The 72,089-nt window shown below is 39.2% G+C and overlaps 2 protein-coding genes and 1 non-coding gene across 3 annotated transcripts; 1 reads left to right on the plus strand and 2 right to left on the minus strand.

The window, feature by feature from the left end:
* The first annotated feature begins 5,609 nt into the window (after positions 1 to 5,609).
* On the plus strand, positions 5,610 to 5,683 carry Trnaa-cgc (transfer RNA alanine (anticodon CGC)). The gene has a single exon. It is a non-coding gene; the product is annotated as a tRNA-Ala (tRNA).
* A 10,756-nt stretch (positions 5,684 to 16,439) lies between these two features.
* Positions 16,440 to 17,747, minus strand: LOC124992313 (UPF0524 protein C3orf70 homolog B-like). Its single transcript, XM_047563004.1, has 3 exons — positions 17,721 to 17,747; positions 17,365 to 17,599; positions 16,440 to 17,054 (listed from the first exon to the last, which is right to left on the minus strand). The coding sequence occupies exons 1-3, from the start codon at positions 17,736 to 17,738 to the stop codon at positions 16,933 to 16,935; spliced, it is 375 nt and encodes a 124-aa protein (XP_047418960.1). The 5' UTR covers positions 17,739 to 17,747; the 3' UTR covers positions 16,440 to 16,932.
* A 1,344-nt stretch (positions 17,748 to 19,091) lies between these two features.
* On the minus strand, positions 19,092 to 54,513 carry Ehhadh (enoyl-CoA hydratase and 3-hydroxyacyl CoA dehydrogenase). The gene is made up of 7 exons (XM_047562992.1): positions 54,377 to 54,513; positions 45,361 to 45,464; positions 39,782 to 39,954; positions 35,705 to 35,816; positions 31,667 to 31,771; positions 21,211 to 21,552; positions 19,092 to 20,601 (listed from the first exon to the last, which is right to left on the minus strand). Exons 1-7 carry the CDS (start codon positions 54,448 to 54,450, stop codon positions 19,340 to 19,342), a joined length of 2,172 nt encoding a protein of 723 aa, XP_047418948.1. The 5' UTR covers positions 54,451 to 54,513; the 3' UTR covers positions 19,092 to 19,339.
* Positions 54,514 to 72,089: the final 17,576 nt, after the last annotated feature.

A 72,089-nucleotide genomic window follows, 5' to 3' on the forward strand; every position in this document is an offset into this window, starting at 1 on the left:
AGGCCTTACCAAAGATGCAATGATTTTGATAATCATAGTATTGAACTGTAAGATTAATAGGGAATCTGGATAAGGGGTGTATGAAAAGTTGTATAACAGCACTGTTTTATAAGTATGCAATCTTTAAAATGAAAACTTTAAAATTAATTAAGTGAAAAGAATACAAATCATGATCAAATTACTCACATATCAAACTAACTCACTCATAAAAAACAACAACAAAAACATACACTGGACTTTTTTTACTTCCTTGAACCATTGCCTGATACCCTGATCTCCCTAAGGATCTTCCCCTCCCTGGGTATAGACTGCTCTCTCCCACTCCCATCCCAGAGTCCTTCACAGTTAGGTCCCCCCACTCTTGAGCTGTCAACTCAAGATCACTTCCTCAAACAAGCCTTCCCTACTGTCACCCTCCCCACCTCTATCCCTCACTCCAAGTGTCTCTGTCTTCCTTCTTAACAGAAATGGCAGTGGTAATCAAATACTTATTGGTGTAACCAGTTCTTTCCTGTCTGTCTTACCTGCTAGGAGAGCAGAAATCATGGCTCTCCTCTTCAATGCTGTATTCCCAGCACCTAGCTCTGGGCTGTGCGTACAGCAAATGGTCCAGACAGGATGAGATGGATGACAGGTGGAGTAGGGAAGCTCTTCAGTGTGGCACTAGAGAGAGTTGGCAGGAAGGGACGGAAATCAGAGATGGACTAGAAAGTAAGCTTCTCAGTAGAAGAAATAACTTACTAATAACACTGTCTCACCATGGAATCAGTGGCTTTCTAAGACTCTACAGAAACTGAAGCCCATTTTGGAAAAAGATATAGAAAGATCCAAAGTAACAGGTTAGTCTCACATGGTTTTTAAATTTCAACTTTGTATTTTGGCTAATACTATCCATAAGCAATTATAGGACACTCACATGTTAATACTAATTCTAACGAATTAGAAGAATGACTGTAAGTCTAACAATATTTTATAAAAATAGCCAGGTAGAGCAACATGACTAACATAACTAACAAAATAAATACAGTTATTATGTATAATTATAATGTACCAATTTAAAAAAAAGATTAAACTCTGCAATTTAACAAAATTAAGAGAGGATAAAATTTATTAACAACTCACCAGGGAAAGAGTCAGTCTAGTGAAAATATAAATTGATAAAGTTATACAAAATAAAGTACAATTATTTAAATATATATGCTAATGGTATTCACACCTAATCTACTTACTGCCCAATTAAGAAGAAATTTTTAGACTTATTTCATGACAAAACTATTTATATTAAAACTAAAGAAAATTATAACATGCTGGTCATATCATTAAGAACAAATTGTAAAACAATAAGTGATATGACATCCAGAAAATAAAATCTACATTAAAGTAAATCAAAGTGTAAACAATACTTTCATTACTATCATAGATGTGTTCAATCCCCAATACTACAATAAAGAGATAAACATTTTGAAGGAAATTAGTTTCTCAATATAAAAAGCTACATAATAAAGAGTATTTTAATGCAATTTGTATTTTAATGCAATTTTTATTGGTATCATGCTCAGAACTAAATTCCTTTTAAAAATACAATTCAGTGGGTTTTAGTATATTCACAAATTCCACAAATATCTTATTCCAGAATATTTTCACTGCCCCCAGAACACACCACATGCTGAATAGCAGTCCCTCTGTATTCTTTCATTCCCCACCCATGGCACCCACTAACCTACTTTCTGTTTCTTATCTGCCTATTCTGGACAAGTTATATAAATGGAATCATACAACATGTAGAGTTTTGTGTCTGGCTTCCTTCACTGAACATAATGTTCAGTGAAACAAGGTTCACCCATGTTTTAGTATGTTTCTGTACTCCAGGCCATTGTTTTTTTAAAAAATATTTTTAGTTTTAGATAAACACAATACCCTTATTTTATTTCTTTATGTGCTGCTGAGGATCAAACCCAGTGCTTCATTCATGTGTGCTAGGCAAGCACTCTACCACTGGAGCCACAACCACAGCCCCAAGGCCATTACTTTTTATTGTGAAATAGTAATTGGTGTTTGTGTACAGAAATATATAAATGCTATTATATACAGATATAGACACACATAAATAATATATGTACATAACCATTCATCAACTGATAGACATTTAGGGGGTTTCCACTTTTTTGCTATACTCAATAATGCATATATATATATATAATACATATAATTATATATATTATGAATATATATATGTGTACATGTTTTTGTGTGGATGTAGGTTTTCATTTTTCTTGGGTTATCTAGGAGTAGAACTGCTCAATAATTTAAGTAACTGCCGAAAATTTCCAAGTGATTCTACCATTTTAGATTAACCACTAATGATGTTTGACAGCTACAATTTCTTCACCTTCTCACCAATATTTGTTGTTATCTGCATTTTTTATTATTGCCATCCTAGCAGGTGTAAACTTGTACCTCATTGTTACTTGAAAAAGTTGTCCTGTGGCTGGGGAAGTAGCTCAGTGGTAGAGTGCTTACCTAGCATGCATAAGGTTCTGGGTTCATCCTCGCCCCCTCAAAGCTATTCTAAAATGGTTTGACAGTATAAAAAAGGTAAACAAGTAAATGACTGTTCACATTAGCCAAATCAAATAACATCACAGAAGTTATAATTTACCTGAAGTTGACCATAATAAGCCTCTGATCAGTGGTAATTTCCCAGTGTTCCCAATGGAGGTGCTTACCACTCAACAAAAAGTAGCCACATGATAATGTCTGGTTCAACAGAACATTAATATACTCACTTTCTCTTATTATACTGAGTTCATAAGTACATGTATTGACATTCCATGTTGTTCCAAAAAAGCTCTCAAGTAACCTAATAAAATACACAATATAGCAGGAATTTTTTAAATAGACTTATTCTGATCATGAGGCATACTAGGCAACCTGACTAATCTTCCTGCTGAAAATAATTGAAAAAATGCTGGAAAAAAATTCTGACATTCCTCAGTATATTAATGAATTGACAAAGAAGAGAAAATGGTAATTCATACGGAAAAAGTGTCCTTCAATAGGTTTCAAGCAAACTTTGTATTTCCTTGGTAGTCCAAATATGTTGAGCCATTTGTTTAGTTGAAAGCAATCCTGCTTCAGTAGTGCCCTTAGGCATCTTGCAAAAGCAAAAGCAAATCTCATCTGCAGGATATCCCAAAGGATAATGTTCCAAGAAACAGGACCTCACAGTTAAAAATCACACAACATGCAAATGAGCAAAGGACATAGTGGAATCCAGTAGAATTAAATCTGAAAAACGTAAAATACTGGAAATGCTCAGTAACACAATGTATTAATCAGTTTTCCATCACTGTGACAAAATGCCTGAGATAAAGGAAGATTTATTGAGCTCCTGATTTCAGAGGCTCCAACCCATGGTCACATGACCCTGTGACTTTTGAGCCTACTGTGAGGCAGCCCATCATGGCAGAAGTACATGGAGGAGGAGAGCTACTCATGTCATGGCAGCCAGGAAGCAAAGAGAAGAAAGTGCCAGGGCCAAAGTACACCCTTCAAAGGCACGCCCCCCGTGACCTACCTTCTCCATCTAGGCCCTACTTCCTAAAGTTCCACCACTCCCAGTAAAGCCTCCCACTGGGGACCAAGCCTTCAACACATGAACCTTTAAGGGGTGACATTCAAGATCCAAACTATAACAGACAATGTAAAATAAGCATGTCTATCCTGTTAAAAGAAATAAAAGGAATTGAGATCAGTAGTATAAAGAAGTAACTACAAAAAATGAGCAAGTTGTTTCTTCAAAATGGCTACCTGAAAAAGAATCACATAAAAGAGCTATAAAATACTATGAAATGTAAGATGAAAAACTCAATGACATAATTTTTTTTCAGGTATGTAATTTTTTTTTATAGTAAACAAATGGGATACATGTTGTTTCTCTGTTTGTACATGGAGTAAAGGCATACCATTTGTGTAATCATAAATTTACATAGGGTAATGTTGTTTGATTCATTCTGTTATTTTTCCCTTCCCCCCACCCCTCTCACCCCTCTTTCCCTCTATACAGTCCTTCCTTCCTCCATTCTTACCCCCCTCGCTAACCCTAACTCTAACCCTAACACTAACCCCTCCCACCCCCCATTATGTGTCATCATCCACTTATCAGCGAGATCATTCGTCCTTTGGTTTTTTGAGATTGGCTTATCTCACTTAGCATGATATTCTCCAGTTTCATCCATTTGCCTGCAAATGCCCAAATGCCATAATTTTATCGTTTTTTATGGTTGAGTAATATTCCACAGTTTCTTTATCCATTCTTCAATTAAAGGGCATCTAGGCTGGTTCCACAATCTGGCTATTGTGAATTGAGCAGCTAAGAACATTGATGTAGCTGTATCTCTGTAGTATGCTGAATTTAAGTCCTTTGGGTATAGGCCAAGGAGTGGGATAGCTGGATCAAATGGTGGTTCCATTCCAAGCTTTCTAAGGAATCTCCACACTGCTTTCCAGAGTGGCTGCACTAATTTGCAGCCCTACCAGCAATGTATGGGTGTACCTTTCTCCCCACATCCTCGCCAACACCTGTTGTTACTTGTATTCTTGATAATCGCCATTCTAATTGGGGTGAGATGGAATCTTAGGGTGGTTTTGATTTGCATTTCTCTTATTACTAGAGATGTTGAACATTTTTCCATATGTTTGTTGATTGCTTGTAGATCTTCTTCTGTGAAGTGTCTGTTCATTTCCTTAGCCCATTTGTCGATTGGATTACTTGCATTCTTGGTGTAGAGTTTTTTGAGTTCTTTATAGATTCTGGAGATTAGTGTTCTATCTGAAGTATGATTGGCAAAGATTTTCTCCCACTCTGTAGGCTCTTTCTTCGCATTGCTGATAGTTTCCTTTGCTGAGAGAAAGCTTTTTAGTTTGAATCTATCCCAGTTATTAATTCTTGCTTTTATTTCTTGTGCTATGAGAGTCATGTTGAGGAAGTCTGATCCTGGGCTAACATGTTGAAGATCTGGACCTACATTTTCTTCTATAAGATGCAGGGTCTCTGGTCTGATTCCGAGGTCCTTAATCCATTTTGAGTTTAGTTTCGTGCACGGTGAGAGATAGGGGTTTAGTTTCATTCTCTTGCTTATGGATTTCCAATTCTCCCAGCACCACTTGTTGAAGAGGTTATCTTTTCTCCATTGTATATTTTTGGCACCTTTGTCTAGTATGAGAAAATTGTATTTATTTGGGTTCATGTCCGTGTCCTCTATTCTGTACCATTGATCTACCTGTCTATTTTGGTACCAATACCATGCCGTTTTTGTTACTATTGCTTTGTAGTAGAGTTGAAGATCTGGTATTGCGATACCCACTGCTTTGCTCTTTCTGCTAAGGATTGCTTTAGCTATTCTGGGTTTCTTATTCTTCCAGATGAATTTCATAATTGCTTGCTCTATTTCTGTAAGGTACATCTCAATGACGTAATTTAACAGTAGATTAAACTGGGCTGAACACTTATGATATGAAAGTCATATCCAAAGAGATTTTCCAGAATGCAGTAGTAGTGACACAGGGATTCACGCTATGAAACGGTGGTTAAAAGAGATGGATAGGGCTGGAGATATAGCTCAGTTGGTAGAGTGTTTGCCTCGCAAGCACAAGGCCCTGGGTTCAATCCCCAGTACTGCAAAAAAAAAAAAAAGAGAGATGGATAGTTGACGCAGTGAAAATGTAAGATACACATCTATTCACAGTTCCAGAAGAAGAAAATAATGTGAATGTGAGAAGAACAATATTTGAAGGGTAATCAAGAACTTACTCAAATTGATGAAAGATATCCATTCACAGACTGAAGAATCCAAATTAATTCATAAAAGGATATAAAAAGAATTCCCCACCTGGACACAGTGAAGTGAAGAGCACTAAAAACAAAGAGACTACCTTAGACACAGCTAGAGAGAAAAGAGGACTTCAAAGGTCTGATAAGTGACATGTCAAAAGGAGGCAGACACAATGGCTAGCTTGAAGGGACTCTCCCTGGCCAAACTTAAGACAATTAAAGCCCTGAAAAGAATTATGATATTTTATTATAACACACTCACTAAAAAGAATCAATTCGTCTTTGATAACACATAAAATGAAAAAGTGCAGGAGAGAAGAGAAACTCCTCTTTATAAAGAAGGTGCCATCAAAGGGCTGGAGGAATGTCAACTAGAGAAGATCATGATTTAATATGTGATATGAAAGATCCAAGATGGCGGACTAGAGGGTGGCTGCGTTCCTTGTCGCTCTGTAACTCCGGTTTCAAGCAGAGGATATGTGTTTCTTGGTGAGGCAGTGTTTGCAGCTTATCGATCCCCTGCTGTTTACCCCATTTCTCTACTGCAATCACCTGCAGTCTGCCAGCATATTTGACTACTTTTTGAGTGCAGATTGCTCACTCTCTGGTGCCTATCATCCACCATTTGCCTGCCTCTTGCCTGTCCATCACTTGGTTTTCACCTACTCATAACCCACTGCCCGAGGTTCACTTACTGATCATCCAACAGCAGTCCGCAGACTGACCGCAGACTGCCAGTGGAGCACCAACTGCCTGCTGTTGCCTGGAAGTTCACTGTCACAGTACCTGCAGGTTTGGTTATACGTGGCTGCTGCCATTTTGAGACAACAGACAGGATTTGCAGGATTCCTGGCTGGACTGACTGAGCCCCGTTTCTAGGATCCTTCAACTTGATCGTGATTCACTCCCTGCCTCCAGGGCCCTCACATCGACTGACTGCTCCCCACCACCAGGACCCCCAGACCTGCTGACTGTGCCCTACTACCAGGACTCCCAGAATGACTGATTGCACCCTGCCTCCAGGATCCCACAACCACATTGACAACACCCCACCTCTAGGACCCCTGCCTGACCAAACCGCACCCCGCCTCCAGGACCTCCAGCCAACCACATCCACACCCCGAGCTGCAGCTCCTCATTTGCCAACATATTTGGAAGCCAGAGCGGCCATCTTGGATAATCCTGGAAGCTGTATCTCCCATCTTTAGGTGGGGCAAATCCCATCCTGAGACGCCTGCTGGAGACTGGAAGTTCATTGTCAGGTACCTCTCATACATCAGGCTATTGAAGACTGGGAGGTTTGAATACTATATGATTGTTAGAGTGTAGATTTTCTTCTTTGTCCTTATTGAAAAATTTTAAGTTTATATTTCTTTACTTTTCTCACTCTCTTTTCCTTGTTTACCTGTTCCCTCAGAGTCTCTTTCTCCCTTTTTCCATGCTAACAACTGACATCTTTTGATTACACTTGCACTCATTCTATGATCTAGAACTTCTACATATTCTTTTCTTATCCCATTAATAGCTACATCCTACACCCCTCCGCATCCTCTTTGTCCTCCATTAGAAACTGTAGACCTTATTGCAAATCTATTTGTTATACTGAAGATAATAATTGAACTCATTCTGTTTATTATGACAATATTGTTAATGTCCTCATAGGGGCTATTTGGTTTCGAGCTGCATACTCTCTGAATGGGGCACTGCTGATATTGATCTCCCCCTTAAAGAAACCTATATGAAACCTATAGGGTCAATATAACCCTATAGGGGAGAAACTGCAATACCCCAGATCTCCACTGCTAGAGGGGAAGATACATGAACAACATGAAAAAACAAGGGAACAAAATGATCCAAACAAATCTAGATTCTATATTAATAGAATCCAGTGATAGTATGGTAAAAGAAATGTCAGAAAAGGACTTCAGATTATACATGATTAAAATGATTTGTGAAGCAAAGGATAAGATAAGAGAGCAAATGCAGGCAATGAATGACCATACCAAAAAGTAGTTGAAAGAGCAACTGCAGGAAGCAAAAGATCATTTCAACAAAGAGACAGAGATTCTCAAAAAAAATAAATAAATAAAAATAATCAAATGGAAATCCTTGAAATGAAGGAAACGATAAACCAAATAAAGAACTCAATGGAAAGCATCACCAAAAGACTAGACCACTTGAAGTCAGAACCTCAGACAATGAAGACAAAACATATAATCTTGAAAATAAAGTTGCCCAAACAGGGAAGATGGTAAGAAATCATGAACAGAATCTCCAAGAACTATGGAACATCATGAAAAGACCAAATTTAAGAATTATTGGAATTGAGGAAGGCACAGAGATACAAACCAAAGGAATGAACAACTTATTCAATGAAATAATATCAGAAAACTTCCCAAAACTGAAGAATGAAAGGGAAAATCAAATACAAGAGGCTTACAGAACACCAAATGCACAAAATCACAACAGATCCACACCAGGGCACATTATAATGAAAATACCTAACATACAAAATAAAGATAGGATTTTGAAGACTGCGAGAGAAAAACATCAGATTACATATAGGGAAAAACCAATACAGATATCAGCAGATTTCTCAGCCCAGACTCAAAAAGCTAGAAGAACCTGGAATGACATATTTCAAGCTCTGAAAGAACATGGTTGCCAACCAAGAATCCTATACCCAGCAAAACCAACCTTCAGATTTGAAGACAAAATAAAATCCTTCCATGATAAACAAAAGTTAAAAGAATTTACAAATAGAAAGCCTAGGCTACAGAATATTCTCAACAAAATATTCCATGAGGAGGAAATGAAAAACAACAATGTAGGTCAGCAAAGGGAGGAACTACCTTAGAGAAAAATCCACTCAAAGGAGAAACCAAGCCAACTTAAAAACCAAAAATAAGCCCAAATGACTGGGAATACAAATCATATCTCAATAATAACCCTGAACATTAATGGCATAAACTCATCAATCAAAAGACATAGACTGGCAGAATGGATTAAAAAGAAAGATCCAACAATATGCTGCCTGCAAGAGACTCATCTCATAGAAAAAGACATCCATAGACTAAAGGTGAAAGGATGGGAAAAAAAAAAAACTTACCATGCACATGGACTCAGTAAAAAAGCAGGGTTTTCATCCTTATTTCAGATAAAGTGGACTTCAAGCCAAAGTTAGTCAGAAGGGATAAAGAAGGACATTTTATACTGCTTAAAGGAACCATAAATCAGGAAGACATAACAATTGTAAATATTTATGTCCCAAACAATGGTGCATCCATGTACATCAAACAAATCCTTCTCAAATCCAGTAATCAAATAGACCACAACACAATAATTCTGGGTGACTTTAACATACTGCTGTCACCATTGGATAGATCTTCCAAACAAAAACTAAACAAAGAAACCACAGAACTCAATAACACAATCAATAACCTACACTTAACAGACATATACAGAATATTCCACCCATCAACGAGTGAATTCAGTTTCTTCTCAGCGGCACAAGGTACCTTCTCGAAAATAGACAATGTTATGCCACAAAGCAGCCCTTAGGAAATGCAAGAAAATAGAGATACTGCCTTGTGTTCTATCACATCATAATGGAATGAAATTAGAAATCAATGACAAAATTAAAAACAGAAATTACTCCAACACCTGGAGACTAAATAATATGCTATTGAATGAAACATGGATAGCAGAAAACATCAGGGAGGAGATAAAAAAATTCTTAGAGGTAAACGAGAACGAGGATACAACATATCAAAATCTATGGGACACTATGAAAGTGGTATTAAGAGGAAAATTCATTGCATGGAGTGCATTCAAGAAAAGAATGAAAAGTCAACAATTAAATGACCTAATATTACAGCTCAAAGCCCTAGAAAAAGAAGAACAGAACAACAGCAAAAGTAGTAGAAGGTAGGAAATAATTAAAATCAGAGCTGAAATCAACGAAATTGAAACAAAAGAAAATTCAAAAAATTGACAAAACAAAAAGTTGGTTCTTTGAAAAAGTAAACAAAATAGACAAACCCTTAGCCACACTAACAAAGAGAAGGAGAGAGAAAACTCAAATTACTATAATTCGAGATAAAAAGGAAATATCATGACAGACACCACTGAAATACATAATATAATGAGAAGCTACTTTGAAAATCTATCTTCCAACAAAACAGAAAATACCAAAGACATCAACAAATTTCTAGAGACATATGCTCCACCCAAACTGAACCAGGGGGACATACACAATTTAAACAGGTCGATATCAAGCAATGAACTAGAAGAAGCCATCAAAAGCCTACCAACCAAGAAAAGCCCAGGACCAGACGGATTCTCAGCTGAGTTCTACAAGACCTTCAAAGAAGAACTCATTCCAATACTTCTCAAAGTATTCCAGGAAATAGAAAAGAATGAAATCCTACCAAACTCATTCTATGAAGCTAATATCACCCTCATACCCAAACCAGGCAAAGACACATCAAAAGAAAGAAAAATTTAGAGCAATATCCTTGATGAATATAGATGCAAAGATCCTTAACAAAATACTGGCATACCATATCCAAAAACATATTAGGAAGATAGTACACTTGGATCAAGTGGGGTTCATCCCAGGAATGCAAGGTTGGTTCAACATCCAAAAATCAATAAATGTAATCCATCATGTCAATAGACTTAAGGATAAGAATCATATGGTTATTTCAATTGATGCAGAAAAAGCATTCTACAAAATACAACACCCCTTCTGCACAAAACACTAGAAAAAATAGGGATAGTAGGAACATACCTGAACATTGTAAAGGCTATTTATGCTAAGCCCATGGCCAAAATCATTCTTAATGGAGAAAAACTGAAAGCATTCACTTTAAAAACGGGAACAAAACAGGGATGTCCTCTTTCACCACTTCTCTTCAACACTGTCCTCGAAACTCTAGCCAGAGCAATTAGACAGACTAAAGAAATTAAAGGGATACGAATAGGAAAAGAGGAACTTAAGCTGTCACTATTTGCTGATGACATGATTCTCTATTTAGAGGATCCAAAAGCCTCCTCCAGAAAATTTCTAGACCTCATAAATGAATTCAGCAAAATACCAGGTTATAAAATCAACATGCATAAATCTAAAGCATTTTTATTCATAAGTGATGAAACATCTGAAAGGGAAATGAGGAAAACAACTCCATTCCCAATAGCCTCAAAAAAAAAAAATACTTGAGAATCAATATAACAAAAGAGGTGAAAGATCTCTACAATGTAAACTACAAAACACTGAAGAAAGAAATTGAGGAAGACCTTAGAAGACGGAAAGATCTCCCATGTTCTTGGATAGGCAGAATTAATATTATCAAAATGGCCATACTACCAAAGGCACTATACAGATTTAATGCAATGCCAATTAAAATCCCTATGACATTTCTCATAGAAACAGAAAAAGCAATCATGAAATTCATCTGGAAGAACAAAAGACCCAGAATAGCCAAAGCAATAGCATGGGCAGGAAGAGTGATGCAGGAGGTTATACCAGACCTTAAACTCTACTATCGAGCAATAGTAACAAAAATGGCATGGTACTGGCACCAAAATAGACAGGTAGATCAATGGTAAAGGATAGAAGACATGGAGACATACCCACATAAGTACAGTAACCTCATACTAGACAAAGGTGCCAAAAACTTACAATGGAGAAAAGATAGCCTGTTTAACAAATGGTGCTGGGAAAACTGGAAATCCATATGCAGTAAAATGAAATTAAACCCCTATCTCTCACCCTGTACAAAATTCAACTCAAAATGGATCAAGGATCTAGGAATTAGACCTGAGACCCTTCACCAAACAGAAGAAAAAGTAGGCCTGAATCTCCATCATGTTGGCTTAGGACCAGACTTCCTTAACAAGACCCCCATAGCACAAGAAATAAAAGCAAAAATCAATAATGGGATAGATTCAAACTAAAAAGTTTTTTCTTAGTCTAAGAAACAAGTGAAAAGAGAGCCTACAGAGTGGGAGAAAATCTTTTCCACACACACTTCAGACAGAGCACTCATCTCCAAAGTTTATAAAGAATTTAAGAATCTTTACACCCAAAATACAAAGAACAAATGGGCTAAGGAAATGGGCAGACACTTCACAGAAGAAGATATACAGGTGATCAACAAATATCTGAAAAAGTGTTCATCATCCCTAATTAAAGAAATACAAATTAAAACCACCCTAAGATTTCATCTAACTCCAATTAGAAATGGCTATTATCAAGAACACAAGCAATAATAAGTGTTGGTGTGGATGTCGGGAGAAAGGCACACTCGTACATTGCTGGCGGAGTTGTAAATTGGTGCAGTCACTCTGGAAAGCAGTATGGAGATTCCTCAGAAAACTTGGAATGGACCCACCATTTGAGCCAGCTATCCCACTCCTTGGTTTATACCCAAAGGATTTAAAATCAGCATACTACAGTGATGCCGTCACATCAATGTTCATAGTAGCTCAATTCACAATAGCTAGATTGTGGAACCAACCTAGATGCCCTTCAATTGACAAATGAATAAAGAAACTGTGGTATATATACACAATGGAATATTACTCAGTCATAAAGAAGAATAAAATTATGGCATTTGCTGGTAAATAGATGAAGTTGGAAAATATCATGCTAAGTGAAATAGGCCAAGCCCAAAAAACCAAAGGCTTAATGTTTTCTCTGATAAGTGCATGACATAATATAACAATGGGGGGTGATGGGGGGAAGAGAAGAATGAAGGAACTGTGGATGGTGTAGAGGAAAAAGGGGTGGGAGGGGGTAGGGATGAAAAAACAGTAGAATGAAACAGTATTACCCTATATATATGTATAATTGCATGAATGGTGTGAGTCTACATTGTGTACAACCATAGAAAGGAAAAGTTGTACCCCATTTGTGTACAATGAATCAAAAAAATAAAAAAAGAAAGAAAATCAAAACTCAAGTATGTAGAGAGGTATTATGATAGGAGACAACGCAAAATTTGCCTTGTTATTCCTATTAATTAAACATTTTCAAATGCTATTTTTTCTACTTTAATTCCTGTTATATGTATTATCTATTATTTATCACAATATTGGATTAAAAAATCAAGAAATAAAAAAGTATATGATATGAATAACCAATGTAATATGAAATCATTCAAGGATCTTCAGCCGATGCTGAAATGGTAACACGAAAGTTGGTTGAGTGACAGGGTATTCACTCAGTGTTAAAGTCTCACCACACAGATTTCATATTGAAAAATATTACACTGTAATTCCAAAAAGGAAAAAAATAAATAAAGAACCCCAAGGGAAAAGGTACGTTTACAACAGGGCAACCTGTTGTAAACAGTGACCACCTCAGCAGTAGCAATAGTGGAGCACCTGACATCCTATGCCTTCTTTTGTGATGCTGTAAGGACACAGGTCACTTGACAAAAAATTTTACCTGAAATCTAATCATGAGGAAACAGGCTAGTCTGTCATATGGGACACTCTACAGATACTTAACTTGGACTCTTCAAAAATTCAATGCTATAAAAAATGTGTAATTGTTTTAAAATGATTAGAGGAGACTAAAGTGATATAACAAAGAGATGTGACTCTGGATTGGACCCTGGGACTGAAAATAAAGTCAGCAGGAACAGACATCTTTGCATATGCATATGCTTTTGTGCCCTTCAAATTATTCTGTTTTCTTGTTTCTATAAAACTCCAGGGATGATCACAACACTATGAGGTTGGTATTATTTTTATCATCCCCTTATTGAAAATGAAAACCCCATAAACCGGAAATGGGCAGAGCCATACTGAAATACAGAGTCCAAGTCAAAAGCCTGACATCAGGATATCATATTATCTGGCATTTTCACTGGTTTTTTTGGGGGGGTAGTGGTGTGTGGAGGGGTTGATGCCACCTTTTTTTATTAATTCTTTATTTGTTCTAATTAGTTATACATGACAGTAGAATGATTTATGCATTTTGATAAATCATACATAAATGGAGTGTAATTTCTCATTTCTTGCACTTGTTTAAGCTTCACAACAATCCTATGAAGTAGATTTTTTATTCCTATTTTGCAAAAGAGAAGACTGAAGCTGAAAGAGGTTGAGTTACCTGTCCAGGGTCACATTGCCAATAGGTTAAAAGTCCAAGATTAAGCACAGGTATATCTGACCCCAGCCCTCGCTTTTTCTAGATCAACATTCTGCCTTCCACAGTCTGTAAAGAAACCATTCCATTTTTTTTTTAAGAAAGCTAATCTTTTACTGGACAACTTTTGGTTCTCAAACATGTGTTCCTATATTTGTTCAGAATAAAAAAACCAATTTCTCCAGAAATATTTTTTCAGTAATTAATGGAATTCTATGACATAAGAGAATGAACTCAGAAGGTTATCAGCAAGTACTCCAGACCAGCAGCCCTGCTGGGGTTCCCATGGACTGGATTCAGTCACCTACATAAGAAATAAGCAAACAATGGAAAAATGAATTTAATTGCAGTTTGGCCCAAACTAGAAAGGTAGCTAGTCTACCTCTGCCAATCCTAAGGGACATTACAATTTATGGGAACACAGTTCAGGAAAGACACCTATGTCCACTTAGCCAGGTTGCACAAGCCAGAGATACATCATTATTCCCCTTTCACCAGCCCAGGCCAAGGGGGCAGCTCTCATTTCCCATTCTTGGCATGAGGAAGCTGGAAAGGAGATTGGGGCACTGTTAGAAATGATGTGAGGATCTGGTAATGAGGGAAATTACCATGGAAGGACCTTCAAAAGTGTCTGGTTTAAATCCTCATGTTCAACAGGTTTAGAAGCCACTAATAATATGGTGTTTATGAAAAATCAACCAAAAAAGGCTTTTATCAGTTAGGAATTGGTTGAGGATATGACATGACTGAAGCTTCATTTCATACACATATCTTTTTTCTTTCTTTTTTTTTTTTAATTTGAACTGGGAGTGGTGGTATATGCCCATAATCCCAGTAATTTATGAGACCGAGGGAGGAGAATGGGCAAGTTTGAGGCCAGCCTGGACAACACCCTATTTCAAAAATCAATCAATCAATCAATCAATAACAAAATGGGCTGGGGACGTTGCTCAATAGTAGAGCACTTGGGTAGTATGTGCAAGGCCCTGGGTCAATCTCCAATTCCACAAACAAACAAAACCAAACAGAAACTTTTATTCAAATAATTTATTGTTTATTAAAAGCTGTTTATAGGACTCAAAACCACTCCAAAACCATCCATGTTGCAGATCATTGCCCTTCTCTTAAAATCAGAAGTCATTCTCATTTTACTTACTTAGCGAATTTCTGCTAATAGCTGAACTCATCCTCATAGTACCTTCAGTGGAACCAAGTAACCAGTGGTCCTGGTGCCAGGTGGCCTGTCACATTCTGATGCATAGGTACTATAGGCCACCACACATGCATTTGTGACCCTGGGCAAGCTTCTTAGTTGAAAAAATGAAGATAGCAAGAGGATCTACTCCACAAGGTTGTGTGAGGGTTGAATGAACAAACTCATGCAAAAATCAATCAATCAATCACAGCTGTGCCTGCACCTAAGCAGTATGTGCATTGTAATTGCTGAAGCTAATGAAACCGGAGCATCTGTTGTGTGGGCAGAAGGGGATGGGACAAAACATTGATTTGAGAGGAAAATGCTGACTAATTTCATTTAGTGAAGGTGAATTCTACACCAAATTCAGGAAATATACAGGGAAACCTATTTCATTTTGTAAATGGCCAGGGATACAAAGGATAGGACATGACTACAAAAAATTCCTATGTATATTCAGATGTGTTTATCTGAAGGGTTGAAACAGTCATGATGAGAAAAAGAATTAGATTGTTGTATATCATAAGGTACAAATAGGACGGGGTGGGGGGATGTTAGAAAGTATCTAAGTTTGCCTCCATATAAGAAAGAGTATTTTAAGAGTCAAAACTAATGAAGAAGCTGTCTGATTAGAGGGCAAGGTTCCCATCAGTAATTGTGTACTTACAAAGGATACTGCTGAAATAAAAACAGGCACTGATCTGCACCATAGTTAACCATCATCACCTTGGACTATGATTGATACCACCTGGAAATGGATTCTCAAGGGATTCATCCTTCTTGAGTATACTTCAGCATCCTGGGTCTCCTACAGTTGCCACTCCCAACTCTGTACACTACTCCCACAGGAATGTTTTCTAATTGGGAATATATCTGACCACAATAACAACAAGGAAAAATGTTCAAGCCAGCCTGAACATTAGCAACTTAGCAAAACCTTGTCTCAAAACAGAAAATAAGAAGTGCTGTAGCTCAGAGGTACAGCACTTGCCTTGTATGTTGGAGGCCAGAGTTCAAACCCCATTTCTGACCCTTCCATCCTGACACCCCCCCACATACACACACACATAAAAGAGATTAGAAGACCCAACAGCAGAGGGAACACAAAAGGACCAGTACAGCTCCATGTATGTTGAATTTGTAAAGAAAATGCAGCATTATATATCCTTTAATTCATAAATTCAATTAAAATATTCAATAATGTTCATTTAATGTAAATGAGGATTTTATTACATACTGCATCTCCAGTTGCAAGCTATTTTCTTCTAACCAACAACAAAAAAAATGTTTAAGTTCACTTGAAAGTTTTGTGTCCTAAATAAGCATGCTGAAACCCTCTATTCTAAGATTATGTGGAAACTAACTTCAAAATGTATTTCTAAAAAGAAATAATTCATCAGATAGAACAGGCCAAATATCACGAACTTATCAAATGTGTAATTCCGATTAAATGGCTACTTATTTAAAAATTAAAGGCAGGATACAGAGAAAGATCTGAGACCATGTAGTTCTGGCTTTCATACATTACATTAAGGTCCTTTAATAGTACCTACAATTCAGTTTATTTTCTAATTCTTAAACACACTCATACACTTGGCTCTAAATGCTGTAACTGGGTATGAAGGAGTGTGCCCTCCAAAACGGTTCCTTTAACTTCCTGGAAGCAGTGCCTCACACTTCACGCTTTCTCAGTTGGAACACAATCAATGGGACAAGTTCGATTTCCAAGACTCTTAAATCGGAGTCTCAGTCGGAAAGCCAAGTGAGGAAGAAAGTGAGGCGCTTCTCGCACCGCCGACCCGGAAAGGCGGCTTCCCCTCCGCTGGCCGTCCACTCAGCCGACGCTCCACCGCTTCTCCGCACACGGCCTGGACGTTTCCGGTACCAAAGAAAAAGAAAAAGGGAGTCCGGTCTTGCCGGGACGAGGACATCCCCTCCCGAGGCAGTGACCAGAGCTAGCCTCCCCCGGGAATTCCTCTCGTTGCCAAGGCAGCGCCAACCCAGGCGTCGCGCTCCAGGGCAGTTCTAGCGACCCGGAGCCCAGCGCGGCCCCAGCCTGCGGCGCAGCAGCCCCCGGAGAGCGCGGAGCCCCCGGCCGCACCGCGCGGGATGCGACCCGCCGGGCCCCGCGGGCGCCCCCAAGACCGCCGCGGGCGACGGACACGCGGCCCCACTTACAGTGACACCATCCTAGGTGACAGCACCAGTGCAGCTTGAAGCACTTGCCATGGCTGTGAGTGGCACAGATGGAGAGCCCGTCGCACGGCTGGAAGTCGGGTCTGCGGGGGGCGCGACTCCGCGCCAGGGCCTGGGCCTCATCCACTCGGCCGCACTCATTTTGCCTCTTTGCTGGGAGCCAAGAAAGTAGGGACCCCCAGGAAGCGGCGTCTGGATGAATTGAATGCAGAGCTGGCTGCAGACGCAAGAGGGCGCTGCGGCGTCGGCGTCTGTCCCAGGCTAGCGGAGGAGCCGCCCGGAGAGGGCGCTTAGGCAGGGCTGGGTCCCTCCCTCCCGTTCCCCTGTCCCACACTCACGTGCACGCGCACATGCATATGCAAGCTCTCGCCTTCACCGCTTCTGCCACGCGCCCCGAGGTGAGCCCGGCCTCCGCACGCACACTCGGCCCTGTAACGCCGGCGTTGGCGTCACCTCCAGCCTGGGCGAGTTCCTGCCTCACACTCCCATGCTCCTCCCACAGACCCTGACCGAAGGCGGTCAGCGCCAACATACCTCGGTTTCTTGGTCAGACCTTGCAAACCAGCTCACACGCACGCTTCCCCGGTGCGCTTCCCTCTGAACCTGGAGAATGACACGCACCCGTTCTACGGAGTACTATGCACACCGCATACACGCCCTCCTGACCCTCTCAATGGGTGGCTCTGGGCCATTTCTGACCGAGGTTTTTCTCTCGCTTTCTTCCCAACACTAAACTTCCAGAATGTCTGGCAAGAGTCCCTGTGCATGGAGCAGGTGGGGATGCACACATTCCCCCTCCTGTCCCCTACTCCTGGGCCTGCCTTTCCTAGTCTCCAGTGGTGCATGGCGGCATGGGCCCCAGGTCCCTGCAACTCCAGCACTCTCCTGTTCCTTTCCACACCAACACCAAGCTTGTCTAGGGCTGCAGCCTAACTACCTTAGCTGCAAAGCAATTAGCTGGGTGCAGACTGTGTTTATGATAAAGTGACTCAGAGATGGAGGTTGTGACAGTGATCTTGGCATCAATTCCTCTGGAACTGAAAGTGGGGATTAAAAGTGGGAGAAGGCTGAGAATGTAGGTCAGTGGTAGAGTGTACTTAGCCTACGGGAGAAATTGAGCTGCCCTGCAGTACCGATGAAGGCCTCAGCCCACTCGATGACAATGGGAGCTCCAGAACTACATCAGACCTTCAGAGTTGGGGGAAGGGGACCAGGTACAAATAAACCCCGCTGTTGAACAGTCATAGGATGCCAAGGACTTGGGAGAAGATGTATGAATAAGGCACTCCCTGGATGGCCTTAGATTCCATAGTTCAAGCAAAATTCCCACCTCAGTCTTGGACAGAAGTGATCCCAGGAGTATGATAGGCAAACTGCCCTGGAGCCCTATTGGGGTCTCAACTATTTGGTGCCCGCACCAAATTCCAGCTGGGTGGGGACTCTTTCTGGCTATGAATGTTTCTCCTTGGGCAGTGTTCTATGCCCCCCATAGGGAACTCACTGCTGACTCTACCCTATGAGTCATCTCCAGCCTACCTCTGAGGGTACAGACCCAACTTCAACACAGGCTTCCATGCTGGTTTAATGCCCTATGAACTATAGGTCTACCATGAGCTCAGGAGGTGCTCAGTGACTGAGTGCATGTATGACCCAAAGGATTTGCCATTAATTATATGTATGTGAGAGTAAAAAGATAAAAGAAATTTATGACTTAACTGCATTGATCATGAAATTTATTTGAAAGGAACACATTCAAAGGCATAGAAAGCACATTCCTAAAGATTTCCTTCATTAGAATGAATAAGCAAAAGACCCAAAGACAAGGTTTAACTAACCGATTATTTCCTTTACTTTACATTTCAGAGTAATCTTACTCTGGATTCTTGGAATTAACTTTATTGAAATTCAGTGAGTTTCCCCCCATGCCTGCATGTGAGGAACAACCTGGGAGGCTGAATCACAATTTACTGCTGGGGGGCCCTGCCAACCTTTGCCATTCTTTCAGAGGAGGGTTTCCCTGGGAAGCCAGCTTTTTCAGATAGTCGCTGGGCTCCAGTTGGGGAATATCAGGATTCTGCCTGTAGTACTTGTGCAACTTCTCCAGAACTGTGGGCAGCCCAACTGTGGAAGCATAGAACATGGGCCCACCCCTGTGCCTTGGCCAGCCATACCCATGCAAGTAGATGACGTCGATGTGCTCTGGGCCAGCAGCCATCCCTTCTCCCAAGATACGGAACGCTTCATTGATAAGTGCATACAAGCAGCGCTCACGGATCTCATCCTGGCTAATGACACGGGGTTCAATATGATGGGTTTCTCTGTACTCTGACAAAAATTTGGAAAGCCAGGGATCAGGCTTGTGAATCCTTCCCAATGGCTTGTCATAGTGATACCAACCCTTCCCTGTCTTTCGCCCATACCGTCCTGATTCACAGAGCATATCAGGAATGGGGCAGTATCTTCTGTTACCCCGCTTTCGGGCAGGAGTGCCAGGAGGCAATGCAGGTCCAGTAAGACCTTGCCCCTGGCGAACTTTCCAGCCCACATCCAACCCAGCAAGGTCAGACACTTGAAAGGGTCCCATTTTAAAACCAAATTCCTCCAGCACCTGATCTATCTCCTCTGGCTTGCTACCTTCTTCTAACAAGAAATACGTTTGGTTATAATAAGGAGCCAGCATTCGATTCCCAACAAAGCCATGGCAGTTGCCTACCACCACACCAATCTTCCTAATCTTTTTGGATAGGTTCATAACAGTGGCAATGGTGGTGGGGGAAGAGTGTCGGCTAGGAATAACTTCTAACAACTTCATAACATGAGCTGGTGTGAAGAAGTGCATGCCAATGACCAAGTGAGGCCGATCAGTGGAAGAAGCAATCTCGTCCACATCCAGGGCTGAAGTATTGGTGCACAAAAAGGCTTCAGGCTTGCACACGGCTGACAGTTCAGCAAAGACCTGCTTCTTCAGCTTCATATCCTCAAATACTGCTTCAACCACTAAATCTACGCCAGCAAGCTCCTTCATAGATGAACTGAACTTGAGTTTTGGTCCTGACCAAGGCTGGCCACTCTGCTGCATTTTGGATGCTTCCTTTTCTAAGCTAGAAGCTATGATCTTCTTTGCTGCTTCGAGCTGTTTTTGGTCTGATTCAACAGCAATCACAGGGATGTTGGCCCTTGCAAAAGAAATGGCAATGCCTCGGCCCATTGTTCCCAAGCCTGCAGAGAGAGTGAAGGAGAAAATGAATGATTTAATGGGTAGGGAATTAGAAACTAACTTGCTGGACAAAGGTTCCTATGGCAATGTGGCATTTAAAAAGACTGATTCCAGGACACAAATGGATGTCAGAGCATTCTAATGGGCACAAGGTAGCAGCAGAAGACTGCATCACAAAGTGATGGTGATTTTGAGCTAGAAGTGAATGCATCCAGGGACCAGAAAGACAAGAGAACTGATTCCAAATGTTTAGCTGCAAGAGTGAATGGTCATGCTTTAAATGTGCTCCAAATATCACTGACTTCAGAAATCCAGGAGTGAGAGATTCATACAGGGAATGGTTAGAGATGAGTAAAAAGGGCCCACAGTCTGCAGGCAGACAGCCAAGGTCAGGTCCTTACTCCACTCGAGTTTAGCTCACTGTTGAAAAGGTTAGCATCTCAGGGCCTCACGCAAGAAGTGAAGGCAGTTCAAGGACTTGGGTGAGAATTCCTGGAGCTCACAGGAGTAGTGGGTCCAGCACAGAACCTGGTTCCTGGTGTCCTGAAGTAGATGTTAGCTCTTGACATGCACACATTTGGAGAAGCCCATGAACTGCCCCAAGTGCTTACCAAGGACACCGACTGAGGAGATGGGTCTTGCTGATGCTGTTTTCCATGAGGCCCCAGAGGGAGTCGACCACTTAATTGCTTTCTTTTCAGCAAAGAAAGCATATTGCAGGGCTCTGGCCTGCCCTGATCCCCGAAGGTACTGAAACAGCTCCTCTTCCTCCTTGATGCCCACTTCATAAGGATACTTCATGGAGGCCTGGACTGCACGGACACAAGCCTCCTGAGCAAGGGACCCAGGGTGCTGTTTCCTCATCTTTGCAAAGGCTTCCCTGAAAATGGTGTCCATATGGGGCAAGCTTGGGACTGACTTGTTCAAGATTCTGCGGGATTCTAGAGGTCGATCTGAAAGGAATAAGAATGATCAGAGATTTGGAAATATTACTTAAACAAAGGGAATAGATTATATAGTAATAATAACAATAATGATAACCAGTTTCAAAATAAATAATATTCATCAGCATATTTAATGGAACATTAATACCAAAATCTTTGTCATTGTTGTATCTAGTCATAGAGGATAGAATTTAACACATTCAAGACAATTTTAAGTTACTTCATTCACACATGAAAGTAACATTTTATTTTTATTCCAAGGACAAGACAACTTTATAGTAGATTAAATATTATTGTGTCAAAAGTCTAAAGAAAAACAGTTCTAAGATAATACTTGAGATACAAAATCAAGTTAACTCACTTCTTTTGACTAATGAAACCTTTAAAACATATATAAAAGAATACAGTGTGCTCTTGATGCAAAGGTAGGCTTATATATCAATGGAAGAGAATTGGGAGTTTATCAATAAATCCAATTAAGGCTAATTTTCAAAAATTCAATTGAACAAATGGTGCTGGGATAACTGAATATCCACACGCAAAAAAGATTAATTAAACTCAGATCATTACCTAGCAACATCTGTAAAACTTCAAAATTGATCATAAAACAATTGACTAAAACTATAAGAATTTCTGGAAGAAAACAAATATATATGTGATGTTCTGTTAGATGGTATCTTTTTATATATAACACAAAAGCATGATCCTTAAAAAAAAATCAAAAAATTGAATGAAATAAAAATTAAGGATTTGCATTCTACAAAGGACCCAATGAATAAAATGACATGGAGAGGCACAATGTGGGGGAAGAATTAAAGTGGTGGGCAGGATAGCACCCTCTCCCAAATGTCTATGTTCCATCCCTCGAACTTGTGAACAGGTAAACTTACTGGCAAATGGAGTTTATAGGTGGAATTAAGGTTAAGGCTTTGAGAAAGGGAGATTACCCTCTGTTATCTGGGCCAGCCAATCTGATCACAACTGTGATGGGAGATATTCAACAACCAAGAAGGGTCAGAGATGCACCATGTGAGGGTCTGGACCTGCTGCAATGCTGTAGCTTTCACATGGGAGAAGGGACAAAGAACTAAGGATGCAGTGGCCTCTAGAAGCCAGGGACCACTCTCAGTTTACACACAACTGAGAGCCTTACAGTGCAAGTACTGAATTCTTCCAACAACCCAAAGGAGCAAGAAAATGATCCTCCCCCAGAGTTTCCAAAGTGATAACTATAACATCTTATAGAAGAACTTAAAATCAAACCTTAATAAAGAAAGACTCCATGTTCGTGGATATACTTTTTAATAATATAAAAATAGAAATATTTTCCAGGGAGATCCAAGATGGCGGACTAGAGGGAGGCTGCGTTCCTTGTCGCTCCGTATCTCCAGTTTCAAGCAGAGGATATCTGTTTCTCAGTGAGGCAGTTTTTGCTGCTTATCGATCCCCTGCTGTTTACCCCATTTGTCTGCTGTGATGACCTGCAGTCTGCCAGCATATCGACGCCTTTTTTGAGAGCAGATTGCTCACTGTCAGGCATCTATCATCCGCCCTTTGCCTGCCTCTCGCCTGTCCATCGCCTGCCTTACACCTATCCATCACCCAACGCACGAGGTTCACCTCCCGATCATCGGACAAGTCAGCAAACTGATCGCCAACCGCCAGTGGAGCACCAGCTGCCTGCTGCTGCCTGGAAGTTCACTGTTACAGTACCTGCAGGTTTGATTACACGTGGCTGCCGCCATTTTGAAACAACAGCCAGGCCCGTTTGGACCCCTGGCCAGACTGACTGAGCTTCCTCTCCAGGATACCTCAGCCCAACCGATCACTCCCTGCCTCCGGGGCCCTCACATTGACTGACTGCTCCCTGCTACCAGGACCCCCAGACCAACCTACTGCGCCCTATCACCGGGACCCCAGACTGACTGATTGCACCCAGCCTCCAGGATCCCACAACCACACCAAACACACGGGACCTCCAGGACCCCTGCCGGACCAATCGCATCCCGTCTCCAGGACCTCCAGCTGACCATGTTCACACCCTGAACTGCAGCTCCCCATTTGCCAACACATTTCGAAGCCAGAGCAGCCATCTTGGATAATCCTGGAAGCCGGAGCTCCGATCTTTGGGTGGGGCAAATCCCATCCTGCGACGCCTACTGGAGGCTTGAAGCTCATTGTCAGGTACCTCTCATGCATCAGGCTACTGAACACTGGGAGGTTTCATTAGTATATGACTGTTATACAGTAGATTTTCTTTTTTCTCCTTTTTAAAAAATTTAAGTTTTTATTTCTTTACTTTTCTTGCTCTCTTTTCCTTTTGTTTACCTGTTCCCTCAGAATCTCTTTCTCCCTTTTTTGCATGCTAACATCCGATTTCTTTTGATTACACTCTCACCCTTTCTATTTTCTAGAACTTCTGTATATTCTTTTCTTATCCCATTAACAGCCACATTCTACATCCCTCTGCATCCTCTTTGTCCTCCATTAGAAACTGCAGACCTTATTGCAAACCTGTTTGTTTTACCGAAGATAATATTTGAACTCATTTTGTTTACTATGATAATTTTGTTATTGTCCCCATAGGGGCTATATGGTCTAGGATTGCATAGTGTCTGATTTGGGCACTGCTAATATTGATCTCCCCTTAAAGAAAGGGTTTTGGAAACCTATAGGGCCACTATAAGCCTATAGGGGGAAATCTGCAATACCCCAGATCTGCACTGCTAGAAGGGAAGATATATGAACAACATGAAAAAACAAGGGAAGAAAATGATCCAAACAAATCTAGATTCTATATTAGTAGAATCCAATGACAGATGTTAGAAGAAATGTCTAAGGAAGAAATGTCTGAAGGAAAAGGACTTCAGATTATACATGATTAAGATGATTCATGAAGCAAAGGATGAGATTAGAGAGCAAATGCAGGCAATGAATGATAATACCAATAAGCTGAAAGAGCAAGTGCAGGAAGCAAAAGATCGTTTCAATAAAGAGATAGAGATTCTCAAAAAAAAGAAACATTTTCCACATGTACTATATAGGAACATCTACTCAGAACACTTGTGGTTCTATATTTTACTAAGTAATTCAACAGGAAGAATCTAATGTTCACATAAAAGAATAAATGTGTAACAACAAATTGTAGTTACCAAAATTCCCGGTATTAGAGAAACTATTTTTGCAAAGTGCTTCTGTCTCAAGAATAAATGAAAAATGTATAGAAAACCTATACAGCCTGCAATGTGGGGGAGGCCAGCTCAGCAGAGGAGGATGGGACGGCCTATAGTCTACAGCTGACTCCATTCACTGGTAGCTTAGAAGGAAGGCGAGAGTGGACACTGGAGAGAGCAGGAGGGAGAGGACAGCGTGTGGAGGAGCAAGTGGATGAGGAAAGAGGCTGAGCCGTCCGCACTGTGACCCGAACCTACTGCTGGCATAACCCACGCCATGGGACAGAGCAGAGGGATCTGGACGTCCCAGAGCTGGAGCTCTGTCCTTGCCACACCACTGCTGCTCCCACCGTGCCTGGGGCCGCCTCTCCACAGCATGTCCCATCCGATTCCTCTCGAGAGTTTAAGACGTTCAGATGCCTGGGGCCACCACAGGCCCAGGTAAGAATCCTGAAGGGTGGGTTCTGAGCAGGACATTTAAAAAAAAATTTTTTTTTTTTTTAGTTGTAGACGGACACAATACCTTTATTTTATTTATTTATATGTGATGCTGAGGATCAAACCAAGTGCCTCACACGCGCCAGGTGAGTGCTCTACCTCTGAGTCACAACCCCAGCCTTGAGCAGGACAATTTTTAAAAAACATTTTTTAATAGTGTTTTCAGCTATACCTCCAGGAGGTCCAAGAGCAGGGGGTTGTGTCAGCCAGTGTCTCTGGAACAGCTGCAGTGTCTGGTAAGTTTGTGTGAGACCAGAAATTGGAAAGAATAGAAGAAAAGAAAATGAGCAAATCAACCAGAAAAGCAAAGCCTGCTTCATGGAATGCAGCAATTATTTCTGAGCAGCATGATCCTGTTATCGCGGGAATCCTCAGAACCGCTCAGACTGTCTGGGCATCCTGGGAGCGCTCCCTGGCACCTGTCCAGAACAGCCTGGAGCCAAGCCAAGCACAGCCACTGGACACAACCAGCCAGCTTTTCCCTGCCTCCTCTCCTGTCCCTCTCCTGCTGTGGTTACAGTTGAAGGATGCTGTTTTCTTCCACTGTTGGGTTATTAGCACAGAACATATGCAGAACTTCCCTTTTATCTTTATGGGGAGAGTTTTTGAGAAAGTATTCTACACTCAGACCAGGTAGTTTTAAAGTCATTCAGACCAGCATTGAGTGGAATGCTTATCTTTAGTCACTTTGTGTTCTTTAACTTTGTTCTCTTGGTACCATGATGAGAACTATAAATTTTGACTTATGCTAAGTTGTTAAATAACGTTATGACACAGCTGTAAATGAGAAATTATGATGTCACTCAGCAGTACCTACAGAATAAGAGAGCCAAGTGTGACCAGGTAGTAGATGCCCAGAGAATGGGGAAGGGAGGAACCCAGTCGTGATTCAAGTGCACTCATGACTGAGCTCTTTCGTTGGCCCATTCACATGAATTTTGACTTCATTCTATTTGGGATTATAAAGATAAGATGACGTATATTCAAATTTTGATAGAACACAGTGTAATGTGCTTCTGAGGGAAGGAAAGCAGCCGATTATTTCTTCTTCACCTTCTGCTAACCTGAGGGGAACAGATTCTCTCTGCCTAAGCTAAAGAGCAAGTCAGCATGCAGTTCACAGAATTCCCTTCCTCAACACACAGGACCATCTGTCTCCTCCCTACCTATGATAAGCATAGCCTCTGGCACCCTTGAGACTCTGCAAAGGATGAACCAACTTTATAGCCACAGGCTTCAGGGAGGTCAACCACAGTAAGTGTAGCAGGTCAAGAGTAGGCGCAACGTGGGCTTGTGCTCAGGCCTCCAACATGAGACAGGGTCACTCTGTATTTTGCAACTTGTTTATATAAATGTTCACAGAGAGTAAAAAGAAATTACAAAGAGCAAAAGGTAAAATGAGGGGGAAGGCCAAGGAAACCAGTAAGGTTTTTTAAAAGCCACAAATCCAAATGAACTGATACACCAAGTTCTTTGGGCAGAATTTGAGTTGTTCAAATGGCAAACAGCCCAGCAGAGCCACAGCCACAACTTGAGGCTCCCAGGTGGACGTGCCTGGGCCCATCCCTGCTGGAAAGGTGGGCACAGAGCCACAGAGTGTTGGTCTTTGCTGTCACTTGCAGCTTCATGCCAGAAATACACACATGGGGACTTGGGGTTCAGTTCAGGAGCAAGGAAGCTGCTGGTCACATGCAAGTGCAAAGAAATGGCTTTTCACAGGACCCTCCCCTCCCCAGGTGAGCCAAAGCAAGCAGGTCTGGCCAAGGAATCCTGCATTCCTCCACTAAATCTATTGTACTGCAGTAGTCTAGGGGGCCTCACATAACAAGAAAATTGAGCTGTGTGAAGCTAATTAGCTAAAATGGCCAACTCTCCAGAATATGTTGTTGAGTTTGTAGAGAAATCTGCAGCAACTTCCCAAAACACATTAGTAGATATGTAACCTCTTATACTCCCTTCCCACCTATAACTGGTTTTAAAACTGATGACTGGAATACTGACCACAGGGAATTCTCTTCTCTCCATCCTTTCTTATGAGATACGGAAAGTATGTCTTCTTAATCTTCTACTTTTGTTTTTGATTTTTGTTTGTTTTGATTGAACATTTGAGTGGTAGATAGGGAAAAAGTCTGAATTAATAGAATTTTTTTCAAATGCAAAAGGGAATTGAAAATACTTACATTTGTTATTTAAATTAAAATAGCCTTCACATGCCACAGGAGTCATCTGGCTTTTTAACCGTGTTTTCATAACTGACTTGCTGATATCTTTAAGACCACAGGCAGTGCTTGCATGCCATGTGGAAAAATAGACCCCAGAACATGTTTTCTCCATTCTTACCTTCGTGATCCCTACTCAATGGTTCTCAAGTGGTGGTCTCCAGAACATAGCACTAACATCACCTATGCACTTGATAGACACAAATTCTTTGTCCCCGCCCTCCATATATTGAATCAGAAAGCAATGAGTGAAACCCTGCAATCTGTGTTTTAAGCCATCCCAGAGGTTCTGATACACAGGAAAGTTAAGGATCCATTGTTCCACATCAAGGCAATTGCACCAGCATTATGGAAGTATAAATCTCCATGTATGCATACTTTTATTTATGATAAATGCACATATATTTAATAACTAATGCATTAGATTTTTGTGGTTCCTCTCCATCAAGTCAATTCATCGATTTTGTTTTACCAAACAATCCTACTTAATACTATATTTAAAAGCAAACAACAACAACAAAAAAGGGAAGCATAAAAAGAAAGTTCAAGCACACAATCTCCACTGAACATGAAAGGAGCAAAATAAATAACACAGCTAAACTCTGCATTTTGTGAGATCCTAAGAGGCAAGCAGAGATAAGATTCTGAGTCAGTCCTTTTTTGATCAGTCCTATTTCTCTACCTTATATCTCTAACATTTATCTATGATAAAGCAGCACCAAGCGGTCACAGGATTTCAAACACTGGTACTCATTAAAAAAAATAAACAGTAAATGTCCCAGAGAATTTCTTGGGATTCTAGTCACTAAACTCAAAATCAGACAGGGCGAAGCTGCTCAGACTGTACAAAGGACTACACCAAAGAGAACCCAACCACCCAGTCTTTGTGGTACCTGAATATGGTTTGAAAACAATTAGTTTTGTGGAAACTTTTCCTTTTATGGATGAAAAAATAAAGCCCCTCAAAGAAATTTGTTGTGGTCCACATTTCTTCTGATGTCTAGTCCTGAGCCCATTTCTCTATCACTCGGCACCCCTTCTATGCTGGCTTGGCCCCCTTTTCTCCTTTGGGTTAATTAATGACTTGGATAATAGGGACAGAGAAATATTTTTCTTTAATTAAAGATTTTTATTACCTATCATCCCAATATAAACTCTGACAAAAATCTATTATAGTTCATGATACTGTTTCCTCAGACAAATAGGTATGTGAACATACAGACATTTGTGAAATTTCATATTGGGTTATTTTCTTCTCAATGCTCTTTGTAAACATTTTTTCAGGTTCTTCAATTTTCTTCAGAGACACAAGTTTTAATGGCCAAAGGGAATTGTCTTGTTGAGAGCTATCATCTTTTAAGTAATTATTCCCCTAAAATTAGATATTTGAGATATTTCATTGTTTTTCAATGATAAAGAATTTTTTTATAGTTCTGTGATTATTTCTCTACACAAATTACATGAATGTAAACACTAAGTAAAAAACTATTAATACTTTTATGCCTCAATACATCAGTGGCCTATTGACTGCTAGATAGGATGTGTTACAAGCAGTGCAAGAAGATCTTATTAAATCCCTTTGTTTTCAGTTTTTCCTAATTTTCATGGAAAAATTTGTGATTTTTGAATCACTATTTTTTTTTCCATTTATGAGGTTTAAAAAGCATGTGAGAGCTAACCACAGTTACTTTACAACCCAGCTATCCCATTCTCAGGTATTTACCTAAGATAAAGAATATCTATTATAAATGGGTAGTGGTCTAGAGTAGAATCAACTTAATGTCCATAACTCATAAACAGATATAGAAAATGGGGTTTGCCCCTTTTATGGAATGTACTTCAGTAATAAAAACTAACTAAATATTAATATATGCAACAACACAATGAATCTAAGAACATTACACTAAGTGAAAGAAGTCAGACACAGAAGACACCATACTGTATGCAGGATTCCATCTATATGAAATTCTAAAAGACAACACTACAGTGACAGCAGGCAGGTCAGTGGCTGCCTATAGCCAAGGGAAAGACAGGGGGACCTACCAGAAAGTGGCTTAAGCTGGGTGTGGTGGTGCACACCTGTAATTCCAGCAACTGGGGAGGCTGAGGCAGGAGGATCACAAGTTCAAAGCCAGCCTCAGCAAAAGTGAGGTTCTAAGCAACTCAGTGAGACCCTGTCTCTAAATAAAATACAAAATAGGGCTGGGGATGTGGCTTAGTGGCTGAGTGCCCTGAGTTCAATCCTCATACCCCAATTCCCCCAAAAAAAGAAAGTGGCTTGAGGATACTTTCTTGGGGCAACAAGGTTGCACCTTTGTGTGGCACTGGGTACACAATTGTGCACGGTCACAACACTCACCACTCTACACTCGACTTAGATGAATTTACTGTGTGGAAATTGTACCTCTCAGTGAAGCTAAGGGGGCCTTCTGAGGTGTGTTGGTCCAGAAAACAGCTTGATTCTAGAATCACAAGAGAAGTCAATTAAGAGCCACAAAATGATTAAATAGGTGAAACTAAACAAACAGCAAACAAAAAGTAGAGAAAAACAATATAGAAATATTTGGGAAGATTAACACACTGTATGCTAGAAAAAAATCCTAATAGAAGCAAAAACGGCTTTAAGAAATCTGGTGGCAAAACATTGTTTTTTTGTTGTTGTTTTTGTTTCCTTTCCATTCTTGTATTATTACATACTCTATGTAGTTAAAACTATAATATATATGTAAATTTACACATAGATATGGGTAAAGATACTTTTTTTTTTTTGCAGGACTGAGGAACGAACCAGGGCTTTGCCCACATGATGCACTGCTATACCACTGTGCCATGTAAATCATGTAAATTTATATTTTAAGCATTTTTGTATCAAAGGCAATTTTACACATCTCTTCTACTCTCTATGATTAAAACTTAAAATAGTTGTATATCATTGTCCAACATGAGAACTGTTAATTGAATGATCAACTCTTATAGCAGATGCCGCCTGGGTGTTTGGATGTCTCCAAGAGGAGGAACTACGCAAAGCTGCTGAGATTGAACATCATGTTATGCTTTATTGTTTTTTAAAATTAATGAAAATTAATTTAAAACTGAAATGAGTAGAAATTAAAACCTGACCATTGTGCGAGAGTACTAGACCACGATCCTCATCTATTTCTTGAAGTAACATAACTCCTAATTCAGAATCTTGGGAAATCAATTAAGGAAAAGAAGTCATGATTGAAACTAAGGGCTTTACAAATGAGACTAGGTGTGAATGTAGACCTAGTCTTCCTTGAGCCCCAGTGCAAAGAACGATTTAGGAACCCCACTGCAACTGCATTTAGAGCTGACAGCCTCTACAGACTGCAAAGGAACTCTCAAACTTCCTGAGCGCATAAGGCGAGAAGCCCCGAGGAAGCTGCTCTTCAGAGGCAGGGGCTCCAGAGGCCCAGGTATTGCTGTGGGAAGTTACAGTGTGTCTTCTACTGGCTGAAGTGTGTGTATGCTCCTCCATTTCAACTTTAAGTCTCTTTTTTCACTGGAAAAGCACTCATGATTAAAAACAAAACAAAACAAAACAAAAAACTCCAAAGGTACAAAAGGGTAAACTGTAAAGAAAAAAAAAGTCTCTATTAAACTGCTTTGGCTGACTGACATCACCATTCTAAGAGGCAACCACACCATTTCTAGTGAATCCTTACAGATACATCTTGCACACAGACCAACAGTCTATTTTACCCATTCTCCCCAAAATACATTCTATCCCATCACCTCTTTTTTATGACAAACTAAACATTAGCAAACCAAAAATAGTGGTTTTTTTTTTTTTTTTTTTTTTTTTACTAAATATTGCAATATATCATAGAGTTCAGGCGATATCAGTCCATTCATTTTTTTTTTTTTTTCCTTTTTCTTTTTTTGGTTCCAGGGATTGAACCCGGGGCTCTCAACCACTGAGCCACATATCCAGTCCTTTTATGTATTTTATTTAGAGACAAGGTCTCACTGAGTTGCTTCGGACCTTGCTAAGTTGCTGAGGCTGGCTTTGAACTAGAGATCCTCCTGCCTCAGCCTCCCGAGTGGCTGGGATTACAGGCATGCACCACTGTGCCCCGTCAGTATATTCATTTTTAAGTTCTATCACCTTCTGTCATATGGGTGTCCCATGTAGTATTTAAGGAGTACCTGGATAAAATAGACATTTAGCTTGTTTCCAATCTTATACAATTATCATCATTATCTTCTTACCTAAAATTCTCTGGGCAAATTTGATTGCTGCTTCTACTGGGTCTGAGTTCACAACTTCATCCAGAATACCCAGCTTGAGTGCTTCACCCGCCAAAATGTGTCTTCCTACAACAAAACAAAATAAAACAAATCAATGAACACGAGGTTAAAGTGAGAGCCTTGTTCTTTCTAGTAGAGGAGGCTGTCTTCCCAGGATATAAACATCTACCAAGAATTGGCAACCTCCTGTGTTCAGGGTGGTCCTGGCAGCCTTGGTATGGAAGGTCACCTCTAGGGAGTTACAGAAGTTGATCAGGGTTTGCATCACAAAGAACTGTCCTGGCAGTTCCTCACCAGCTATAATCCATAAGCCATTGTGCATAGTTTGAAGAAGGGGTTGTGGCTTAAGCACAGGGTCAGAAGGAAGGAGACAATGACAAGGCACTTGCTTTCACAATTCTGACTTTACAAAAGCAATCATCAAATCAGTCTTGGTGGCAATAATTCCCATGTCTTCCCTGCCCTTACAGTGTTGGCAGATGCCAACTCTGCAACCAAAACCTCCATTCCTGGTTCTGATGAGTGCTTTAGAGAAGTACAAATGGGTTTCCTTGACCACACAGATAATTCGGTGATTTTCCAGGGGTCCTGCTGGAAAAGCAGTATTGGGACACTTTACTGGGAGTGCCCTTGAAATCAGGCTTCCAGACCCTCTCCTGCAGTGGTGTCAGGGGTCCAGGGTTCCATGTGTAAAGTAACATGGGTGAGTCAATCAGCCTAACCAGGTTAAGGGCACCGAGGGGATGGAAATGGAAGATGGAAACCTGGCTACTAAAGGACTCTCTGGGACAACAAAGCAGGGGAATGTGAGTCACCCACAGACGGAATGAAATGCTCTTCATCTGTAATGGTTTCTTCTGGCTTGGATTTCACAAAAAAGAAGGAATACCACTGCTGTTCTTCCAGTGTCAGTCAGGTTCCAACACTTACTCTGCTTCAAAGAACTAAGGACCTAAGACATGGCTCTGCACGTGCAAATCATATCCTCGGGCTGTGCTTTAAACTTGTTTTTTTCTTGGGCTGCCCTCAGTGTAGGTGACAACCCCTGTCCAACAGGCATTAAGAAAAGCCCTGTGTAGGTCAATGTCAGGAGATCCCAAGGCAAGAATTCTCAACCAGACACTTTAAATAGCTCACATTCTTTAAAATGTACTTATAGCATTATAAATTAAAGCAATTTTTAAGTTAATTTTAAAAATCAATTTAATGCTTTCAGTTTTCCTAACTCTCCCTTTAATATTTTGTAGGACTTATAATACCCACACGCACCTCATTTTATTTCAATTAATTAATTAATTAATTAATTTCAGGGGAGCCAAATCATTTTCTTGAGGGGATTGGAGGTAAATAGTAAATACTGGCAAAGTGCTGAAAAGTCTGATGCCCTTGGCAGGGCCAGATCTTGCTGTTTCTGGGGAAAATAAGCTGCCCCCATCATTTTAAATAAAGTCTGGGCTGTGGATGTAGCTCAGTAGCAGAGTGTTTGCCTAGCATTCCCCTGAGTTCAATCCTCAGTACCACAAAAGAAAAAAACAAAGTAATTTTTAATGCATATAGAATGATATTGTTTTCTAACACATCCACAGTTTTGTATTATAGTTTTTGCGACAAAACATAGATTTTTCGGGGCACAGTGACACATGCCTGTAATCTCAGCTACTTGGGGAGCTGAAGCAGGAGGATTACAAGTTCGAGGTCAGCCTGGGCAACCTAGGGAGACCCTGTTGAGACAGTGAGGCCCCCTGAAAAAGGACAAATGCAGTCCTGGACATAACTCATAGCCTGTCAGCTATAAATGTATGCCATGTGCTTTTTCTTGCTTTCCAACCTTGAATTCATAGCCTGTTCTGCACTAAAAAGTGTGCTATGTGTTCATCCCTATCTCTCACTCCAATAGTCTTACTGACCTCAAAAACCAGGTGCATCCCTAAAGCCAGGATGCCTTTGTCTTAACATCTGCAAGGATAAACTAGACAGGAGAGTGAAATTATTTGGGGATTGCTGCAAAGGGCTAATGACAAATTCCCTGGGCCTTAAACCTATCACCCCCATGATTTTGGTTTCTTCTACCCCTCCCTCCATGCATCCTCTTAACAGTCAAGCAGCTCATCTTATCACAGGACAAGGATGACATACAGGATGCAGCATCAATGGGAGAGATTCTAACATCTGGCTCCACACTGCCCAACTGACCGCACCTCCCTCGAGGCGAAGTGCTCATACAGAAAAAGAAAAACACCTTTGTAATGTACCTAAAGCCAATTAAGTTTCTAAAGTCTAACCCACTCCTACACACAAATAAAACTAGCTCTTTCATCTGTTCAGAGAGTGAGTGGGATCTCTACCAGAGCTGACTCCCCTCTCCTTGAGAAAAAGGTCCATTAAAGCTTTGTCTGTGTTTTCTATCCCTTGGACCAATTTTCACTTGTATTGGTCTCTAGTACCACTGTCTCAAAATAAAATTTACAAAGGGGCTGGGGGTGTATTAAAGGAGTAGATTGTTTGCCTAGTATGGAAAAGGCCCTGGGTGGAATTCCTAGTATTACAGGAAAAAACCAAATCAAAACCAACCAACGAACAAGCAAAAAACAACCTACATATTTCTAGTAGCAATTCTCAAATATCTAGGTCTTATGGCACTTCACACTCTTAAACTTATGAAGGATTACAAAAAATTCTTGTTTATATGGGTTATATCTATCAATATCTACTGTATTTGAAATGACAACTGAGAATTTTTAAATTTTTCTATATAAAATAATTTTTAAAATAATGATAAACTCATTATATGTAAAAAAAAATTTTTTTTTCTTTTGGCACTGAGGATATTGAACTCAGGGGTACTCAATCACTGAGCCACATCCCAAGCCCTATTTTGTATTTGATTTAGAGACAGGGTCTCACTGAGTTGCTTAGCAAAGCCTCACTTTTGCTGAGACTGGCTTTGAACTTGTGATCCTCCTGCCTCAGCCTCCAGAGTCACTGGAATTACAGGTGTGCACCACTGTGCCCAGCCTATAAAAAATTTTTTAACAAAATAACTATATTTACAAAAATTTAAAAATTTGCTCCTTTTACTATAGTCAAACACCAAGATACTTATCCTAGTTGTATTCAGTAAAAGTCAGACATGAGAATCAGAATATATAGCAAACACTTGCGGAGTTCTTCTACATGGAGGGTTCTGAGCACATTAAATTTATTGAACTATCTGATCTTCACTAAGGAACAGAAGGTAAAGTGACTGACCTAATATCACCATCTTGTTGTAAATAGATGTATATGTTCTTTTCTCCAATGCTTCCTCAATTGAAAAATCTCTGTAATGTTACAAACATAACCATTTGACAAATCAAGGGTTTAGTGTTACATTGTTCACATTCTCCACTGAGAAGAAAAATTTCCATTTGTAGCTAATATCTTAAAACTTGGGAAATGAATAATTCAGTCATTTGTAAACTAAAACTTGAAAATTCATCCTGAAAATTCTGGTTTTAACTCTAGTTGATATTAAAATTTCTAAACCAGATCTGAATACAATGTTTCCTCTATGAACACAGTGTCTATAAACAGTCACTTAAACTATAATACAACCCTAAATTTGATGAACACTTGTGTACACTTTCCTTATGGAGTTCTTACCATGTCTAAGAGGGTTCTAAGCAAATGATGTGTATTAACCTACCAGTCTTCAACCACATCACCATATGGCAGGTACTATTATTATCCACATAGGTGAGAAAACTAAAGAACAGAGAGGTAAAGCAACTGACCCAAGATCTCATAATTAATGAGATTGCACATAAAGGCTTCATGGTCACATTTGAGAAAGCCTCAAGGAAGATACTGTTTCCAATTTACAGATGAGACCATTTAGAGACAAAAAATTTAAAACATCCCCTTAAGGGTATGTGGTAGGAAAAGTAGTCAAGTCAGGATTTTTCACTAGTCCAGTTCCTCACATTGGTCTAGACAGTTACCGGCAAGGTTTACACTGACCTGAGGTAATTAAGTCAAGTGAAGCAGGAATTCCAATGAGTCTGGGAAGAAGCTGGGTTCCTCTTGCACCAGGAAGAATTCCTAGTGTGACTTCTGGAAAGCCAACGTGAGCCTATCAGATTGAAGGTATAAAGGCCAACAATGAGATAATACATTCAGATTTAAGATTTCCTATACCCTCAAAAACACTGTTTCATTGGATTCAGGGCAAATTAGTGTATAACCTCTCCTTTAATTAACAGCACAAGCAGAATTGTTCTGGGTTTTCAACTTCATGCTTCCTAGATTTCTCACACATTTCTTCTCTGAGTCAATTATGACCTGTCTCAAACCACAAAACAATAACCTCAAGGTACAGTTTTCTGGAAACTTGCAAAAACCAGCATAAAAAACTGAAAGAAGAACCAACAGAATGGGGTGATCATATTGACAAATTATAGACAGTGATAAAGGACTTGTATCTAGAATATACGAAGAATTTTTACAACGCAATAGTAAAAAAGTAAAAAACACAATTAAAAATGAACAAAGGATCTGAACAGACATTTCTCCAAAGAAGAGATAAGGACAAGAATAGATTTTTAATATCATTAGCCATCAGGGGGATACAAATCTAAACCACAATGAAATACAATGTCACACCCACTAGAATGAATACCAGAAAAAAGGCAGACAATAACAAGTGTTGGAGAAGAAGTGGAGAAGACCGAACACTCATATATTGATGGTGGATATCCAAAGTGGTGCCATCACTTTGGAAAACAATTGGGCAATTCCTCAAAGGTTAACACAGAGTTATCATAAACCCGAGAGCCATGTAAGCACCTGGCCACAAAATTGTCTTATGCCAAGAAAGTAGAAACAACCCAAATGTCCACCAGTTGATGAATGGATAAACAAAATGAGGTATTGCCATACAGTGGGATATTATTCAACACCATAGAGGAATAATGAACTGATTCATGCTACAATATGAATGAACCATGAAGGCATTAAGTTAAGTGAAAGACCACATATTGTATGAATCCATTTATATCAAATATCAAGAACAGGCAAATCAATTGATACAGAAAGCAAATTAGTGACTGCCTAGCATTGAAAGAGAACTGATCCAGTTCTAAAATATTTCATCACACCCAAAATATGGTAATGATTGCACAACTCTGTGAATATGCCCCTACACTACTGGGCTGTATGCTTCCAACAGGTGAATTGTATGGTAGGTGAATTACATCTCAACCAAGTGCATGTGCGTGCACACATACAGGCCTGGCAGTAATATCATTTTAGACCAGAGGGTGAGTTTGAGTCCTTACCATACTGCCTTTCCTGGCCATTTAAAAGTGGTCAAAGTTCTGTTATCATTTAGGGTTACAAGGGTGGGAGGAAGCTGCCATGTACGGGGATTGTTATGCCAACAGCTCCAAAATACCTTGCATATTTGAGCCTCTTTCAGGAGGTTCTCCTGGTAGTGGATCACTACACACAGGAACTGCTCATCCCAACTTCCTGGCTTACCACTAGTCACTGAGATCTCCCCCCACTCTACAGAAGGCCATGGAGAGAGGAACACAGAAAAGGAGCACTTACAATATGCCTGTGTCTTCATAATCTTATTTGAATGCTCTATGGAATAAATTATAGTACAGGTTGCACATCCTTTATCTGAAATGCCTGGGATTAGAAGCGTTCTCAGGTTTCAGATTTTGCAATATCTGAATATACACAATGAGATATCTTGTGGATGGAAGCCAAGGCTAAACATCTTTGTTTCACACATACCTGATACATATTGCTGGAAGGTAACTTTATGCAGTATTTGAGTGTGCCTGCCTTTTGATGTTCACCTGTCACAGGAGATCAGGTGTGGAATTTCCCACTTTGTGGAATAATGTCTGTACTTAAAAAAATTTGGATTTTGGAGTCTTTTGGTTTTTGGGTTAGGGATGCTCAATCTATGAATTTATATGGTGGAAAATTATGTAGCCTTTTAAAATAATGTTATAATATGAACAACATCAGGCACCATTGAGGACAGAGGCAGGAATTACATTCAAAGTACTGAAAGAAAAAACTGCCAAACTAAGAATTAAATAGCCAGCAAAACTATCCTTTAAAAATGAGAAAAAAATTAACACATTCCAGATAAACAAAAACTGAACTTACTGCTAGATCTGTCCTACAAGAAATCCTTCAAGCTAAAATGAAAAGACACTAGGGAGTAATCTGAATTAACAGAAAGAAATGAAGAATACTAATAAAGGAGAACTATGTAGGTAGGTATAAAAGATAGTACTAGTGCATTTTGTAATTTATAATTCCTCCTTTCTGATATCATTGAAAAGATCACTACAAAAAGGAATAAGGATAAATCTATATTGATGGATCTGATGTGTAGAGATGATTTGTGACAATATCCACATAAAGGAAAGCATTTTTTTGTATTCTATCAAAATTAAGGAGGTCTGAATCTGAGCTAGACTATTATAAATTAAAATGTCAATTGTAATCACCAGTAATACCATCACACACACACACACACACACAAAATAATAACAACTCAAAAATACATAGGAAAAGAAACCAGAAGGGAGTTAACAGATCACACTAGAAATACCAATTTTTTCATAAAAGAAAGACCTTGTGGAGGAACTATGGAACAAAGACATAAAACACAAAACAAAGAGCAGAGTGGCAGAAGTCAGTGCTTCCTTATCAGTAAAGATGCTGAATGTAAATGTAGGTCAAACTGTCCGATTGAAAGAAATGGCAGAATTAAGCATATTTAGTGATGGGATAAACAGAATGTAAGTATAAAAATAGAGTATAAACCAAGTACAGCAAAATTCCAAACATTGGTTTTTAAAAAAAATAAAAAGATGCCAAAGCAGGGAATAACTACAAGGAACAAAATTACATAGGGAAGCAGAGCTTATTGTGGATAGAGGTGACAGTGGATAGGGGGAGCAGTGACTGAGATTGGGGGCCTCTGATGACTTCAAGGCTGTGGCATGCCGGGTGCATGGGAATGTTTCTGTGCAAGGGCACAGGATGCCTAGCTGCTATAGCAATGCCCTGCATGAGGAGGCTCTGTGCAAGAGCCCTATCAGCTCTGGCCTTGATCTCAGGCACACAGCTCCCGGTAAGGAAGGAACTCTTATGCTAGACAACCACAATGTTTCACCAGCTCTGCTTCTCTAGTTCCTGCCTGCCTTACGGTAACATTAAAACAATGGACTTTCTTGAGAGCTACACGAAACTCCTAACATTACAGTTTGCAACTATGGACTACAACTACAAAAAGCTACATAGGATGTCCTAGTTGCTGTAACTTTCCTGAATACAAAGAATAATGGTTGCATAGTCTTTAACCTGATAATGAGACATATATAAAAAAAGATTGCTGGCATAACTCTTTAGATCTGCATCTCCATCAGAGAGCAGAGCTCCACCTGATTCCAGCTTAATCTTCAAGATCTGTGTCTGTGAGTCTTTATTTTCCAACCCCCCTTCTACACTCGACAAACTCAAGAGTTTGGTCATGCTGGTCACAACAGCCTATAATCCCAGTGGCTCTGGAGGCTAAGGCAGGAGGATCCAGAGTACAAAGCCAGCTTCAGCAAAAAGCGAGGCCCTAAGCAACTCAGTGAGACTGTGTCTCTAAATAAAATACAAAATAGGGTTGGAGATGTGGCTCAGTGGTTGAGTGTCCCTGAGTTCAATCCCTGGAACCAACATAAAAAAATATTACTGAGGAAAAAGACCAATAGAAAGTATAACAGAATGGAATTACCCATAGCTTCCCTGGTAGGTCCCAGGGTGAAGGTTAAGGGAAGCAAAGAGACAGTCAGAGGCTCAGAAGGGTGGCTATTTACCAACCAGAATGCAAGTATTTCAACATCTGAACAATTGCTGGACCCCTACAGGACAGCTCAGTACCCGTGCTGGAGATTCCCAGGATTTGTTAACCAGCGAGCTAACCATTCAGAAAGCCCGCCTCCAATGCTCATGTCTACAGTTAGTGCTTGCCCTAAAGAAAAGCCCCACACCAACCTCCACAGGAGCCTCAGCTCTTACCTCTGCATGGGCAATCCTATAGTGACAGCCCAAGGCCAGCTCCAGTCCCCCTCCTAAAGCCACGCCTTGGATAGCTGCCACTACAGGCTTCTGGTATCTCTGTATTTCATCTACTAAACTTCCCAATCCAAAGGCAGAGGATATAGGAGTGCTGAAGCTGTGGATATCTGCACCTACAGGACACAAAGACAAGAAGAAACGAGGGTTGAGAAAGACAAGTGCTTTGTTATTAACATGAGGGGACCTGATCACTTCTAGGAAGGCTTAGACCTCATTGAGTTCAGGAAACACTTTGTCCTCAGGCTGGAGTAGCCCAGGAAACACAGAATGAAATGAGAGAAGAATCTTGAAATCTCTACCAGGAATCCCGTAACCATTTCTGTCTATGATAGGCAGCAACTCTAACTTCAGGCAAATTTAAAATTCAAGCTCAGAGAAGGGGCACAGGGGATTCCCAGCCAAGACCATCATTCTGAGATTGAGTTGGCGTCTCATTGTTTGCATGATCTGTTCATCAACCCTGTTCACAGCAATTTAGTCTCTTATCTTTGCTAAGAGCATGAGTCACCATAATACTAAATGCGAGGGTAAAGTACATACATATTTGTGAGCTATATGTTAATAAACTGACTTAGAGTTATATCCTGATATGTATTTTTATGATTAATGAAACTAACAATATTTCTTGCTTTTCCTGATTACCAAAATAACACATGCATTATGGAAAGTTGAAAAATGCACAAAACTGTAAAGAACATATGGATCACCTTAATATCACCACATGGAGATAATAATTTAAGATTTGATGAATTCTTATTTTCCCCCATGAATATGTAAATAGTTCTGTGACTTTGAATAAGTTATTTCATCTTTTGTCTCAATATCTATCTTAAATGACTGATTTGAGAAATGAATTAAAATTTAATGGTATTTTTAATATCAACAGCAAACTGTAAAAGCTTATTTTACATTTTCATGTCATCATACATAGCGAGCTTTTTTCCTACAGCATTATCTGTTCTTTCAAAACAATAAGTTGGCACCGGTTTAAAAATTAATTATTTCATGTTTAGCCTATTCACCTATTCTTTTTTTGTTTTCTTCTCACTACCTATTCTTCATCTAGCATCAATCAAGGCTTTTGTTTTTTTCTCATCAATCCTTCACATTTGACTTTCCAGCCCAGTGTTTTGTGTGTTTTTAAGATTTCCTTTTGGTTCTAGAGAAATGAGGTCAATTCCAATTTGAGCCTCAGGCCCATCATTCCTACAGCTTCAAAATGAGATAGAGTCATGAAAAATAATAGCAATCAACATTTATTGGGTAAATATATTAGGTTCTATGCTAAGTGTTATTGTTTGGATGTAAGGGGTCCCCCAAAAGCTCACGTGTGAGACAATGCAAGGTTCAGAGGAGAAATCATTGGGTTACAAGAGGCTTAACCTAATCAGTGAATTAATCTCTGATGGGATTGAGTGATAACTGAAGGCAGGTAGGGTGTGGCTGGAGGAGGTGGGGCATTGGAGTGTGGCTTTGGGGTATATATTTTGTATCTGGCTAGTGGAGTCTTCTCTCTCTGCTTCCCTCCATTACACTCTTCTTGCCATGATGTTCTGTCCTGATGAATGGAGCTGGCTGCCTATGGACAGAGACTTCTGAAACCCTGAGCCCCCACATAAACTTTCCCTCCTCTAAAATTTTTCTTGTCGGGTCCTTTAGTCACAGCAGCAAAAAAGTTGAGTAAAACACTAAGCAATTTCATATAGTATATCACTTAATTTTCAAAACATCTAGATTAAATACTTTAACAATCTCCATTTGACAGATAAAGAAGTTAGGCTTTGAGATGTTAACTGATGAGTTGAGACATACAATTAGTAATTGATAGTCCAAGGATTTACACTCAGGCAGTTTGACTACAAATCCTGATGCTTAAATGCTGTACTACAGTCTCCTACTTATTACATGAGGGTAGTGTTATTACTGTCCCAATTTGACAGAAACCAAGGCACAAAGGCATAGAAATCTGTTTTAAATTATTTCCAGCATATAGAAATCCAATTAATTTTTGGATACTGATTTTATATCTAGCAAAACTGCTAGATTCTTTTTTTTAATACTAACAAATTTCTGATAGATTTTTTCACTTTTTCTACAAATGTTATTACACCTTCCTTTCCAACCTTCTTTTTCTAGCTCACTGGGCCACATAGGACCTCAAATAGAAATAGTATGAGTAATCAGCCTTTGATATTTTCATTTTCATAAAGAAAATCTTCAGTTGACCATTTGCTTGATGTAGGCTGATTTTTTTTTTTTTTTGCGGTACTGGGGATCGAACCCAGGGTCATCATGCTTGCAAGGCAAGCACTCTACCGACTGAGCTATCTCCCCAGCCCTGATTTTTTTTTAAAAAAGGTATATTTGTACTGATTGAAACATTTCCTTTCTTTACCTAGTTTACTAAGAGTTTTTGTTTTAAATTCACGTTAAATGTTATCAAATATTTTTTCCTGCATTTCTTGAAATAATCATGTGATTTTTTTACTCTTTTAACAGGATGAATAATACTGATCTGTTGTTCAACCAATCTGGTATTTCTAGGACATAAGTGATATATTAGACCTTTTATGTACTGTTAGGTTCAGTTTCAGAATGCACTAAGATTTTTATATTTACATTTTTTTTTATATTTACATTTATGAATGAAATTGACCTGTAATTTTGCTTCCCTATACTGACCCAGTCAGGTATTGATGTCAAGCTTATGTTAGCCTCTGGAAAGGAGTTGAGACATGGACTAAGTTAAATACTGGCCACCCAAAACCGGGAAAGTGACTTTATTTGGAAATAGGGTCTTTGCAGATGTAATCAAGTTAAGTAGAGGTCATATTCAATCACAGTAGGTCTATATAAATTCAGGAAATTTGATATAGACCTATAGGGAAGAATGCAATGGAAAGACAGAAGCAGAATGGAGTGAAATATCTACAAACCAGGACTGTCAGCACCACAAGAAACTGAAAGACACCTGTCATACCAGCCACTCCAGAAGCTGAGGCACAAGGACCACAAGTTCAAAGCCAGCCTCAGCAACTTAGCAAGGCTTTAAGCAACCTAGCAAGGCTCTGTCTCAAAATAAAAAATAAAAAGGGCTGGGAATGTGGCTCAGTGGTTAAGCATCCCTGGGTTCAATCCCCAGTATGGAAGAAGAAGAAGAAGGAGGAGGAGGAGGAGAAGGAGGGGAGGGAGAGGGGAGGGGAGAAAGAGGGGAGAAGGAGGAAGAGGAGAAGCAGTAGCAGCAGCCTCCAAGGCAGCAGGAGCTGGAAGAGATTCTCTAAAACCTTTGTGTAACACTGGAATAATATTCTCCTTGTCTTTATAGCAGAGTTTGCCAAGGAAGTCATCTGGGCATGGAACTTACTTGGTGAGATTTTTTTTTTTGATTACTGACTGCATTTCTCTCATAGTTATAGAACCTCTGGGGTTTTCTATTTCTCCTTGAGTCAGTTTTGGTATCCATTCTTTTTCTGGTTCATAACAATTTCATTCTCTTCTTTAATGGTGACGGCATCTGCAGAGATCATTTCTGGTCTCTCCTCATATGCGTTGCTTCTGCCTTCTCTTTTTTCTTGATCAATCTCCCCAGAGGCTTGTCAGTTTTATTAGTCTTTTCAAAGAAACATTGACAATGTTGTATCCCTTGATTCTCATTTATTTTTCTATTTCATTAATTTTTCTCTTCATTATTTCCTTCCTTCTACTTTATTTGGGTCTGTTTTACTGTTCGCTTGTTTTATCAGGGGCACTGTATAGATGCTTAACTCATTATGTTTTGACCTTTTTTCTTTTCCAATACAGACTTTTATTTATTTATTTTTAAATTTTTTTTAGTTGTAGATGGATACGATATCTTTTTTTTTTTTTTTAATGTGGTGCTGAGGATCAAACCCATTGCCTCACATGTTTGAAGCAAGTGCTCTACCACTGAGCAATAGCCCCAGTCCTCTAATACAGACTTTTAAAGCACTTTTTCCTTCTCTCTTTTACTCTGGCTTCATCCCTCAAGTTTTATATGTTATGTTTTCATTGTCCTTCAGTTTAGAATATTATCTGAATTCCATTAAGATTTCTGTTTTGACTCAGAGGTTAAGAAATTTTCCAAACACAAGAGAATTTTAAATTATATTCTTGTTCATTTCTTGCCTAATACCATTGTCAGAGAATAGATTTTAAACAAAATATATTGAGAAAGACTTTTTTCCTTTTCCTTTTGGTGATGGAGAGTGAACCCAGGGTCGGGAGAACATGAAGCACAAGCTCCATCACTGAGCTACACCCCAAGCCCAAGATGAAAACAAACTTCAATGGTCCAGGCCTTGCTTGATTTTTTTAAAATGTTCCATATGTAATTGAGAAGTGTGTGTGTTTTCCAATATTTGAGGTGCACTGTACTACACATATCCATTATGTCAAGTTTGATAATTCCTACTGCTTTTTTGGAAGAATATTCTCTTCTGTTCAGGAACTCTGACTATATTCTGTCTTCACTTTCTTACAAAAAATATCAAGTTCTCTATAATTCTTATCTCTCTTTCTATGCCCAAAGTTATCAGGTTGGCTGTCCAAGAATAAGTTTCTAATGAGTAAACGATTTTATAGCTAGTTAATGGTTGGCATGTTATTTTAACTTTTCTCAGACTCAGTCTCCTCATTTGTAAGTGGGGATTGTAGAATTTACTCAGCATATAAACATAATTGTGTAAAACTGCTAATATTTTCATTATAATTAACACATAACCTGCATAGTACTGATATCTAACTGAATCATTGTCATGATTCCACCATCTCTGTCTTTTCAGACTATCATTAATATACATTATTTACCTCTGGTAGGTAAAATTCACTAAACCCTAATATCCATTTCTTTCTGTCACAGGGTTCTATACATTCATTGGTGGAAAAAAGGAAGAGGTGCTATATCACTGAATAAATCACCACTTCAGATACTTTTGCCATACCTGAGCATCTTCACACAATGACCCAAGAAAGCAGTGTTGTGGGCACTGAGGCGGGTGCCCACCAAAAGGAAAAAGAACTCCATTTCAAGACTCTGTGTGAAATGAACAGTAACACGTGCTGAGCACCTTCTGTGTGCAGACACTGCATGAAGAGTTCAGGTAAGGCGTCTCATTGAACCTCTCCAACACTGCTTAAGACAGATGTTACTGTCCCTACTTCATAGATAGATAAGTTGATGTTCAGGAGATTACAGAGATAGGATGGAGATGTGCAAAGCTGGTATATGCTGGTATATGCATCAGCAGGTGTATAGCAGCAGGTATCACGGCCATCAAGCCTGGAACTAAATGTCTTCCAAAGTCCCAACCCATAGAAAAGAAACAAAACCAACATCTTCTCTGGGTCTCACTTGGGACCTGCCCCTTTTCCCACAGTGTCTCTAGTCCCACTCTGGTCTCCCATATCCACCACCCACACTAAGTGGGACATTCAATACAGTGCAGATCTCTGTAACTAGATTCTACAGAGATAATGGGAGAGGGTCAGACAAGTGTTACCTGCACAGAATATTCCATTTTCTCCAGATATCACAATGGCTTTTATCGTATGGTCTGATATGGCTTTCTTTAGCCCCTCTTTTATTCCATTGTGTACAGCCAAACTAAAAGAAAAAAAAATTACATGAAACTAATTATTTATAATTAAAGTTCTACCATCTCAGAGTTTTTCCTTTCCTAATACTGAAAAATTAAACACATACATATAGTATAAAAACCATAGAGATTTAACATTAAGGCTTTCACTAATTTGTTCATCATATAATATGTCTATTGTGAATTAAGCAGTGAGCTAATTAAATGAGTCCCCTTGAATAGTTATATTTTTTCTTCCACTCTGCTCTAATGTTAACCACTTACAATCAGCACTAACCAATTTTAATATATTGTTACACATAATATAGAAAAGTGCAAAGGATCACCTGCAAACATACACAACTATCATGGAAGGTGCAGTAAGGTAAGGGCTGTGCTAAAGGTACAAAGAAAGTGGTGGGAGGGGACCACATTACTTTCAATTTGTCATACTGACAGAAATAGAAAGAAAGTAACAGAGAAATGGTCCAGAAGATGAGACAGGGGTTGCTGGTTACCTCAGATATCCATCCCTCCTCGCCTTCTTCAGATTATGAAAATGCCTACTTTTAGAGGAATACATGCTGACCCCCAAAAGATTACATTTTCTATCCTGCTTTGAAGTAAGTTCTGCTCAAGGCTCTAAGTTCTGGTCAATGAAGCATATTTATGCAATTTTTGGGAAGAGTCCCTAAAGAACTGAGTATACTTTCCTCTTTTTCTTTTCTCTCTATACCCAACAGGAATGCAGATGAAATAGATAAATGAGGAGCACCCATGATGGACCAAGAGGTAGAGGCCACGTAATAAAGACGACAGAGCAAAAGATAGACTGAATTGGGGTCACTGATGTTTGTGAAGCACCAATACCAGTCCAGCACACTGCTGTGAGAGAAATTAATTTCTTCTTATTTAATTTATTATGAGTTTTCTGTCACTGATATTCAGTTTAATCCCAACAAATTAAGGAGATAAAGGACAGAGAAAGATAGGCATGTACAATAGATTTTTTCCATTTTCAGTATCTGAGAGAGACACCCACAGAAGAGACAGCTAGAGCCAAGACGGTAAGAGTCCAGGAAATGAAAAGAAATTTGACCTGTGTGCAGATTCTCTGGATTCATCCTTATTCAAGAAGGAGGAGAGGTTCAGCAGAGTGAACCTGTACCAAGGACCCCAAGTTATAAAGATCAAGGTGAGGGGTAGCTTCCATGAACCAGGAGATTAACATGGAAAAGGAATGGCGAAAGAGGAAGACCTATGAAAAGCAGTGAGATTCTGTGCTATGCTTGTATCTGAAATGCCCCCCCGAAGGCTCAACCTGCCATGTTCAGAAGTGGGGATTTTGGGAAGTGTTTGGATCGTGCAGGCTCTAACCTCCTTAATGGATGAATCTGTTAAGAGATTCACAGCTGGATAGCAAAAACTGCATGAAGTGGGACCTAGCTGGAGGAGGTAGGATGTGCTGTGGAGGGCATGTATCTTGTCCCCAGCCCCTTCCTTGTTTGCTTGTTTCTCTCTCTCTCTCTCTCTCTCTCTCTCTCTCTCTCTCTCTCTCTCTCTCTTTCTCTCTCTCTCTTTCACCTGCCATTAAGGAACTGAGTACTTCATTCCTCCATCCCTTCCTGCCATGATTTTCTGCCCAGCCTCAGGCCCAAAGCAATGGAGCCAGTGGACCAGAGACTGAATCCTCTGAAACTGCGAGCCAAAATAAATCTTTCCTCCTGTTAACTTGTTGATATCAGGTATTCTGTCACCCTGATAAAAAGTGGACAAACACAGACAGCTTAAGGGAAAAATTATAAAAGCAAATCATAATCAATTGTATACAGTTCTTTTGTGTACAGAGGGGAAACGACCTAAAAGAAGAAAAAATAAATGAAAAAAAACAAAAGAACTCTGTAAAAGTTCTATTGTTAAGATCAGCAACAATAGCCAAAACCCACATGGAATACAGTTGACTCTTGCCCTACCATACAATAATTACTTTTCACCTAGTAGCTTTTCACTTCTTAACCTAGAGGAAATCAAACAAAATCCCTTGCTTCCAACTGGTTAATTAGATGTCAAATATGGTCACAAAATCAGATTCTGGACAATTATATAATATTGAAAAGTCCAAGGCATATGCAGTCATCCCCCCAATCTGTTGGAAGCTGATTATAAGAACCACCCGTCTCCAACATGCTGAAATCACTGCTCAAGTCCCTTATGAAAAATAGTGTGGTATTTGTATATAACCTACCCACATACCATCTCTGGATGGCTTGTAATACTCAGTGAAAGGTTAATAGTTGTTAAACATGTTAATAGTTGTTAAACAGCGTTGCTTAGGGAATTACAAGGAAAAAAATGATACTACATGCTCATTAGGGAACCAACCACCATGGGCCTAACCACATTTCCTATCCATGGTGGGCAGAAAGGCAAATGTGGAACCCAGGGATACAGAGGGCTGACTGTGTTTCCTTCTGGGTAAAGGATGGCTACAAAATAAGCCAAAATTAGTTCAAAATTATTTTTATTTGTTATTAGTAATACATGATAGTAGAATGTACTTTGACATACATATATGGGGTATAACTTCTCATTCTCCTGGTTGTACATGATGTAGAATTACATTGGTTATGTAATCATATATGCACATAGGATAGTAATGTCTAATTCATTCTACCGTCTTTCCTATTCCCATTCCCCCTGACTTCCCTTCATTCCCCTTTGTCTAATTCAATGAACTTCTATTATTCCCTATATTCCCCACCTCACTTATTGTGAGTTAGCATCTGCATGTCAGAGAAAATATATGGCCTTTGGTTTTTTGGGATTGGCTTATTTCGCTTAGCATGATATTCTCCAGTTCCATCCATTTACTAGTAAATGCCATAAATTCATTCTTCGTTATGGCCGAGCAATATTCCATTGTGTATATATGCCACATTTTCTTTATCCATTTACCTATTGTAGGGCACCTAAGTTGTTTCCATAGTTTAGCTATTGTGAATATAGCTGCTATAAACAATTAATGTGGTTACATCACTATAGTATGCTGATTTTAAGTCCTCTGTGTATAAACCAAGGATGGAATAACTGGGTGAAATGGTAGTTCCTTTCCAAGTTTTCTGAGAAATCTCCATGCTGTTTTCCATAGTGGTTACACCAATTTGCAGTCCCACCAGCAATGTATGAGTGTACCTTGTCCCCTACATTCTTGCCAACATTTATTGTTACTTGTATTCTTGATAATTGCCATTCTCATTGGAGTAAAATGGAATCTCAGTGTAGGATTAAAAAAAAAAAAAAACTACTAAGAACTACTTTAGTTGTTCATAGACCTTTATTTTTTATTTTATTTACTTATTTATATGTGGTGCTGAGAATCGAACCCAGTACCTCACACATGCTAGGCAAGTGTTCTACCACTGAGCTGAGACCCCAGCCCCTCAGTGCAGTTTTGATTTGCATTCTTCTAATTGCTAGAGGTGTTGAATGTTTTTTCATATACTTGTTGACTGATGGTATTTCTTCTTCTAAAACATATGGTTTCTTACATGTGCACACAGTAAAAAAAGGTGTTGCCCTTGTTCTGGAGACAGGCCTAGTAATGAGTCATGTCCTATACATATAAGGAAAGTTGACATTCTTCTGAATGGAAGGAAACATGGCTGGCTAAACTAGCAGTGAAGGATTTGAACTATTTTCTTGGGTAAAAAATGGATTATTCAAATAAGAATCTCTTGGGCTAGACATGTAGCTCAGTGTTCTCGCCTAGAGTTCTCGCCTAGGATGCATGAGACCTATGTTCAATGCTCAGTACCCCAAATTAAATAACAAATAAGAGTCTCTCAGTGAGCTAGGATGAGAGAACTTCCTACATAAAATGAGAAATAGGAAGGAAAAAAGGAGGGAAGGGAGGGGAAAAAAATGTGTAAAGCCAAAAACAAAAAAGAGGTACAAAAATCTTAACAAAACTCTCTAAAGGTCATAAGGTTAAGGCAGGCAATGATGAGTCAAAACTTCCTAGCATTGTCCTCACATATAATTACCTTTCACCTACTTATTTTTCACCTCTTAACCTGGAGGAAATCAAACAAGACCTCTTGGTTTCAACTGGTTAATTAGAAATCAAATCTTATCAAGAAAACAGATTCTGAACCATTATATAATACAGAGAAGTTCAAAAGGCATATGTGGTCATCCCTCAGCCTCAGTATGGGAAACTGAGTCCAAGACCACTCCACCCCAGGAAATAAAAATCCTCATATTCTCAGGTACCTTATGTAAATATTGGAGTATATGCATATAAACTACCCACATCATTTCTAGATTACTTTTATTAACCAATAAAACGCAAATGCTATGTACACAGTTGCTATTCCACATTGCTTTGGGAATGATAACAGGAAAAAATACTCTAAATGTTCACTAGAGACTAAATCATCCCGTGCATCTAACCACATTTTTTTATCCAGGGTTGCTTGGATGGCAGATGTGGAACCTAGGGATGCAGAGGACTGACTGTACTTCCTTCTGGGTAAAGGAAGACTACCAAATGAGCCAAAATTAGCTCAGTCAGGGCCACAGTGGACAAGTGTCCGGTTTTTCCCATTTCCAACAACCTCTTCTGTTTTATTTATGTCTTGTGAATTGTGAAAAACTCAAAAGTAGGAAAAAAGGAAAAGGAAACGGACTGAATAGATACAATTTCACTAGGTTCCACTGCCAGACAGGACCCACAGCCTCCCAGCAAGGTAAAGGCCACAGGGACTAAGGAAGTAACAGAGAACAAGAGAAAATAGAATATGCCAAACATGTAAGGACAGTTTTGGTTTCAGGAGACTTGTTTCCAGGTGTGCATTTGTATGTGGGTTTCTTTAGTTGCTATGTTAAGACATAAGGTTTCTTACTATATGGATTAGTTTTATTAGGCCTGTCTCCCTTGCTCCGTGTTGTGTCTGACACTTATTAAGAGGGTGACATTCATCTGAATAGAAGGAAAGATGGCTGGTTAAAGTAGCAATGAAGGATTTTAAATATTTGGGAAAAAATTTTTCCAATAAGAGTCTCTCAGTAACTGACCTAGGATGTGGTAACTTCCCACATATGATAAGGAATAGAAAGGGTAAATAAGGAAGGAAGGAAAGAAAAGTATAAAGAAAAAATCAGGAGCCTGTTAGACTTGCTGAACGAGCCAGGATGTGAAATTTCTGTGCTTTAGCATATGGGTAAAAACAATTTAAAACCAATGGCAACAAACATCTGTAAGATTAAGATACAGGAGATACTTGTCCTCCTGCATGGTAATTACCTTTCACCCTGTTATTTTTCACCTCTTAGCCTAGAGGAAAGCAAACACAAATCTATTGCTTTTGTCTGGTTAATTAGAAACCAAATTTCACCCTGAACAACAGATTTTGGACCATTACATAATAGTGAGTAGTCCAAAGGCAAATGCATCTATCCCTCAGTATCTATGGAGAACTAGTTTCAGGAATACCCACCACCCCTGAACATATCAACTCTTCAACCATGCTCAAGTTTCTTATATAAAATAGCGGAGTATCTGTATGTAACCTAGGCATATCACCATCTCTAGATTACGTATATGACCCCATAAAACAGAAATGTTATGTAAACAGTTGTTAAAAATGCATTGTTTAGGGAATAATCTCTCTCTCTCTGTCTCTCTCTGTCTCTCTCTCTCTCTCTCACACACACACACACACACACACACACACACACACCCTATGTATCACTAGAGATCCAATCATCAGGGGCCCAAGTCCATTTTCTGTCTATGGTTGACTGAATGGCAGATGTGGAACCCAGAGACGCAGAGGGTTAACTGAATTTCCTTCTGGGCAAAGGAAGGCTACAAAATGAGTCTAAATTAGCTCAGTCAGTGCCCCTGAGGAGAGGAGACTACCTTCTTCCATTCAACCAACCTCTCCTGTTTCATTTATGTTCTTGTTAATTGAGACAAATTCAAAAACAGGAACAAAGGAAAATGGCTATCTCCCAGTCAGTTTTACTAGATTCTGCTGACAGAGACCACAGCCTCCCAACAAAGGCCACCAGAAAGTACTTTCCCCTTAACACTGCCAGGTTTAGGGGATGAAATCTGGGGGAAGATGACCACAAGGCTTCAGTTTATTCATCACAGCAGGCCTTGCTTTTTGTCAGTTTTATTTTCAATCAAAATTCATCAAATCATGTTTGTGGCTTCTTACCAGCATTTTTTCAAAGAAATAAATAAAAAATAGAAGAGAAGAAAAATAGATTATCCCAAACTCTACAAAATGTTAAGAACAGGTTTGGTTTCAGGTAATTTTCTTTTCAGTTATGCATATGTTTGTAAGTATCTTGCTTTTGTTGTTATTGTTGATTTATTTTTGTATTTTAGTATCAGGGATTGAACCCAGGGGTGCTTAACCACTGAAACACATCCCCAACCCTTTTTTCTTATTTTTAATATTTTTTGGTTGTAGATGGACACAATACCCTTATTTTATTTATTTGTTTGTTTGTTTATTATTTGTGGTGCCAAGGTTTGAACCCAGTGCCTCACACGTGACAGGCAAGCACTCTACCACTGAGCCACAACTCCAGCCCCTCCACCAGCCCTTTTTTATATTTTATTCAGAGACAGGGTCTCACTGAGTAGCTGAGGGCCTCGCTGAGTTGCCGAAGACAGATTTGAATTCACAACCCTCCTGCCTCAGCCTCCTGAGCTGCTGGGATTGTAAGTATTTTGAGTTGTTCTGCACATGAGGTTCTTACTATGTGGATGATAGTAAAACAGCAACAAAAAAGTATGAAAGCCATCCTGGAGGACAGACCTGGTATTCAGGCATGTCCTACACTGATGAAGAGGGTAGACATTCATCAGAATGGAAGGAAACATGGCTGGTTAAAGTAACAAGGAAGGATTTAAACTGGACATAAAGAAAAACAGAATTATTCAAATAAGGATCTCTCAGTGAGCTTGAAAGAGAAAAATTCCTACATAAAACAAGAAGTATGAATGGGAAAAAAAGGAAAGGAATAAAGTTTAAAAAAAAAAAAAACTGTTAAACTGGTGAACACAGGCATGTGCACCCTAACTAAAATACAAGGAAAGAGAAAGACAAATGGAAAAGGGCAGGGAAGGATTTGTCCCCAAGTGGAGTTAATCTTGATAAAGCAGAAGTGGATCCTGAGTATCAGGCCTGCTAATAAGGGTTTGTAACAGGCCTTATCACTAACAGGAATAAAGTCAGTTAACATGTGTTAAGTGCCAGTTTAAAACCTCCATCTCATTTAATCCTTATAATATTGATTGACTGATTGATACTGAGGATTGAACCCAGGAGTGCTCTACCAATGAGCTAAATCCCAGCGTCTCACTAAGTTGCCCAGTCTGGCCTCAAACTTGAGATCCTCCTGTCTCAACCTCCTGAAGAGCGAAAATTAGAGATGTGCACATTACTCATTGGTCCAAAGAACTTTATGAGTTAAGTACTTACATTACTCCTGGGTTGGGGGTGGGACTAGCCAGCTAAATACCAGAAATACATCAAGCAATTACCAGAAAATATTGCTAGTTATAGGTACTAGACTATGAAACCTTTTTCCTAAGTTCTTGTTGGGAATAGTTGCCCATTATGAGCAGAAGCTCCAGCAGCAGCAGAATCCTAATATCTAGTAATCCAACCCGTACACAGTCCAAAGGGATATGGAATCATATTACATGTTTCTTTGTTGAAACCAATATAATGGATATTTCACATGTTTTTTTCTAGGAATGGCAAGCTGACATTTTTGTGATTTATTTTCCCCTCTTTTGTGTTATTAAATCCTATCATTCACATTATAATAAGTGCAATATTAACACTAAGGCTAAGAATCAAATACAATGACTTAAGGATAAAAAAAAACTCAGCTAAAATTAGCAGGTTTCTTTCCATCTTTATTTGCTCAGCAGTGTGTGACGAAAATGTTCACTAGAGACCTATCTATGCTTTACATGTTCTCTATAAGTTATAATTTCTGCTTATCCGATGCTCTGAGGATGGGTGGCTCTTTCCAGCCTAAATATAGAACTATTTAGAAGAACCACACCAAGTGAGCTTCACTGATTTTCATAATGGCAGCACTGATCTCACTTCAAAAAGTAATATTCTAAGTGCATTTCGCTTTCTAGGAAAGAACCTCAGGATGAAATAAAAGATTAACTTTCCCCAGTTTTTTGGAAAATACTACTTGGGGCTTACTCTGACATGGATACTCCATGAAAGCTCTCTGATTCTGAGGTTTAGAACAAACAGATCAAGGGAAATAGTTTAGCCTTTCTGGGCCAGGGACAAATCTTTTCTCACCGTGTTGGCATTCACTAGGACCTACTGTATTTTATGTATCTTTTAACTTCTTTGTGGTGCTGGGGATGAAACGAGGGCCTCACGCATGTTAGGCAAGGCTCTACCACGGAGCAACACCCCCAGCCCCTTACTTTATCTTTTAAAAATGTCTAGCCACTTTACTGTAGGACACCTGGAGCTTTTACCACTCCTTTGTAAGGGCGGCCAGCACTCCCAGTAGAGGGAGTGCAACTGGATCACGGTCCTGCTCAGCACTAACTCAAGTCCTTTGGAACTGAAAGTTTGAGAAGCAGAAGTCGTAAGCAAGCAGAAGGGTTCAGCACGCAGTGGGCATCGACAGATTCGCCCAGTTGCACCGCACCGCTCAGCAGCATCTCTCAGCCTCAGTCTCCTGACTAGTCAAGAGGGTCGAGAGTTTTCACGAAGATTAACCCAGCTCAGCTAGACGAAATGGCTCTGGCATATATTCTGGCTCCAGATGTCAAGGTTCTCAGTTTCAACTAGCAGGGAGAGTCAAAGGTTGCAGAGGCCGCAGACCAGCAATGCCCGCTGTCCCCGCGCTGCGCGCCGAGGGGACGGAGCTTTACCTGATCGCGTTGACCGGCGGGTTTCGGAGGCGGATCAGCGCCAGGGATTGAGGCAGCCGCAAGTACTCAGCCATTCTTCTCTGTAGCCGAAGTTGCCAGGACCTACAGTCACCAAAAGCAGTTGCTTTTCCCGGCGCGTTGGGCCAGTCATGGGAGGTGGGGCGGCGCGCTGGGCCAATGAGAGCCATGGCGCCGCCCCCTGTTGCTCCACCGCTTTCTCCAGCACGCTACCCTACCTCCCACCTAGGCTCCTCCTTCCCTGGACCCACCCCTATGCTCTGGCGATTGTGGTAACCTAGTCCTCTTCCTTGCCTCCTATCCCGCTTGCACAACAGAGCTGCTCCCATATGACCAATGTAGCCAGCGGAATTGCCTTTTTCCTTTGCAACTCCCTGGCCCAAAGGCGCTAGCTTCTTGGTCAGGTTCTAGGTTCTTGGAGTTCTCATCCCTGTATTCATCTTCACAATCCTTAGGCACAAGGACAGATACCTGGCGCCTTGATAATGATGTGAAATGATGCACGCCTGAAATAGAGGTACTACACATATTTATGTCACTCAAATGAGGATGGTACTAATGTCAACCAAGTATTTGCAAAAGTCATCTCTTCTGACTTACAGAGCAACCCTGCAACACTTTAAGAGTTCCCCATCTGTCCAATCCTTCCTTTTCTGCTGCTCTTCGAAGGGCTGGGATTTCTAATACTTCATCTATTCATCCGGGAACTGAATACCTGTCGTGTTCTGGACCTAGGCTGGAGACTAAAGATAAACAATACCCAACCCCTTTCCTCCAAAGTCCCAGATGTGCTCCTGATCCCCACAATCCATCAAGTAGACAGGAGGCAGTCTGGAAGTTTCAAGGAAATAAATATATGTGACATTTTCTTCAATGATGTTTTACAAATTTTAATAATGACTGAGGATTATTTTGATTCATATTCCTTTATATCTGAAAATAAAAGCAGGTTCCCACAAGAGAAGTACTGACTTCCCTAAAGTCCTGGTAAAAATAGCAGTTACAACTCCTTCAACCTAGCAAGACAACTGTCTCAATGATCAAAGCCAACATGTCAAATCACTATAAGTCCAGTGCATGTGCCTCTGAATGCAAACAACCAACTATAGCCTCTAGGGAACAATCAGTTTTTACAGGCGATTTCAATCTTGAATGCCTCTGAAAATGGTTAATCCCTAACTCTACCTTGCCAAAAACGAAACAAAACAAAATCAAAGGTCTGTTCTGCTTGTGGAAACACTGCATGACCAGCCTAGTTTTCCCTGCTGGTAGGAAGAAATAAATTGAGCTTTGTCTTCATGGAACTGCTGGTCTCTAGGGGAACAACCTGCCATGGCATCCAACCAACTTGAACATCTCCACAAGGGCCAAATAGGCAAAGTTTAACAGCTCTGAATGGCCTGAAATTCCTCTGCAGCCGGAGGAGAGAATCAGCGTGGTGTGGAACCATCTTGAGGCAGTAACTCATCTCTGCCTGGTAGGAGTCAGTGATGGGCCATTCCTCTTCTATCTCCCTAGGTTCATTTGAAGGCAGAAGTTTCTGTCTTGCTCCCCACCTTAACATACATCTGTAAACTTCCATGCAAATCCATAAAACTGTTCGTGATCATTTAGAGTTGCTCCCTTAACAGGCAGGGCCTAGGGTGAGACCAAGGACACCCCTGAGGGATAACATGTAAGGAGACACTTGCTCTCAGTTGTCCTAGTGCTGACTCTGTCCTGATCCTCAACAACCAAGCAACTCCTCTGCCACTCTATTTGCTGCTACATTGTGGGAATGAGTGAACTGACACGGTGGTGATCATGTTTTTCTGCCTGTGTAAGCAATGAAGTGTCTTCCTCTGTGTGCGCTCCTTACTTGTAGGGTTCAAGGAAGCATGACAAGCTAATTTAGCAGGTACCACCTTGCTGTTGTTTTTTAGACTCCCTAACCATACAAAGGTCTCTTGATTGTTGGTATGAACTGTTATATTCTTAAAATTTCTTCTCATTTAATTTTTATCAATAAACACTTCTCAACAGGATGACATTCCTCCTGGCTAAGCACTTGCCTGCCATTTGTATGTTACTACTTTTGCTTGTTAAGCACATTGTTTTTGTGGTTGTCATTCAGAGTTTCATGAAAGTGGCTCATGAACGCTTAAGAGAAAGATAAAAGAATGTAAAACTATAACTAAGCATAAAGTCCAAAGGGTAAATCGTGAACTCGATTCAAAGCAGTTACAGAATCTTGGCAAGTTAGAACATGCAAATTCGAATTTGTAGTAAGAACAGAAATATCTGTGTAAAGCTGCATTGGTAATTTGTTAGCCCTGGAACTCAGTGTTGCATGTGAAACTTCATTCAGTAGTGACATAAAGTCATTGAAGCTGACTTCTCTATTACGTCAATCAAGTGGTTTTTTTGTTTGTTTGTTTGTTTTAAACAAAGTAATGCTTTCCTGCCATGGTGATAAAATTTCTCACATACTGTCTTCCATGTCCTTTCCTATTTCACTGTGGGATACAGATGGACACAAGGCCAGGGGAGGACACAGCCACAGATAAAAGAACCCAATTGCTTTGTGGAAGAGGGATATCTATTAACTGGAACTAGTATGTACTGTTATTAGAAGCAAGACACAAATTTGCATCTGTGTGTGAAAGATGTTTACTCTGTACTAACTACGACAATGAAGAATCAAACTGTGAGTACAGTTTTCCACAGTGAAGCTGGCTGACATTTGAGGGGGAAAACTGTTCAGAGAAGTGTTTGAAATGAGAGATGGGATAAAAAAGAAATTCTTCTATCAATAATACCAGAAATGCCTATTTATTATAATTTTCAGTGGCTTGTTCAAATGTCAAGTGACAATCCTTGTGGGGGAAGAGAGTGAATTTGTGTATTCAGTGTCCAATGATAAAGACATGCCACCAGGACACCTAAAGACCAACTGTAGCAAAAATGACTCAGTAACATGCTGATTACCTTCACCAGGTGAAATGCATCAACAACGTGTTATTGAGCATGTTCAAGGATCACACCCATGTGCTACAACAGCACCAGAGCTAAACACAGCCAAAAATTGAGCTGAGAATGCATTGAGATTTGCTATTCAGTGAGCTTTTCTTGTCACCTCAAGTTTGCAGGTAGTTTTCCATGATGTCCTCTCTCTCAGATTCTGAACTAAAAATCTTTCAAGAAATGTTCCTTCTGCACAGAACAAGCAACTTTCACAGAACAACACATTTTCATGATTCCAATTTCATTTTGTTTAGAAAATGCCATTAAGTTGTTAGTCACAGTGATGCACACCTGTGTTCCTGTGACTTGGGAAGCAGGATTGCAAGTTGGAGGCCAACATGGGAAACTTTGGGAGACCCTGTTTCAAAATACAAGTAGCTCAATGGTACAACATCCCTGGGTCAGTCCCCAGTACTGGAAAGAAGGAAGGAAGGAAGGAAGGAAGGAAGGAAGGAAGGAAGGAAGGAAGGAAGGAAAGAAGGAAGGAAGGAAGGGGGAGGGAGAGAGAGAAAGAGAGAAGGAAAGGAAGAAAGAAAGAAAGAAAGGAAGAAAGAAAGAAAAAAAGAAAGAAAGAAAGAAAGCTACATCAGGTTATATCTACACATTTTCTACCATGTGTTTTACTAGAAAGAATATGTCTAATGATAACCCCTTTCTTCTTTTCCAACAATTGACACTATTTGGAAAGATACTATAGATAGAGACGTAAGTGTGAGATATGTAGGTTATTTAACCTGGTATTCCTTCCTTCCTTTTTTTGCCCCCCTGTACCAGGGATTGAACCCAGGGGTGTTTAACCACTAAGCCATATCCCCAGCCCATTTTTTATACTTTATTTAGAGACAGGGCCTCCCTAAGTTGCTGAGCCTGGCTTTGAACTTGCCATCTTCCTGCCTTATCCTCCCAATCTGCTGGGATTACAAGTATTCACCATCACACCCAATTAGCTGGTATGCCTTCTAAAATAAGAAGGCCTCAACAACATTCCTAGCCCAAGATTGTTTGCCCACCACTCTGAGTGATTTCAGTGATAAAGACCCCAATACACTACATAGTAGTTAGTTCTGCTCAATAAAAGTAAATGTCCTTGGTGCTGGGAGTGTAGCTCAACACCTGTTTAGCATGCAAAAGGCCCTGGCTTCAATTCTTAGCACAGAGGGAAAAAAGAACCTTCCACCTGACAATTTTATTTCTCAGAAATTATATATTAACTTTTCTTTTACTAGAATGGTCTTTCATCAAATATATAAGGATGCTACCAAGTCCATCCTAAGCCATCCTTTTTAAGTTCTTCCTCATGTACTAACATATCACATATGATTCTGTACAGTATGGTGACTATAGTTAATATATTATTGAAATCTGATAAGAGAGTAGATCTTATTATCCCCATATATAATCACAAAGAGTAATCATGTGAGGTGATGGATATGTTAACATTTTGCTTGAGAGAAGCATTTCCCGATGCTTGTACACCTTGAATACATACAATTTTTATCAATTATACCCAAGAAACCTAAAAATAAATTAATAACCAAGAGACTACATGTTTTTGTGTGCTACAACTTTAAAGTGCAATAAAATGAAAACTCAATTAGAAAAAGAGGCACAAGAGTGATAGAGACCAAAAGTGTAACAGGGATTTAGAGAGGTTGCTTTTCCAAAAAGCAGAGATTCTCTTTTTTTTAGGTCTGCAGATACCAAAGGATAATTAGAAGCAGAATAAAGTCTGGCATCTCTTTATTTTGTATCTGTTTATTACTTTAAACTCTTTAATCTGCTCAGCTGTGCATGGAGGCATGTTAATAATTTAAGGTGTATTTATCTAAAAATTAGCAATATAAGGTTTATTAGTCCTAAATTTCCTTAACCTGTCTCATCCCCCTTCAAGACTGAAACAAGATGTGCAGGGACATTCAACAATTAGATTTTACAGCATCAGACCCCTGGAGTGATGCCTAGAAGTCTTCAGTCATTGTCTGATGCCTTCCAGGAACAGCAGGAAGCAGGCACAGCACCCCACAATGAGAGTGCCCCTAAGCAGGAGCAATCGTCTCATGACAACAGATTTCCTTCAAGGATCACAGGTATAATAGATAAAACATCCTGAGCAACAAATGGAAATCACCCCTCAAGGGATAAAGATTTTCCTGGAGTTATCTTGCAGAACCAGAGCTGAAATAATGAGCAAACTGGACCATCAATTGACCAAGGCTGCTTATATATTTATGCACACCTCTTGCTTCCTGTCCCAGTTCTTCCTCTAGTTATAACTATACAGCTCATGGCAACAGCTTAACAACAGGGCTGAGATATTGGATCTCACTTTGCCTTCCCCAAAATGAACCTATTGATTGAAGTTTCCTTTCTTGCTTTTCAGCATTACATTTTCTGCTTGGTTTTGGGGGAGATGGTTGAACCTGTGTACTAGCATTCCCAGAGTCAGGCCTCCAGTAATAAAAGATGAGTGACAGTAACACATTCATCTTTGATCAAATCCAAATAGATAACTGATGGGCAGACATTGTTTTACTCTATAATGAAAATTGTATTATTTTTATCTAGACATTTTTTTAGTTTATTTTTTTTTTCCCTGCATATGATCTGATTCCTGAAGTGAAAGTACTTGATAAACCTCTTTTTTCAGGACTTATGTGTGCCATGATCTCAATTCTCAGCCCTGGTCTGGTTTAAAACCCCAGAGGTCACTATCTCATCTAATTCCTGTCTCATGGGTCCCCAGACTTTAATTTCTCATCTCTCAGTTCCCTTTGGCACCCAGAGATTGGTCTTTTCTGCCTTCAAAAGTGCTACACATGAAAAGAATTCTAGTTGAATTGAACCCAGGGGTGCTTTACCACTGTGCTACATCGCCTGACCTTTTTATTTTTTATTCTGAGACAGAGTCTTGCTAAGTTGCTGAGGCTGGCCTCCAACTTGAGAACCTACTCCCTTAGCCTCTCAATCACTGGAATTACAGGTGTGTACCACCATGCCCAGCTCATTATTGCAATATTTAATCCAAAATTTATCTGGGTTTGTGGGAGGAGGAAGATATTACTTTATTTTCTCATGCCATAGTCTCGCCTGGAAGTTCCTTATTTTCATAAGTTACTCATTAAAATGTCATTTTAAACATACATTCTTCACAAAGGTCCTTTAAAAAGAAAAGTATTAATTACTTTCCAAGCAGACCTGTCCTTCCCACCAACAAACTTTGTTGATCCTAATGATTAACTGAAGATAAACAGATTCTAAGTTCTCATTATTGATTTACCAGCATTTTACAGAGCTTCACATTACTTGTCAAATGTCAAATCTAAACACAGTGTACCCATATCTCATTACATATGCAAATGTGAAAAGGAACTAAAAAGGCACATATAAGTGAGTATACAGTTTTGAGTTAGACTTTCAGCTAATCTAATTCTTAATTTGTTAGAAAAGCACACCACTAAACTATTTTCAGTTTAGAGTTTGCTGGGGGTATCTGTGTGTTGAGAATTTTGGTTGCATTCAGGAAAATGAAGATAAGCTTTATAAAATATCTTACAAAGATCCTTTATTAATTGTATAATAATACTAACATGGATTATTTGGGTTGGGTAGGTGATTTCTAATGGAATGTTGTAATTTAGCAAATACAAATACATTTCTGCCTAATGGTCAGTACATATAAGTATGTGAGGTTTTGTAACTCTTAGTAAAAACCCATTTTTGAAAATTATTCATTTTTCCAGTCAATAAATACATACTATATACCACACATTGTACTACTGAATATTAACCATTCGAGAAGAACAAGATATATAAGGTCCTTTTAGTTGTATAACGTTGTCATTCTTGGGGGGAGAGGGGTAGATAGTATAGTAAACATGCTGACATAAAAGCAAATAAGCAAAGATTATGGTTATGGTTAGGAGGAAAGATTCTATTACAAAGAACAGGTTAGGCCTACTCCAGAGAGAGTGGTCAGGAAAGGCACCTGTGAACAGGTCGTGCTGTGCATAAGTGGGGATTTAAGACAAGAAGGGGATTTACTAGAAGCTTACAGCATGAGAGCCCAGAAGGCTGGGAATGAAAGGATGCACTGGGGTTTGAGAACTTCTTGACAGAAACACCAGCAAGAACAAGGCCATTTTGCAAAAAAGAATTTTGCAAGTTCTGCAAGCTGAATTGAGGCTAATCTTATGGTAGACTAGTACAGAGGAGGGAGCATGTAATAAAAGCCTAGAGGTTGGAGGAGGAGGCCAGTTCACGCAGGACATTCAGAGAAAGCCCGGTTAGAATGTATTAAAAAGCAGGGCACAATATTATGCTATCTACAAGAAATCTACTTTAAACACAGATATAAATTTCTTTAAAGTAACAGCATAAGGGAGATATACTTCAAAAGAAAACTGCAGTAACTATAATTGTATCAAAGTAGATTGCAGAATAAGAACTGTTCTGAAGGAGAAGTAGGAATATTACCTAACATGAAGAGGGTTAATTGACCGAAAAATATACAATCCTAAATACATAAAAACACAAACATAGAGTTTCAAAATATGTAAAAGAAAGTCAAATCTCCCTATACTGATAAACGGATTCCGTGCCAATCCAATTCAAATCCTGTATTTGTTTTGTCTTATAAATCCAGAAACTGACTCTAAAGTATACATAGAAAGGCAAAGGAACCATAATAATCTAAACAACTACAGCCAGGCACGGTGGCATACGATTGTAATCCCAGCAACTTGGGAGGCTGAGAGAGGAGGATCGCAAGTGAGGCACTAAGCATCTCAGTGAGACCCTGTCTCTAAATAAAATACACAATAGGGCTGGGGAGGTGGCTCAGTGGCCCAGTGTTCTCGAGTTCAATTCCTGGTATCCAAAACAAACAAACTTGGGAAAAGAACAGTAAAGTTGGAGGGCTCACACTGCCTGATTTCAAGACTGCTAATAAGGCTGTAAATTAAGTGTGGGACTGGTGAAAGTATAAACACACAAATCAATGCAGCATAATAGAGGGCTATGCACATTTATAGTCAATAGCTTTTCAATTAGAGTGCCAAGGGAATTCCAAGGAGTGAGTCTTTTAAACCAAGGGTGCTCACACAATTGAATAACCATATGCAATAAAAGAAATTTCAACATATAACTATATACAAAAGTAACAAAATCTATCTTGTATTTTGCAAAATTTTAACTTGAAATACAAGAGTCACATAATTAAATGTGACACTTAAACTACAAAATTTCTAGAACACACAGGAAGAAATCTTAGTGACTGTGGATCAGGCAAAGAATTCTTAAACAGAATATAAATAACTCAAACCATAATAGAAAAAATATGTTTAATTGGGCCTCATTGACATTAAAACTCATCTCTGGACATTTTAAGAAAATGAAAAGATAATCCTCTTTCTGAGAGAAAATATTTGCAAACACACATGTCTCAAAGGACTAATATCCAAAATATACAAAGAACTCTCACTACCATATAGTTTAAGAAACAAAACAAATTAAGCTGGGCATGGTGGCACATGCCTGTAATCCCAGTGGCTTGGGAGGCTGAGGCAGGAGGATCACAAGTTCAAAGCCAGCCTCAGCAACTTAGCAAGGCCCTAAGCAACTCAGTGAGACCCCGTCTCTAATAAAATATAAAAAAGGGCTGAGGATGTGACTCAGTGGTTAAGTGCCCTGGGTCCAATCCCTGGTACCAAACAACAAACAACAACAATAAAAAACTAAGTGAGTCAATAATTTGAACAGATATTTCGCCAAAGATTATACAGATGACAAATAAGCACATGAATGACTTCAACATCATTAGTTATCAAAGAAATCACATTAAAACTACAATGAGATACTACTACACATATACTTAAATAGATAAGATTGGGGGAAAAAAAGAACTGACAAGAATGTGGGACAGACTGACTTGTGACTGCATCGCAGGAGGTGCATGGCGGGATTGGCGCTGGCACAGGCCTGGAAGCAGATGTCCTGGTTCTACTACCAGTACCTGCTGGTCACAGCGCTGTACATGCTGGAGCTCTGGGAGTGGACTGTGTTCCATTCCATGCTGGTTTCCATTGTGGGGATGGCACTGTATACGGGATATGTCTTCATGCCCCAGCACATCATGGTGATTTTACACTACTTTAAAATTGTACAACGACCACGATGTAACCAAGATCTAGAGGTTCTTTGGGGAAGATCCACCCTATGAAGTTGGAATGAGACTTCATCAGACGTCCTAAGAAACTACCAGATGTCAACATAACCAACCTTATAAATACAAGACTAAAATCCATGAGTAGAACAGGAAAATCATCCTGACTCATACATTGTGTTCTTTATTTTTAATTTTAAAAGAGGCTCTTGTATAGTAGTTTTTGTCTATTTTAACATTGTAGTCATTTGTACTTTGATATCAATATTTTCTTAACCTTTGTGACTGTTTCAATATTACCCTGTGAAAGCTTTTCTTAATGTAACTTTGAGTACATTTTAATTGCCTTCTATTTTTAAGACCCAAAGTCATTATTTGGGCTGTACTGTTCTTGCTATTGTATGGTATATACATCTGCCTGGATATATTTCTACTCTTGACCAAAGTTTTATAAGAAACAATACACAATTTGGGGCAGGGACACGGGAGAGAGGCTATTTTATTGAGAACTTCTTACAAAAGACTTCTCTGTAAGCTTGAACTCAGGAGTACAGTTTAGCTATCTAGACTCTTAACAGCTTTTGCTTTAAAACTATTGAAGCGTTTCTTAGCAATGAAAAGTAAAAGATCTTGCTAAAATTAAAATAAGGAACACTTTACCTTTTAAATATTTATTCATTATGTGGATCTATTTCTAGAAAACTTTGGTGATGATTCTTGACAACAGGTGGTGAAATAGCATTATTATGTAATGCTTGTATGTACTGTACAGTTTTTAACAGAAGGTATATCAGTTTCCTCCAAGGGCCACTGTTAACAGTGTATGTACTTCCTTAAATTTAGTTTTCATGATTGTAATGGGCGCTGCAAATGCAGTTGCACATTGCAATAAGATGCGATGAGATGTATTGTTAAAAACTGTAGCAGCAAACTTATAAACTTAGTTAAAATCCTTTGACTCTTTGTATATTTTTTTAAGATTTTTATTCCTTAAATGTAAAATGACTACCTAAATTTTTGATATAAACTCATTAAATTCAAAGAGAAGAAAAATCAGCTAAGGTAGTGGCATGTCTTTTTCACCATGCTTTAATATTGATCTAGTATTTCTGAATTGATTTCTGTGGAGGATCAGAGAAGCAGTAAGTATGTCTTAATACTCCTCTCAACATAAAAGTATTGATAATTTTAAAAAATTGGATTATATGTTTTAAGATAGCATAAGTTTTGCTAATTTTAAAAAATGCAGTTATTGTTGACCCTAAATTTTAAAGGCTAGAATTTTGAAGTGCCTTCTAATCCAGAGGCCTCAAGTAATATACATTTTAATATATTTTTAAAGAGCTCATTTATATCATCACAATTAGATTGGATAATATAAATCCAGTATGGATTATATGTTATTACTTAGTTTTGAAGTAGTTAAAATTGGATAAGCTTTTGTGAGTAGTATTCATACTCTTTCAAGCTAAATAATAAGTATGAAGATTTAACCTGGGATTTGTTCAATTAATGTTCAAATTCGCCATTCCTCCATTGTCCTCCATAAAGAACTACTGAGGAGTAGATACTTAATATCCCTGTGGTGTGTTGAAGACAGGATAAAGTGAGAATCACTAGTTTAGGTGGGTACCTAGATTCTCTACCTGGTCCTCAGAATTTTTTAATTTGTCCTCACGTGTTGAGATCCATTACATTTCTGTTGTATGTCTAATGATTGTTATGAACACTGGCCTGTGAGATATGTGGAAGATAAGTTTAGCTTTACACAAAATCCTGAGAAAGGTCAGAAAGAGAAATAGGAGAATGTCCATTGAGACGTGATCAGGGAAGTTGTATATTCTCAAGTAGCTGGTCTGTTGGTTAGTAAATAAAAAATGGGGAGATAATTTCTACTTTCTTTGTTTAAAATAAAGTATTTATTAGATAATTCTCAAAAAAAAAAAAAAAGAAAGAAAGAATGTGGGACAACAGGCACTCATTCATTTGTTGGTAAGAATGCAAACAATACAGCTGCTTTGGAAAGCAGTTTGGTGGTCTCTTAGAAAATAAAACACACACTCTGTGTCAAAATGTGTTCTACTGTCATGTATAACCAATTAGAACAAATTAAAAAATAAAATAAAATAAAGAAAGCACATTAATATGAATCAGCAATCTCATTAGTAGTTATTTCCTCAAAAGAAATGAAGACATATGTCTTCACGAAATCATGTATGCAAATGTTTATAAGCTGCTTTACTTTTAACTGGCAAAAACTAGAAACAGCATGAATGTCCAACAACAACTGACTGGATAAACAAATTGCAAAGCATCCACACAATGGCATAGTAAACCACAAAAGAAAAGAATGGACCACTGATACTCTCGACTTCATGGATGAATCCAAAGACCCTCATGGTAAGTGAATGAAGCTATATCCACCATGATTCCATTTACACAACATTCTGAAATACTACAAAAAGTACTAAAAAGAATTGCATATTGCATGATCCTTCTAGAAAACATTCTGGAAAAGACAAAATTACAGAACACAGAAACAGATCAACAGTTCCCAAAGCTGGGATGGGGGTAAAGGAATGACTATAAAGGGGCTTGAGGGATCTTGACGGTGAGAAAAATGCTCTCCACTTTGATGATGTGATGGTTACACAATCAAGAACGTTTGTTAAAATGCATAGAGCTGCACACCCAAAAAGGTATGACTTTTACAATATCTAAATTATGCCTAATCAGGGCTGGAGTTGTGGCTCAGTGGTAGAGCCCTTGCCTAGCACTTATGAGGCACTGGGTTCGATCCGTAGCACCACATTAAAAAAAGAAACTAAATTATACCAAGAAGGCAGACTTTTTTTTTTGGTACCAGGTATTGAACCCAGGGGTGCTTAACCACTGAGCCACATCCCCAGTCCTTTTTATTTTTTATTTAGAAACAGGGTCTCACTAGGTTGCTTATGGCCTTGCTAAGTTGCTGAAGTTGGCTTAGAACCTGCGATCTTCCTGCCTCAGCCTCCCAAGCCACTGGGAATAAGCCTGACTTTTTAAAAGAGAAAATAAGAATCAGGTGAGGTAGGGTAGAAGACAAAAGGACGGGTAGAAAGGAGAAATGTGGGACAAAAAAGAGTGGCCATGATTTAGTTGAGATGTCCAGTCCACTTTTGTATGGATTAAAAATTCAGATTTAAAAGTCACTTTCACATAGCTTGATCACAAACAGCACTATTTAATGAATTATTTAGACCTTATCCACAGGTACACCAATGTATTATTATGTTCACAAAGCAGAGTGCCTCAAAATCGAGGAAGAAAATAATCTTCCATCCTGGTAATGGTCAACATGTCCAGTTACCAGCACAAGGGAGAAATATAAACACCCTTTGAGATCATGTCCCTGTACTATTGGTCTTGTGTATAAAGACGCCTAGCTAAGGCATAGTTGGCATGTTCCCCTTCTATCCCGTGCTCAATCCTGTCCCTCGGAGTGTCCCTTCTTTCTTTCTCACAATAAATTTAATCTGTGCCTCACTTTGACCCATTCTTAAATTCCTTTCTACAATGACATCAAGGACCCTTCTGGCTTGAGTTGAGGTCCACCTCCCTTTTGGGTGACATCTCCTTGGAACCTAAATGGGACTACAAACTGAGGTACTGACTTTGGTAAGTTAGACTGAATGCTGTTCTTTTTCTTAACTTTGCTTTTTGATTGCATGGCACTCTTTACAAACCTCAACATCTCCAGTTGCTTTTTTCTTGACGAAAGGCTCCAGTATCCCTATGAAATGAGCACTTGTTTATAGAGACACCCAAGATAAGAGGCATTTCTTTCCTTTGACCAAAAATCAATTGGGCCTGGCATGATGGCACATGCCTATAATCCCAGCAGTTCAGCAGCCTGAGGCAGGAGGATTGTGAGTTCAAAGCTAGCCTCAGCAACTTAGTGAGGCCCTAAGCAACTCAGCAAGACTCTCTCTATATATAAAACACAAAAAAGGGCTGGGATGTGGCTCAGTGGTTAAGCATCCCTATGGTACCAAAAATAAAACAAAATCCAAATTGGACAAAGATGTCAGTGACCTCAAAAGGAAACCCTTCAGTATAACATACTCTGTCCCTTGGTCAGCAGGACTAAGGAGGCTGTCCAGGGGACATCATTATAAGGTCCAATTCGCCCGTGATCTACACTATTTTCCTTGTCTTCTTAGGAAAATATTGCCAAAATCCTGTCAGATCTGATTAACCTTGAAGGACACTAAGTCCAGAAAAGCAAAATGTTCTTTCTTTTGTGCTAATGTTGATGATTTCTTCAGCATTTCCATATACAGACACCTGGTAGAAGTGGGATGGGAAACACGGCACTCTGAATTTCCCAGGCACTTCCACCGAGCCCTGCCTCACAGCATAATCTGCAAACCTCTGAAACAGATGATCTCGAGCTACTTTATTTTCTAATGTCTAGAGATCTTGGTGGCAATTTCTATAACTCTAAGAATGTACGGATTTTTAAAAAATATATTTGTCAGTGCATTTGTATAAATATATGGTAAGTTTCTATTTTTGTAAGTCTTACACTAGGCAGAAATATCATTTTAATTGTGCTATAAAACAGAACATTCATTACTGATACACTGTCTTTAGTAAGGATGGCTACATCGAACAAGACAAAACAAATGCTGGGACAATTCTGAATGTGCGGTGTTCAGTCAAGTACTTAGAAGTTGTGTCTGAGTTTAACCATTTAACAAATATTTATTGTGTGCCCATGATCACATAGGTCATGATTTTTTAATTCAATTATGTACCTCTCACTAGCAGAAAGTCTTTAAGTATATAAACAAGACCCTTGAATTATTTTATTTTAGAGGGATGCAACGATCAAATGAGATTAGCAGCAAAACATTGCTTGCACAGCCTCTTCAAGGTGATCAAAATGATAGCTGTGCATAAAATGGAAAGTTTTTCACGTAGGGTCCCCTGTGAATCTGTGATTCTGTTCAAAGTGAACCTAAACTTAAACACGTAAATTCAATACACGGACTGTAGCTTCTAAATAACATACTTTAAGCAAGCATTACAACATTAGCCACATTTTAACAAGCTCAGCATAAAATGTATATTACTATAAAGCACAGCTTCACAAACTACTAAAAATTGCTAATAATAATTCTTTGTTGTACAAAGGACATTTTGTATTACTAGATGAAGTTTATCAAACAATAAAACCACTTTACTGATAGATTCATTTTAGTGAAAGTAAAATCTTGCAAATTTGTAATAAAGGAAATAGCTCCTAAATTAAAACATTATGCATAATATTTTCTGAATGCAAGTGGCAAGACTAAGACAAAACTACATTTCTGGTAACAGTTCTAATACAGTCATCAGTTTTTGAACAAAAAGCAATATAAATAACATCAGGGAATTCCCCTGCTGGCAACAAGTGTCAGAGACAGAGACAGAGAGTCACTAACATTATTCAGAATTTTTTTAAGTTACTCTAAAACTTTGACTAGAAGAAGGATAGTCTACAATTTGTATTGTTCTTAGACTGAAAATTGAGAGATTATAATTCTATAATAATTTGATGGCAATCTACATAATGTTCCACTTTTTTAAAAGCAAGTTTACCAAATTGTATATTCCCTGAATTTAATGTCAGACAAGTCCAAATTGAGGGGTATCATATAAAATAACTGGTCAGTTCTCTTTGAAAGGATCAAGGTCATGATACAAAAAAAAAAAGAAAAAAAAAAAAAAAGGCTGGAAGTTCTTCCAGATTAAAGGAGTCTAAAGAGACATAACAACTAAATACAACATGACATTGGGATCTGATTCTGAACAAGAACCAAAAGCAGGGACAGATCTCAATGCACAGTATTTAATCAAGTAATTAAAAATAATGTTATCTGAGTTTGATCATTTAACACATTCAAAAAACACATAGGTGGAACAAATGGGGAAATTTAAAATAAAGTTTATGGGTTAGATCACTGATGCACAAACTTTTTGTATAAAGTGCATTACAGTAAATATTTAAGATTTGTTGACCACATGAGGTCTCTGTAGTATGTTCCTCTATACTATTTTCAATGATCCTTAAAAATTGTAAACTCTAGTTAGTAAAATGGTGCACACCTGTAATCCCAAGTATTCAGGAGGCTGAAGCAAGAAGATTGAATGTTCAAGACCAGTCTGGGCAATTTAGAGAAACACTACCTCAAAATAAAAATAAAAATAGGGCTGGGGGTACAGCTCAATGATAGGGTACTTGTCTGAGATGAGTGAGACTCTAAATCCAGTCCCCAACACTGGCAGGGGCTGGATAGTGAAATCTACTTTTAATTCGCATGCATTAACAAAGATGCAATAGGCCTGATTTTGATATTCATAGTATTGAGCTGTAATATTAATAAAGAATCTGAAGGAAGAGTGTATAAACAATTGTAAAAACATTCATTATTTTATAATTTTGGGTGTAATTATTTCAAAATAAAAAGCTTCAAGTTAAATAAAATGCAAATCATGATCAGATTACTCACATATCAAACTAACTAGCACATAAATCACAACTACAACAACAAAAACACACACTGGACATTTTTTACTTCCTTGAACCACTACCTGATACCCTGATCTCCCTAAGGATCTTCCCCTCCCTGGGTATAGACTGCTCTCTCCCACTCCCATCCCAGAGTCCTTCACAGTTAGGTCCCCCCACTCTTGAGCTGTCAACTCAAGATCACTTCCTCAAAAACAAGCCTTCCCTACTGTCACCCTCCCCACCTCTATCCCTCACTCCAATGTCTCTGTCTTCCTTCTTAACAGAAATGGCAGTGGTAATCAAATACTTATTGGTGTAACCAGTTCTTTCCTGTCTGTCTTACCTGCTAGGAGAGCAGAAATCATGGCTCTCCTCTTCAATGCTGTATTCCCAGCACCTAGCTCTGGGCTGTGCATACAGGCAATGGTCCAGACAGGATGAGATGGATGACAGGTGGGGTGGGGAAGCTCTTCAGTGTGGCATAAGAGAGAGCTGGCAGGAAGGGACAGAAATCAGAGATGACTAGAAAGTAAGTTTCTCAATAGAAGAAATAATTTGCTCATAATTATACTGTCCAAAGGTGGAAACCATAGTTTTTTAAGATGCTATAGAAGCTGGAGATCATTTTGAGGAAAGGATGTAGAAAAGATTCAATGTAACAGGTTAGTCTTACATGATTTTCAAGTTTATCTAATTTTATATTCTGATTAATACTATTCATAAGCAACTATAGGACACACATAATATAGTAATTAATGAATTAACAGAATGACTATGAATCTAAAAGTATTTTATAAAAATAATATCATAAAATATAGGTAAAGCAACATGACTAATGAGATAAACACTGCCATTTAATAAAATCAGTAATAAAAAGGAACAAAGTTATCAACAATTTACCAGGGGGAAAGGGTAAGTATAGTGAAACCATCAATTGATAGAATTATTTACAATAAAGGGCAATTACTTTAACAGATGTGCTAACAATATTAACTATTAATGTAACTATTAATATTAACTATTAGTGTAATCTACATATTGCCTAATTAAGTATATTTTACATCATACCAAACTATTTTTATTAAAATAAAAGAAGCGATCACATGCTTATTCATATAACTCTAAGAACAGACTGAGAAGCAGTAAGTGGGCTGGGTGTGGTGATGCACACCTGTAATCCCAGTGGCTCGGGAGGCTGAGGCAGGAGCATCTCGAATTTAAAGCCAGTCTCAGCAAAAGTTAAGCAACTCAGTGAGACGCTGTCTCTAAATAAAATACAAAATAGGGCTGGGGATGTGGCTCAGTGGCTGAGTGCCCCTGAGTTCAATCCCCAAACCACCCTACCCAAAAAAGCCCAATAAGTGATATGACATCCAGAAGGTAAAGTCCATATTGGAAGAAACAGATCAAAGCATAAATAATATTTTCATTATTATTATACAAAAGTCAAACACCCACTGATATCTTGGCTTATAAACATTCTCAAAGTAAGCAACTAAAATATTGCCAGCTCTTCTTCCAGTATGCCTCTTGAGATATAATACTTTAAGATAAATTTAAATGTTACTTTTTAAAAAATCTCATGTTTGTCCTGTTTCTTTTTCCCTAGGAAGTCATTTTGATATATCGATTATATTATAAAGAGATCCTATAAAAATATTTCACTAAAGTTTGAGTTAAAAATAAGCATGTTGGGGCTGGGAATATAGCTCAGTTGGTAGAGTGCTTGCCTCACATGTACAAGGCCCTGGGTTCAATCCCCAGCACCACCCCCCCCTAAAAAATAAGCATATGAAGCTGGGTTTAGTGGTGTAGCTTTGTAATCCCAGCAACTTGGGAGTCTGAGCAAGAGGATAGCAGGTTCCAGTCTACCCCAGAAAACTTAGTGACATCCTATCTCCAAAACTAAACAGCCAGGCATGGTGGTGCACACCTTTAATCCCAGTGATACAGGAGGCTGAGGCAGGAGGATCACAAGTTTGAAACCAGCCTCA

The sequence above is a fragment of the Sciurus carolinensis genome, chromosome 9 (assembly GCF_902686445.1).
Source record: "Sciurus carolinensis chromosome 9, mSciCar1.2, whole genome shotgun sequence".
Taxonomy (NCBI): Eukaryota; Metazoa; Chordata; class Mammalia; order Rodentia; family Sciuridae; genus Sciurus; species Sciurus carolinensis.

Excerpts from the sequence above, each read along its gene's own strand:
- LOC124992313 (XM_047563004.1), bottom strand. Across the intron at positions 17,055-17,364 it reads TCACCTAGGATGGTGTCACT|GCCGTGTGCGGAGAAGCGGT; the intron begins GTAAGTGGGGCC and ends GGAAACGTCCAG.
- Ehhadh (XM_047562992.1), bottom strand. The coding sequence starts at position 54,450 with ATGGCTGAGTACTTGCGGCTGCCTCAATCCCTGGCGCTGATCCGCCTC. Across the intron at positions 45,465-54,376 it reads CCGCCGGTCAACGCGATCAG|TTTGGCTGTACACAATGGAA; the intron begins GTAAAGCTCCGT and ends TTTTTCTTTTAG. Across the intron at positions 21,553-31,666 it reads ATTTGCCCAGAGAATTTTAG|ATCGACCTCTAGAATCCCGC; the intron begins GTAAGAAGATAA and ends TATTCCTTTCAG.